Raw genomic sequence first — 72089 nt, forward strand, 5'->3', positions numbered from 1 at the left:
TTCTATATATAATGCTTAACCATCCCCAGGAATATGTGTAAAGTGTACAGAGATCAGGTCGTTATCCTAAAATTCCCCTATGGTTGAGGAGCACAGCTATCTTTCTGGTTCAGGACAGCTATCTTCTGATCCTGATGTGAAGTTAATAAAGTGGTAACGTTGAACGATTTTTCTATTCCAAAAAACAATAGTGTTTCTGTATCTGAAATGTTCCTGTCTATCCATTAGCAAGCACTGTGAGATTATCCAGAATAAAAGGGGTTTATACGGATATGCAACATTTACAAATATCATATGCAATTTATGTCTCAACTGCCAATTTTTGCAGCTAACTCTACAATTTTCACACTGTGTCAATTACAGATGGAATTCCCTTTGCATCAGGAGATGTATAGTTCATCAGTATAGAAAAATATGCTTGGGTTTCTTTGATATATTGTTAGGTTAAGAATACAACTTTCATAAAGTATCTAACAAGAAAGGAAAAAAGAAAAGAAAACAAGAAAAGAAAAAAAGAAGAGAGGAGAGGAGAGGAGAGGAGAGGAGAGGAGAGGAGAGGAGAGGAGAGGAGAGGAGAGGAGAGGAGAGGAGAGGAGAGGAGAGGAGAGGAGAGGAGAGGAGAGGAGAGGAGAGGAGAGGAGAGGAGAGGAGAGGAGAGGAGAGGAGAGGAGAGGAGAGGGGAGGAGAGGGGAGGAGAGGGGAGGGGAGGGGAGGGGAGGGGAGGGGAGGGGAGGGGAGGGGAGGGGAGGGGAGGGGAGGGGAGGGGAGGGGAGGGGAGGGGAGGGGAGGGGAGGGGAGGGGAGGGGAGGGGAGGGGAGGGGAGGGGAGGGGAGGGGAGGGGAGGAAGGAAAGGAAAGGAAAGGAAAGGAAAGGAAAGGAAAGGAAAGGAAAGGAAAGGAAAGGAAAGGAAAGGAAAGGAAAGGAAAGGAAAGGAAAGGAAAGGAAAGGAAAGGAAAGGAAAGGAAAGGAAAGGAAAGAAAGGAAAGGAAAGGAAAGGAAAGGAAAGGAGAAGGAAAGGAGAAGGAAAGGAGAAGGAAAGGAAAGGAAAGGAAAGGAAAGGAAAGGAAAGGAAAGGAAAGGAAAGGAAAGGAAAGGAAAGGAAAGGAAAGGAAAGGAAAGGAAAGGAAAGGAAAGGAAAGGAAAGGAAAGGAAAGGAAAGGAAAGGAAAGGAAAGGAAAGGAAAGGAAAGGAAAGGAAAGGAAAGGAAGGAAGGAAAGGAGAAGGAAAGGAGAGGAAAGGAAAGGAAAGGAAAGGAAAGGAAAGGAAAGGAAAGGAAAGGAAAGGAAAGGAAAGGAAAGGAAAGGAAAGGAAAGGAAAGGAAAGGAAAGGAAAGGAAAGGAAAGGAAAGGAAAGGAAAGGAAAGGAAAGGAAAGGACAAGGAAAGGAAAGGAAAGGAAAGGAAAGGAAAGGAAAGGAAAGGAAAGGAAAGGAAAGGAAAGGAGAAGGAAAGGTTAAAAGAGAGAAAGATGTCATGTTTTGTTGATTGGAGATTTGGAACATATGAACATTTGCATACCTATGTGCAAAGGTTCATGCATACACCTCATGCATTGTAAATCCAGCTCAGATACAGGTAGTATATCAGATATGCATAACTATAGCGCCTGTGTAACATTTCTGTGCTGGGAAGAGTCCAGAAGACTTTGTTTTTGTTGGGGAATCTGCAGTTTTAGCCTCTAATAATGTTCCTGCTTTCATGAAACATCTTCATGAAAGTTCTTCTCCATATACCTCTTGCAGCAAGAGTCTTGCAGAGTGATAACAAGAGCAAGCTCACACATTTTTAATTCTGAGTCATCTGTTAGTGCACAATATTGATCTGAATGGCAAATTTAGCTGGGAAAGAGCCAGCAGAATCATTCAGCATGGATGTGTGAGTTTCAGACTTTGACGGCAAATATCTTGGAAAGGGTCTACGATTCAGTCTCTTTTGTCAGACCGAGAACCATTACTGTGGGCAATCACGCTCAGTTGAAGTGATATTGAGAACCCAGCTATCAAAAACCTATGTTTTTGAGAAGTGGTCATTGTCCATAAACAACATTGCACCCTCAAAGATTGCAGTGACCAGCAGGGTATCTCAATTTTTTTCACCATTGCAGAGCTATGATCCATTGGTATCTGGATTCCTGGCTTTTGCTACTTCCCTCTGACATTTTTTAGGTTAGTACAAATGTAATGAGCTCTGAAGCCACACATTATGTACATATATGCCACACTATTTAAGAAATTCATGCAATTGCTTCCTATGTTGCACTGCCAGGGGTACTTCCACGGTGTTCTGCTTCTCTCCTGCCTCTGAGGCCTGGATCTCCTGTACTCCAAGGGTTAGGTATTCCCACGTCGGACATCTGGCCATAATGGGAGATCACTTCTGGAGTCATTTTAGTTTTCCTTCTCTCATTTTTTTTAAAGGGCTGAATAGTCATTCACTGGTTGAGTGATTTCTTATGTTGCTTCCAGGCTGAGCATCTGGGGGAGAAAGAAGGTCTATCTGTGTGGAGGTTTTATGTTTCAAAATTTCGGTTTTAGATGCAGGGTAGAACTGGAATCTCTGGGGTGTTGTGTTCAAATCCCTGGTTTTGATTTTTGTTCAATACTTTACGCTGACACCAACTGTTACTCAGATCTGAATACATCGGAAAATGGTGTGAACATGGCAGTTGTTTCAAATTTCAATATTATGCAAGCATCTCAGGATGATTTTGTGTTGTAAAACTTTAAACCTAGATTTAAGGTGACTTTGAAGCTGAACCCTACCCTCAACTCCATCCATATATCTGTGCCAATCTAGTTTTAAATATTATCAAATAAAATAATTTTACATACTGAAATTGTATGTGATATTTTTTTCTTTAGAAGTGAATAGATTCATATTGGAAATAAGAAATGGGACCTATCAGCTATTGCAAATCCTTTTCATTTCTGTAGCAAAGATTTTCACTATCAGAGCTCCCCTCTATGAAATATCAATGTTAAAATAGATTTTTTTAAGGATACAGGTTTATTACAAAAGGACATTATGTGTATCTTAATAAAAATGACTATTATTTTTATTTTCATCTTCTAGTCCAGGACGTTTAGTGCTTCACTATAAATCCTTTGTATTCAGTTTACATGTTTGGTTATGGGTCTGTCTGAAAATGACAGGAGCTTTTTTCGTCTAACATATGATTACTAGTTTATATGTTTTCTTACTCAATTTCTGTCTGGAAAAATGTTTACAACATAAAAGCATCCTCAAACTTGAGGGCATTTTTGGCTTTTCTAAGTGGGAAAAGAGTCCAGACACTCTAGTGGGATAACATAGGAAGTTTCTATTGCTGAACACACTGATGGGCTGAGGACTTAATTCCTCTGAGCAATCAATCCACTGGCTTTTATGAATGTTTAGGGAAAAAAAGGAAATATATTGCTGGAAAAGCGAAATAAACCTTGTTGCAGGATACGTGATGGCCAAATTAAAAGAAGACATATGTATGGTAAAGTCTCATGTATCATTACAACTGTCTGAGCAGGACAAGTGAAAGCAAAACAAAACCAGGAAATAATACTTTTCTTATAACAAATGGATTTTGGGGGAAAACCTTCATGAGGAAAGAAAGCATATTGCTCTTCTGCCGAGAACAGGACTTTTGCTAAATAGCTTAATAATTAATTTTAGTGTTAATTCAGCAGGTCCAGTATGAGATAAATCCTTCCTTGGGAGAAGCATTCTCTATGATGTGTGCTGATTTATGAGAGAGAGTGAGCTATATTTTAATGATAGCTGGACTAGACTGTAAATATAGGCTCACAATATATGAGAAAAGCTCGTTTGTGCTTAACATACTAGATAAATTGTTCCTGGCTTCTTAGGGTGTGACTATACTTGCTGTCACACTCCCAAGTTTACTCAAGAACTGTGTGATTTGCTGAGTAGGTGCTAATCATGTAAGGAAAAACCCGACGGGATGCATTTTATATACCTGGGTTTTTTTTCTCTGTGTCATGTATTAACCTTTTTTGTCCTCTTTTTTCTCCCCTTCATCAGAGGAAAGTCTCCTCAAGATTGACAGAAAATCATAGGAAGGGAAAATGACCACCGACAATCCAAGCAATATGAAATTTAACATGTGATTTTGTTTTAGTGAAAGGAAAACACCATTTGCTGCCTTTCATAAAATTCTAAGTTGAACCTTAACTTCATAAGCTGCATCTTTAAAATCTATTTAATATTTCTTATTTCTTCAGTTAAGCTGTTTCTTTCTCCAGTTAATAATAGGCTGTGGGATTAAATTTTAGCTTTGGATATTTACTGGGAAACATAACATAGAGATTTATGAGTCAAAATATACTTTGAATAAATTATCATTGCAAATTAAAGTTTATTAAAGTTGGGACTATAACCATAATTACACCATTGGCTATGTGCAACTCGAAATCTCGCTTGCTGAATAAATTTGTTTTCATTCAGATTACATTCCCGACATTTTTAGAAAAGAGCGAATGAAGCCTAACCGACAAAATTTCCTACAGAGTTTATTAAAAAGGTCACCTTTGTTTGCTAAACTTACCTAAAATATAAACATTTCTTGAATTAATGAGATGCTATTTTAGTCTGTTATGAGAGTTTCCTATTCAAGTTTACCGACTAGAGACTCACAAGAGCTACCACATTACGCCATGCCCTTAGCTATCTATATATCCTAAAACCATTAAAGTTAAAATTGATTCTGTAAGCTCTTAGGATATAAAGCATCCAATAGCCAACATTAGGGACATTACTGTAAATTGGGGGGGTGTGAGGGGGGGAGAGGTTTAAAGCTCTGTCTGGCAGCAGAAGGGTTAAGGACTTTTTTGCTATACCCGTTTCAAATTACAATGAGAAGCCTCTTCTTTCCCAGCAGGGTTGTGCTTACATTAGTCTTTAGATCTCTCTTGAAGAGAACTGTTATATTTGTGCCTGCTAGAGTTGGAAATAACAGTTCAGAAGCTGAAAAGGGTTGAATGGATTTACAGAAGGATTTTTTTTTTTTTGAGTAAATTCATGGCAACACATTAATTTGATTAGTACACGCTTTAGAATTACTTTACACTCCAGCGATTCAAAAGATGCTAAAGTTATCACCAGGCTGCTGGACAAATATGTGTTACACCACCAAGGTACAGATCAAGACAAATCTGTGACTCAGGATTTTATCTTGGGAAGAGCGCAAGGTGTACGAAGAACTGAGAATAACGAGGGAAGATAACTCTGGGAACTACAATGTGTCAGAAGAACAGCTCTTGTTAATACAGCTCCCCACCAAAGACCCGGTTATCTAAGGTTTATATAGGAATGCCTAGGTCAGCTGGCAAAATACTGGTCTTCTGCTCCATAAATGCAGAAAAAACGATAACAACAGTGGAAAATTGGAAGTCTGAATTTCAGCTTTCTTAGAAATAACTGCAACCTGACACATTCCATAATATTTAAACAGGGTGGGGGGAGAGATATCATCAAAGATGTTACGTTTAGAGATGACATTGACATGAAGAATAGGTAAATTTTGTTTTTCAGCCACTGGGGAAGCAGACCTCGTAGGAACTCAGAACAAGTAGGAGAAAAGATTTTTTTTTTTAAATTTTTTTTTCCTTGTTCTTTTTCTTTTCAAAGATGAACCTAACTGCACTCAAAGCTTTCGTGGGCTTGCTCTGGAATTGCTGGGTTCTGGTGGGTCACGCACAGGGAGGTTTAGGAGACAATCATGTCCATTCGAGTTTTATTTACAGGAGGCTGCGGAACCATGAGAGAAGGGAGATTCAGAGAGAGATTCTCTCTATCCTGGGTTTACCTCACAGACCCAGACCATTTTCACCAGGAAAGCAGGCTTCTTCTGCACCCCTCTTCATGCTGGACCTGTATAATGCCATGACAAATGAAGAGGATTCTGAGGAGCTGGAGTATTCGCTAAAGGGATCAATGGCAGGGGAGAGCAGAGGGATACGGAAAGGATACCCTGCCTCTCCAAATGGATATTCGCGGAGAATACAATTATCTCGCATGACCCCCCTGACCACACAGAATCCTCCCTTAGCCAGCCTGCACGACACCAACTTTCTGAATGATGCTGACATGGTCATGAGCTTTGTCAATTTAGGTACGTGGAAAATGTTTTTACTTTTTTCTTTGCTTCTGCTCTCTTTGACAAACTGTTAACCTGCTCTTGCGAGGGGCAAACCTCTTGGCCGGATGGTAACCTGTTCTAAAATGGCAGGATTGGGCCCGGGGCTGCTGTGCCACTGGTAAAAGAAAAGTTGTGCTGATGGTAAAGTAGCTACGTTGTAGGTGGCCGTGGAAAGAGATTTTTCTCACTGTTTATATAAAGTCAATTTCTATAACTCCCCTCTGCTGGCTTCTGTTTTCTTTCTTTCATTGATGTAATGAAAATTCTAGCCTTAGGCCAACTAACTCTTTTCCTCTTTTTTTTTTAAATCTCAAAAAATCAAACACTTATGCCTATTGCTCGGTTACTCCCCTCACTGTTTTCCTTAAGGCTCAGGCATGAACAAACATCAGTTGTTAATGTTTTAAAGCCTAAAATGTTATGAAAAGGGAAAAGCTAAGCCATTTCTGGAGAAAAAAAATCTTAGGTTGTTTAGAGGGGTTTTTTTTTTCTGTTGATAAAAGTCAGAGTTTTATTATCTTTTCAGCTGGCTGGCTGGATTTTAAATAATCTGTTGCTGTTTCTTTGTTATTTCTATTTAATAACCTCAGGCTGTCTTTTATTACACTGCCACGGTGCTCAGAGTCTGCAGTGGTTCTTATTTTCTGTGTCATAAATAAATTAAATAACAATCAGAGTATTAAACACCAGATACATGCAAGCAAAGAATGCTTTTGAAACTTATATCAATTCAGACACAAAACCTGATAAAACTTAATTATTTTGGCTTCTGAGTTGAAAAGGCAGTTGCAGATTTTTTTAATAGAAGGCAACTTAAATCTCATTAAGAAGGCGGCAAATAATTCATGAAATGTCTTTACTCTTTTTATAAGTATTCTAAATGCTGCAGAACTCATAAAGCTAGCTAAAAAATATTAAAAAATTAAAAAGCCCCAAACAAATAAACCCTCTAATTTGATCTGAATAGCAAGAGATTTAACTGTAAACTTGAAGTTTCTCAATAAGTTTGTATAAAATCTGATGGGCATTTGCTTTCCAGGATAATCGTTTCTCTGGAAACTTTTTAAACAGCGGCACATGTTCTGAAATACCTTCAGATTATCACACACACTCTGTACCTTTTATGTCTACCAGGTCATTAATCCTTGCTGCAGGATTAAAAATGTTTCCAAACACTAAAATCCTCAACAACTCAAATTTCCAGGAAAATGACACCCTAGAGTTTAGTTGTCATAATAATAAAATTACTTTTCATTAATTATTTGGCAGATCAGGATGTGTTCAGTTCCGGGATCTTTTTCCTTAAGAGTTACATGTCCACAATTCTAAATACATTTGATTGTTGCTCTTGCTCCTGAAATAGCAGACTAGGAAAAAAAAAAAAAAAATCTACATTTTGGAAAATGTGTTCTTCATCCTTAAGAGAGAATTACATATTATCCGTGTATGGCTTTGAAGTTATCATCGTATGCCTCAATTTACCCGGAATATCTGGAGTCAGCTGAATTTAAAATGGCAATATTATAAAGGAAAATAGGAAATGTTCTGATCTCCTAAGGATTAGTCACAGCCCTGATCCTGCAAAAATTTTCCTTGTGTGTGCTGAGAAATGCCCTCAGTAAATATGTCGCAGACCATTTCATAAATGGCTCTGAGGACTATTTACATGGCACCTAGCCTTTGATTTCACAAAACATCTTTGATTTCAAGAGGACTTCTTGCAATGCGTTAGTACAAGTCATTGAAGGCTCAGTGTCAGGTATGTCCTGGCCCTATCCTGCTGTGTTTCCCCAGAAAAATCCCTCTCTGGAAGAGTACAATTTTCCACTGAGTATTTTACCTTGACTGAGAAGTTTCTAATATTTGTCTCGTTTGGTTGAGAAGCCAGGGTTGCCTTAAGACAGTAATTTTGAGAAGTTAAAGCACATCTTTCACCTTATATTTCTGGGAGTCAGATGCTTTATTTTTCCAGCAATTATGATTAATAGATACAGTTAACTTACTTATAAAATAGTACCATGTAAATACAAGGTTTTGTTAGGTCTCTGTAAAATTAAAATTTGTCTCAGCTCTAAGTGGAGCTAAATCCTAATTCACTTCCAGTGCCCTTCCATAGATGTTGGATATTCTGGTTTATCACACATTCCACTGTGTAACATATGTAAGAAATATTGATGACCAATATAGATTAGCTTCAACATTTTTATTAAACAATCCTATGTTTCAGTATAATTAACATAAAAATGAAATAAATCATGGAAACAGGTAACCATTTTATATGATTTATGCAGTATAAGATCATGACAGATGAGGGCAAGTTCTTTTAATGTAAAATGGGGAAAATATGCAGTGATAAGTGAATGCTAACACTGTACCTTAAAATCAATAAATGCTGATGCAGCACAGTAATAACTCAACTGATTTTAGATTTGAAGCCTCAGTCAACTTGCATCAGATTAATCTGCTCTGGAAACAGTGTTCACCATGTTCATACTTGCACACCATTAATTACATAAGGTGTAATTATAAAGCTTTATTAATCATAGTGATATTTTAAATGGAAACTTTTCTATATAATTGTAGCCAGTTAAAATAATTTAAGAACTATATATTAAAACAAGAAATACATAGCCAAGACGTTTGCTAGGAATTATTAAACATAAGATTGAAAAAGGTGAATAAGATTAAAAAAGTAAAGTAAAAAAATAGACAAGGAAAAATAATGTTATATTAAAGAATAATAATTGAAACCTGCATGCTAATTTTGACAAAAATCAACCTGTCAGAGTTGCAAATACCTCACTTTCAAAAACAAATTTTAAAAAATTATCATCAAGGGGACTGCAATTATAATTCTGTCAAGCAACCACGGAGGAAAACAAGACTGCATTTACTTCTCCTGAAGTTAAAATTGTAAACACCTGCTCTTTATATTGGAATTTATACCAGAATTTCCATCTCTTTCTTTCTTGAAAGATACCACAAGACAGAGACTATGCCTTGCCCTGTATGTTGTATAAGACTGTGCATTGGCAGCTCTCCATAAATATTGATGATTGTAACAGAAGAGTTAACCGGGGTTGATCAAGCAGTTCAAAAAATAAATCCTCCATTAAATGCACTCGGGTTTTCAAAGATCTGATTATATCACCTACAAGTTCAAGACTTTGTTCTCCTCACTGGGTATTTTTCTATCCTGTTGTTATATTTTATTATATTGTTGCAAAGCCCTGACTTTTTAGAGTTCTGGCATCTTCTTTTTGGCCAGAGTCCTAAAATGACATACATAGGATACCCTGCTCTTCAGAGAACAGACAAATAATATTCATGTTGTCCTACTCACTTTTCTGCTAACTCAAAATTCAGTTAGGGAAAGACTTTGTTAAGACAAATGTTGGTGTTCCCACTCTTCACCTCTCACCAAAAGAGGGAGATTGAATAAAAAATTATGTACATGACTGAGGCTTGGAGAAACAGCAGCACTTCTATAAACTACTTTTAAACATTTCAAGGACTGAATTTTCCATTAGCATCAAAGTGATCATTAAATCCACTGTACTTAAGTGTTCCTTCTCATGCAATTCAAATTATCTGTATTTTCATTTGTTTACAACATCTGTACATTTTTCTCTAAACAGATTGCTGCATTTTCTAAGCAACTCTGTTTTCTTTCTCTGTATTTTCCTATGAAATGATATGAACTCTTTATAAGATAGGCAATAAATATATACAAGGTTTGTGGCTTTCTGTTATATGTATATTATGTCAAAACTCAAATGTGAGGGTCACCGTAAAGTTTGTGACCCTGACTTATGCATGGTAATTTAAAGAAAGATAGAACATTATGGAGATTTTTTTTAAGTATCTGATGCATCCCAGAAACACACCTTTTCTTCTTTACACACAATATGATTCCACAATCTTAATTATTGCATTACACAAACCACACGCACGGTGATCCGTTCTTAAATCAGACACCAAAATCAAAGGAAATTTTGCCTGTTTGAGGCAGAAAAGACTGTTTATATTTCTCCAGCTTCTCTACCCCATTTGTACACTGTCTTGGAGATTATATTCTTCTTTTTAAACCTGGATCACTAAGCAAATACATAAATTCACAAGATTTAAAGGCTATTGTGTTCATCACAGAATGCTAATGTGGCAGAGAATGACATTTTTTTTTGTACAACTACTTTAAGAAACCTACAGTACATCAATCCACACTGAATCACTGTACAAATATATTTCTGTTGCACACAAAAAGAGAAAGGATTCCTAATTCAGTTTCTACAACCTTCCACTCACAGCTAACATATCATCAGCAAGGGATTGGGAGTGCTAAACTATCAGATGCCAGGAGCTGTGCAAGGGGAGCTGGGTTTGAAGGATAGATGTAAAAAGGCCTCAGAATCATTAACTTCTCTCCTCAGATCTTAGGAATGAGTGCACTTTCTTTCTTTCTTTTCCAGTGGATTTCAGATGTTGTTGTCTTAATTTTAACCTAATGTGAATTTCCTTGGCTGAGGTACAGGTTTAGTCCATAAAATGCAGGCTTCTAATGAAAATATTGACACAGACTTAACTGAAGTGACGGAAATAGTGCTATTATCTTGCCTTGAAAAGAGGGATGCTATTACAGAGATAAAACTTGTTAAATAACAAATAAACCCATGTCTTTGCTTGTGGAATTGGTTCAATACTGAGAAAAAATGAGAAAACATTTGCAAAGGTTTTTTTGAATGGCAACCCAAAGTCAGTAAGATGGCATTTTTCATTGTTAAATGAAATTTAAAGCAAATTAGTTCAAGAGGGTCTCAGTTAATCACCCAATGTAAATCTCATTGACATCTTGAAATTGTAAGTATTTTTCACATAAAATTTTCACCCCCCCAATCAGTGAGCTGAACTAATTCGTTGTGACCAAGGCCTGCAATCAGGCATTAGAAATAACTATTAATGATGAGATAATTTTCTATTATCAAATTAAATATCAACACAACTTTTTGCAAAATTGGTTGGGTTTTTTTGCTAGAACTAAAAGACTTTACCTACAGAATGGCATTCCTTAAAAGTCCTCATACGATCGCTACAATTTATTAGGAAGTTTTAAACAATTTTTGTGTGAAGGCAAAGCAGGTTGTTAGGAATTATTTTTGATTTTGAGCAAGAAATATTCTCAGTATTCCTTTTTGGAATTACACTGCAATTGTTGTTTTATATTGAAATATTTTATATTTCCTTTGAAATCTCTCATGTTACATGAACCTTATGAACTATATTGCTCTACCTCAAAATAGGTTTGTGTGTGATCCATAAATGTCATCTAACAAAATAATGTTTTTATAACTGTCAATTAACTTTTTTGCCAAAGTTAACACTTAAAATCCAAGTAAATTATAGTATCTGCCCAGCCAAAAAAACGTCAAGCTCTCCATTAACTGGGGTATAAAACTGTCTGACTTTCCTTGCCGACAGATTTGAAAGAAATTGCAGATAACTGAAGAGAAACTGATTTAGCAGATGGTTAGACGTGCATGGTGAAAAGCTATATATGTGTATAGGTATATATAAGAATATATATTATTATTAATATTTTTCCCATTGGGAAGAACTGCTGACCCAGTTCCGCTTCTTCTTTAGAAAGCACTCATTTCCAGACTAAACACAGACTTTGGGTGGGGTTGTGGCAATTGTATGTATTGTGCAGTACATATTTTCCCAGGAAAACACAATCTTGTAGTAACTCTGGCTAGCCATGAAGAAGAAAGAGGGAGGCTTGTGGAGGCGTTGCTGCGAGGAGGGTATTACAGGAGGAATCCTTCTGCCATGGACTGGACGGAGAGCCTCTTGGTTCTCTTTCTAAACCGCAGGTTGTTTGCTTAGATAACAGAACACCTTTTGCACATAAGTGACCTCCCATACTTACTGCTTCTGTTGTTATTTTCTGTGAATGTTAAATTATGCAAAGAATTTTGCCATGGCTACCTGCCTACTTACTGCCTGAGTTATGGAGGTAATTATGACACGGGCAGTTCCTTTTTCTCCTCTTTTTAGCCACGGCGGTTCCTTTCAGCTTGCTTTCATAGGTCCACAAACTAATAGAGTTTTGCAGAAAATTGATTGATTACAGTCTGATCATTCTAGGTGTTGTCTGGTGTTTCCACATAGCTGAGAATGAACAGTTTATGAAGTGCCAATTGCAGCCTCCAGCTAAAGAAAGGCTCCCCAGGGCTTCAGGAGAGCTCTGGCTGCTACCAGACTTTATAATTATTTCCCACACTTTTCCCCATCCTCTCCTACTTGTCCTTTCCCTTGTCTCTAACCCCCGCTGGCTAGGCCAGGTCACTGAACTTTAATTTTATGTCAGTGGCATTTGCCTGCAGAAGGGATTAAAAGCCATGGAGCAGTGAGACTAGGCGACAGCATGGGAAATGGAGAGGGAAGGAATGAGAGCAGGCGTGAGAGAAAAATGGCAAGTCACAGACCAGGTCTTACAGGGAGGACAGCCTTCTTCTTCTCAGTAGGCAGCAGCCAATGTGTGGGGCTGGACCCAGGCCTACTGGGCATGGGAAAGGTTGACAACAGAGAAACAGCCACGGCAGGAGCTGGTATTACTGGGAGAGTTTGTCCTGCTGCTCTGTGCCTCACATGTAGTGAAATGTTAGAGTACAGAGAGTATTTCCCACACCAGTAGAGTTAGAAAAGTGGAGGAAAGATCATCTTGCTACAGAGAAGAAGGTGAATACAGGCAGAGAAAGGGCAAACCCAACACAAAAGAGGACAAAACATGATAAACATAGATGATGTGCAAATGCAAGATAAAATTTGTCAAAGCATAAGTTTATTCTAGTGAGCCTTGCAGGTGAAGGGAGCAGTTTTCTTCTCAACACCTTGAAGCAGAGCTACTACCTCAACCTCCACAGACACTTGAATCCCCAGGCAAATTTCCTTGCAGAATAAAACATAGCCTCCCCCCTCCTTCAGTATGTGTATGCAGGGAGTACACAGACGGGCTACTAACATTTGTGGCCATAAATAATATAGAAGCCAGCTTTTAAAAACCGCAGGTTAAAGGATGAGGGCTGCCATGACGCACACAGAGAGGTTGAGATCAGAGAAGCAGCTAAAAGGGGTTGGGAGAAACAATGAATCCCCTTGTTCTGAGTCATATTTATGAGTGCTCCATTGCACCTAAAGTTCATATTTTATTGACTAGGCCATGGGGTTTCCCCATTTGCTCATCTCTTAAAATAACACCCCTGGTTAAAATTTCCAATAAAACACAGAAATGCTACAGCAGGCAGAACTTGTCAATCCTGACAACTACATTATTCAAGTTTGTGGGTGGGGTACACCAAGCAGGAGCTGGTTTGTTTTTTGTACTGAATTATGAATTTGTTTGACTGTAAAACAAGTAAGAGAAGAGAGCTCAATTCTCCTTTCAGAAACTTCACACTATTATTGAGAGATGCTCTGAAAGGTAAATCCAAGTGTTTAGTTCTGAACTCTTTCTGAGCAATAGATGGACAACTTGGCTTTATCTACTTCTGTTATACAATTCAATGACATGTGTGGTGCTTTGCAAGAATGTGGCTTTACTTTTTTCCCCCACTGTCAGTCTGAGCAAGCTGAGATGACAATTATTAATGAGTCAGAGCCTAGAAAATGAATCAGGACAGCCAGTGGTGGCACTTGGGATATATCCACAGTTGACAACCAAGGATTTTGCAGCAGCAAAATTGCACCTAACTCTCTTTGGAGGACAATCTGGAGGAAGTAGGAATTTGAATAGCTGAAATTTCCGTTAGGTTTATCTTTATCTGACTTAGCTGTATTGCCCATTCAGACCCCCATGAGAACCTAGGGGTCTTTTCCAACATCAATGTTTCAGTGATTCTATCCTTTTGTAGACTGTGTCTAGCAAGTTAAATTATTGTTGTTCTAGTTCTCATGTCTTTGACTGTAGTCAAATTAATGAAGTTATATTCATATTATCTGGAAAAAACTGTACCCATAATCCAGAGTAATTACTATAAATTAATAGCAATTGTCTTGGCGTATCCATTTAAAACACCCCTTTATAAAAAGTGAGGGGGAAATATAGGTGGGGTATTCAATTATAAGGAACTACAAAATTATTTCAAAAAGATACAGTGTTGGACTTTTATGATATGGATAATATCAGTTTTGGAGGTATAGGTGTTAAATTCTGTCCTGGCAAACCTAGACTAGAGAAAAGGAAAAAGCAGGGATGTTGAATGATTTATGAGTCTGATTTTGGAGCAGTGGGTAGATGGCACCTGATGGCACCTGGTGCTTGGAGCAGGGAGATTCTAGTGGTGTGGTTTGCAAAAACATTAGCTGGGAAATTAAGAGTGGGCACACAGCAGTGTGGGTGATAAAGCCGTGTGAGCAAGAGCGAGCTCAGTGTACAACTCCATGTCAGCTGTAGTCTTTGTGGTGATTTATGATGGCTGAAATCCAGCCGAAGCATAGCTTTGGGAAGGTTGTTCACAAGGTTACCTCAGGTGGGGTATCTGTCAATAACTGCAAGTCATAACACACTAGTGATCCTGAAGGTTAATCTGCTACTCCTGACTAGGCTATCTTGCGGCCTCACACATGAAATGCTTGCAAGTGTTTTGCAGTGAGTCTGTCAGAGCCCCAGCCTAGTGTAAACCTGAAAGTCAAAGAGTGAAATGTCTGAGCAGCCAAATAGGAAAAACCTGGAGAACCTCAGACAGAGCACGAAAACAGGGTGCCCCTGTTTTCCAATCCACAAAATGCGGATGGGTAAATATTTCTGTGTTCATTTCCACTTCTGTGCACTTCTGTTCTTTGACCTTGAAGAATACTGACTTTAACTTTCTTCTTGAGAAGCTTCATTTTACTCTGGCCGTGTGCTCTGTAAAATATTTTGCTCATAAAAGCCTTGCAACAGCTTGTGTTTCCTCTTGGTGGTCTCAATTGTTATGTTTAAAAGGACTAAAAAAAGCCCTTCTGTACATGCAGCAAGTCTATTTAGTCTCCTTATAACAGACAGTTTTACAAAATAGCGAAAAATAAGAAAAAACACTGGAATTAAAGCACCAAAGCTGAGATTTTTGATTTTGTGCAATGGGTAGACAATGCGTGATTAGTTTAGCCCTTGTTCTCAGAATATAGGCTTGTGCTTCTCTGGGACATGAGTGCATGCGTATCAGTCTATGTGCATGGCTTCATATATGTAATATAGAAAGCATGTAAATCTCTTCAGTTTTAGTCACTGGGATTTTTTCCCCCTTAAATCACAATATTCTTTCCCATCAATACTATGTGGCTGTAGCAGCCCTGACCTTTGAAGCTGCCTGTTTGGGCCACTGTTTATCAGATGACCGTTTGACCTCCTTGTTAATTGTACTTAATTACATCCTGTTGTAACATTTTGAAATAAGGAGGAGAGTTTATGGACCAGTTCCAAAGAGCTGAAGACTAAAACAGCAGCAGAATTCAGTGGTATGAGGTGCCGAGTAATCTCATAGTCAGTAAGAGCTGTGCCTTGTCTAGTTGATTGCAAAATTGGATCCTTAAGCTGTTCCTTATCCATTTAGGATCCCTGGTACTCCTGAGAATAAAATCACACAATTTTCTTTGTTTCTAGAAGGGCTTCTCCTCTTTGTCTCAGGTTGGAGGTTTTTGCAAAGAGATCAAGGAAGGAATGAAAGGCCTATCAACCATACTGTCAGGCTGAAGTTCACATGTGATGATTCAGAAGAGACAAACCCCTGTTGCCACAAGTGTTCTATCTCTCTGCGGTTTTCCAAATCTTCAGAGTTCCTTACGCTTCCCTAGAACTGCCAGTTCCCATGAGCATTTGGGAGTTGTACGATATTTGCTATGCGATTGTCTCTGCTCTGGTGATTTATGGTCACATCTAAGGTTTTGGTAAAGACCAGTGATTATCCCCTGTAGTTGCAGAAAAACAGAAATGAAAACAAATCAGCATCCAGAAACAGATGCAGTTCTTGAAAACGGGCACTCTAAAGGCTCAGAAAGGAACTTCAAATGCTTCTTACTCTATAATGCTTTTCATACAGCTGATGGCTTTTGAAATACATGGGGTTGACTGTGCTGCTTTTCACAAGGCAAAATAATACACTTCCAATTTTATTTCATTAAAACACTGATAATTAGACTTATTGGAGAATGAAGTGCTGTGAAGAATTAATTGTCCGTAGTAATAAATTACACATAATTATGGCATTATTGTAAATTGTTTATCACCCAGCATGAGTCATATTTTAGATAAAAAAGAAAAATTACTTGGTGCTTCTCTGTGAGATTCTAGACTATTGATTTTTAACCACAAGGGTCTTTGAAAAGTAATATTTTTTTATCACTTCTGAAACTACTGAACTATAAATCATGTTTACAGAGGGTAGATATCACAATGAGGTCACATTTACAGGGAGATTAATTTATATATAGAATCATAGCATGTGTTGGGTTGGAAGGGACCTTTAAAGGTCATCTAGTCCATACCCCCCCCCGGCAGTAAGCAGGGACATCTTTGCTAAATCAGATTGCTCAGAGCCCCATCAAGCCTGACCTTGAATATCTCCAGGGATATCTTGAATATCCTCCACTATGATCTCTCCAGGCAACCTGTTCCAGTAATCTACCACCCTCATATTGAAGAACTTTTTCCTAATATTCAACCTAAATCTCCCTTTTTCTAGTTTAAAACCATTACCCATCATCCCATTGCTCCATGGCCTCATGAACAGTTCTTCCTCAGCTTTCTTATGGGCACCTTTTAGGTATTGGAAGGCTGCTATAAGTTCTCCCTGGATTCTTCTTTTCTCCAAGGTGAACAAGCCCAACTCTCTCAGCCTGTCTTCATAGGAGAGGTGGTCCAGCCCTCTGATTATTTTTGTGGCCCTCCTCTGGACACACTCCAACAGGTTCATGTCCTTCTTATGTTGAGGGCTCCAAAGCTGGACACAGTATTCCAGATGAGATCTCACTAGAGCAGAATAGAGGGGCAGAATCACCTCTCTCTAACTGCTGGCCACACTTCTTTTGATATAAAAGATTTAATGTAAGTAAATATATTAATTTAAAACATATATTAATATACATATGTATTTTTATACAGGTGTAGTAATAGAAAATCCAGATACAGCTTATGCTATAGAATGAATACTAACTAGATGTTTATGCTGAAATTCACTGGATCAAAATGGAGGGAATATTAGTGAGATTAACAATATATTGTCCCCATTATGCTTTCTCAGCAGTTGTGGTTTACTTTCTCCATATTTGTATGTATTTCTCAGAAACAGAGAAATACATATTTGTATGTATTTCTCAAAAACAGAGAAATACAAAGGTTATGCTTACTAGCATATGTATGTGAACAGGAGAGACCTAACGTAAAAGGGGCTCATCACAAAACTCCAATCAAACTGGAACACGGGTGAACTGAAACCTTGGCTCTACAAGCACAAGTTATGACCTGTTCATCCGGTGCTTACATTGCTACCTACTGATGTGCAGGGATGAATCTTCTTTTATTAGCATTATATCACCTTGGGTCAATGAGATTTACTGTGGATAAACCATTCTGCTTCATCTTGCTCTTCGTCAAGGAGTTTGCTCTCATCAAAGAAGGAATGAAAGCAAGCGCCAAGAAGAAGACACTGTGATGCTTCCAGTTTTGGAGATGGGCAACAGATGGTTCCAAATAACCTAAAAAAGAAAACCAGGCCTATCACCAAAGATTAGAGCAGTAGTTAATTCCAGACCTGGTAGAAACAAAGGTTCATGGCAAATATCTGCAAAGGCTGATCAGATGCTGCAAAATGCATGCCAAATATTCTTAATGGTGTTGTATGAAAAAGATTGCGTTTGACATAAAAGCACTATGTTAGTGGTCAGGTAGCCATTCCTGGCTCATTCTTCCTCTACAGAAAGACATACAAATTTTGTCTGAGACACACCAACCTATTACGAGTGGAGAGAAGCCAATATTATATAATATGAGCTTCAGGAGATTGTCATTGCTGTTCTAGAGATGTGCTATACTTGTATATACCTCTGCAATCAGCCTGGGTATTGTCTTTGTATGTAACTTGTCTAAGAATATGAGAAATACAGTCCCATGTGTAATAACAGGAATAAATTGCGGGACTTAACACAATTGTGCCCAGGGTGCTGTGCAACCAGATCTAGGTGGCCCTGCCTGAGCAGGGGTATTGGAGCAGATGACCTCCTGAGGTTTTTTGGCATTTTTTTGAGTGGCATGATGATCTTGCTCAGTCAGTTACTGGATTCTGTGTGTTCAATGTGGCATACTTTTTCTTTCTACTTCAGAAATTATTTCCTTGCTTTTTATGTCTTTTTGAGACTCCTGTGTCTCTCTCCCCATCTGTCCAAAGTAACCTATTGTGAAGGATCATCTTCTATTGTCATGTTACCTGGAGCTAATCTGAGGTCTTTCATGGCACAAGTAGTTTTTGTGAAGATTGCTTCTCCTTTCCTCTGGCAGTGTGGGCGTAATGCTGGATGGCCAACCCAGAGATCTTTTAATTCACTAACAGTTAGTGAGTTTCTGCCCTGAAAGAGTCAAAGTGTTCATTAACTTTGGTAAGACTCAAGTTTCTTTCAGAAAACAAACAAACAAACAAAAGATCCAGGTCCAGGTGTTTTTTCCTTCTCTTTGTGAGAATAAATCATGACCAGGTCTGACTACCAGAGCTGCAGAGGAGAAGGTGTGGTTTGAATCAATATAACAAGCTGTTAAGATCACAGCCAGCTCCCAAACTGGCTGTTAAAACCTGCTGTCTGAAGTCACACTCACTGCTGCTACCCAGGTCTCCTGGCTACTCTTCTTCCTCATCTTCCTCCCATTTGCCTGCCCGGTGTAATGCCTGGGAGGGCCTGTCCCTGCTCTGCTGCTGTCCCCATAACTCTTTTCGCAGCACCACTGCTTCGGCTCTCCTCCGTGGTTCCTTGGTGTTGGCCGATAGTGAGCATGCACAGGGCAAACCTTCAAACTGCGGGATAATGATCTATAGAAGATGAAATTCCAGTCTTTTTACATTTCTAATTTTTAAGGTGTTGACTCAGTTAGTACAGTGATTAGCCCACTATATTCTTGTGCACACAATGTATAAATCTGAGGAACTGAATTCATTTGGGTCGTGCTGAGATACCAGCACAGCACGTGGCCTGTGATCAGTTATTTTTTACAAATGAATATAATATCCAATCTATAATAGAGCATATCAAACTATTTTTGATTTATTATATGTAATAAAGCATTCTTTTGCTCTCTAAATGAGATGTTCTTGAGAGTTTCCTTCCTCATCATTACTACAGCTGGGCTGTTTTTTGTGGAATGTTTGGTCTGTGTTAATGGGTGTGGGTAATATTAAAATACTCAGATGTGAGCAGAGGGTATGCAGAAAATAGTGCTTAGCCAGTCGTATCCACTTTGGAAGGCAGACACAACTTCCATGGAAGCTTTCCTGACAAATTCCACAGTGGGAAAAGGATGGAGTTTATTAGACAACATGTGTGAATGTTGGAGTGACGTTCCACCTCTTTGTGGAAGTAAGTGGAGGGTTAACACGAGCAGGAACTAAGGAGATGTGGGAAGATAGAATGGGCTTTAATGTTTAGCTTTTACTCCCCTGCCAGTTGCCCTATGATGATATATGCCCTTTCACCCCTCTCAGAAGTTATGTTCCATCTGTATACTTTTACAGTGTCAAAACAGTTATAACTTACACCTTTTTTCTGACCATTGGATCCCAAAGGTATAACTTTTGTTCCTATTCAGTTGCAGCTGAACCCAAGAGGATTCATTTTTTCTGTCGTTTGTTAACCTTGAGGTTGTGTTGATCTGACATCCTGACTTTCACACACAGTCAGAAACCTGGGAATAATTGTTCGTTTTCTTTGTGACGATCTGCGATTAGAGAAAACCAAAATCAAGTATGAGGAAAAAAATAGAAGTCTCTTGATAGACCGTGTCAAAATGTACTGGCTTTGCCAAAGTCCAGACAAAATAGACATCACTGAAAATGCAGACAAAATTAACAACCTCCGGCATGGTGGTGTAAGGATTAACCAACTTGTCTATGTATTAGCTCAGAACTGCATAATACAGTGATCTTTCCTCTGAAGTTTTCTGTTTGTTAAAGTAAATATTTATCACTGATGAAAATGCACACAACCAGAAACCTACTGGATATGCATTTTTAAAATAGAAATTTGTGTCTGGAGTGCCTTTGTAATACAGCGTGCTTCGAGACAATGAAGAAATCAGAGGGTCCACACTTGTTACATTCAAAACAGCGTGATTTTTTTCTTCATTGACTCCTCCCAGACACTTGTTTACGATGTTTCTCTCTTTTGGCACACGTTATTACTGACAGCACAAAACAGGTCCAAATGTGACCTGTTACTGTTAATCCTAGAAGCTGTGACCAGCTGGACTTTCAACTTCAAAATTTATGGAGAAAGATTCAGCTGAGATTCATTCTACTGGTGTTAGCAGGGTGAAAACACACATACATGCAGTGTATCTTTTGTTGTGCTTTGTGCTACACCTAAACAACTGGCGTGAAGGTTTTGCATTTGGGAGGTTGAAGGATACAGTGCATTATACTGTTGAAACAGGAAGAAAAAAATAGATTTTAAGGAATCACATTGTCAACTATCTTTTGTATTTGGATTGTGACAGTAGCCAGACTTAGACTTCCATAATTCACTTCCCAAACTCAATCTCTTTATTCTGGTTACTTACCCCCTACTACTCCTTCATTGGCCAGGATCAAACCAGCACAAGAAAAGCAGGTGCTGCTTTTCCACTTAGGCAGTATCAACAACTGAAAGCCTTCCAGCATTTAATTATTATTGGAGCAGCTGCAGGGTAGTACTTGTTTTGACTTGCTACAGTGAAGAGTAAATTGAGTGAATAGCACATGTTTACCAATGTATTTTTCATCCAAAAAATTGACTATCAAAAGCCAGTGATTTCATGTAAACATTTTATTTATCCCATGTTTCAGTGTGAAGTAACAAGAAAGCATCATAGGTAATCTCATGGTGCACAGAACACCCAGGAAGATTATGCGTAAGAAATCCAAGCACAGTTACATCTCTCTGGTCAAGACATCTCTCCCTCTAGGTCTGCGCTTATAGAAGTCCCTGGCAGGCAGTATTATATGCTTCCTGGGAACACTCTTCTGCTCAGGGTGAATGTTGAAAGCTTTTAATTACTAACTGAGCCCTAATTCTTAAAATAATTAATGCAAACAAATTAAACCTATCCTTCCACATATTGACTTACATTTCATTATGTTTTTGTAACTTGCATTATTTGCCTAGTTGCTGCCTACCAGTTGAATAGTTTGCATGTACAATTCAAGGGGATTACAAAGTAAAAATCATATAAATTCAAAGCCTACCTTAATAATAATTTAGTGTTTCAAACTATTTTAACTTTTTCAAATGTGTTTTCTTAAGTGGTAAGAATCGATCAGATATAATTGACTAGAACAACAAAATTAAGAACTTAAAATTTTAGTAATAGAACAGTGCTTTCTCAGTCTTTCTCCCATATATTTTATGTGGTTAAAAATATATGAATATTTTAAGTTAATTTTTATAAAGTATGGGATACTGAAATAAATTTCGTCTATGAGGGATTAAGAAAAAAACAATATGTGCTTGAAAATATTCCAGGCAATGTATTGTTATTTTTAATTCTTTGTTTATGTCTTTAGTTTTCATTCTTGCTCTAGATTCTGTTGAAGTCACTGAAGATTTTTTCACTGACTTTACTTTGACTTGAATTACTTTGCAATTCATACAGTTCAATAATTCTGTGCAATTATGGAAGGGATATTCTACCATTAAAAATCTGGATTCAATAAACAATAGATGATATTTCATTTATTGAAACTGCCACTAACTGCATAGTATTTCATCAATTTCAAACCATCCCCAGTTTAGTTAAGCAAAATAGCCAAATGTTGCTCATTGATGTCAGTAACTGACTGCAAATAAAGAATTTAGTGAAATAACTCTAAATTTACAGCAGTATAACTTGCTTCAGAACATGACCTATCAAGCTTTCTGCTTTGTGTTTTAATAAGAAAGTATATTTTATGTAAAAGCAATTTACATCATTCTTTCAAAACCACATCTGTAAATCTAAAATTACTTTAAATACAACCAATCTAAAAACAACAAATACAGAGAAACTCAAATATACAGTGCTGCAATAAAGCAGTTCTTAAGAAACAGTACTATGGAAAAAAAAATAGTAAAGTTTCTGGAGACTTACCCTCCCTAATTAAGCAAAATTGTCACTGATTACGGAAATAGCTTTGCGTCAGTTGGAAGGGGATCAGAATCTGGATTAAGATTCTGACAACGAGTTTCATGTTTAAACTAGGGCATATGTGGAATGTAATTTTGGGGACACCTATTTTCAGTCCCTGTCTACATTTTTGGCTTAAGGGTTCCTTACATGCTGGCCCTTGGACTTTGAATATGGGCTTATCTATTTTGGTTGGAGATGAATTCCCAGAAGAACTCAGTTCAGAAAGCAAATTCTGAACATCACTAAGACATATGGATGGACGTAACCAAAACCTGTGCAGTGTTATTTTCCCACCTCAGCTGAGGGGGGAGATGGGGAGGGAAACGAAGGGTTATTAAATCTAAATCTCCCACTTTCCCTAACTACGGAATACCAGGGTGCACTAGCCCTCCCTCAGCTGATGAAAAGGGTGAAAAGAAATGCGGGAGACTTGGGACGAAAAGAACAAGCAAGTGGGCATATGACTCTGAAGCTCTGTAGTTAAAACTTTCAGGTGAATGATTATCTGGTTAATGCCTAATATCAAATTAATAAAAAAATCAGATGTGAGAACAAAAATTTCTCATTTTAACTCCCAACAGCTGGATTTCTTCTGTGCTGTGGCCCGAGATGTCTCTCTGCCAGGCCACCCAGCATCCTGGCAGTTCGGATACCATCATCATCAAAGCAGCTGATGGAGACTGAATTGTCCTTTGAGCAAGGGCTGTCTCTAAATCCTATTCTCCAGAGCTGCAGACGCTAATAAAGGGGAAACGTAGATAAACTCCGTTGTCTTACTGACTGGTGTAAGACAGTTGACTCAACAAACAGAAGTGTCTCTCCACCGAAGGTATCAGGCAGCCGGCTCTGGTGTCTGCAACAGTCCTTTCGGGACAGGTGACTGTTAGTCAGTGTTTGACTCCAAACAGATTTCCTGGGTCCAGATCAGGATTATTACCTTTATGTAAAACAGATTAAGTCTATTCAAGCCGTAGTGCTTACACAATGATTTACTCTTTCCTTTTTTTTTTTTTTGTAATAATCACTTTTGGAAATTATTTTTCATCACATTTGGACTTTAAAAATCCACCTGATTTAAAACCTTTTTTTTTAGAAGATGGTAGTTCTCATTCAAATGGACAGAATGAAAAGGCTGCCATTTACTTCAAGAAATTTTGAATTAGATTTTCCATTTTTAGGACTTCCAGAGTAAAAAGATGAAAGATAAGCTTTGTCTAAGTTTCTGAAGTAACTGTTAATTTTCTACAGTGTAAAGTTAAAAAGTTTTAAAATGTATTTTAAAAAAATCTGTTATCTAGTCTCCACAACTGAGAATGATGTTCTGATGGATGTGCTTCTTAGCTTTTCTCTGATGTACTTCATTAAGATATTTACACTTGGCATAGCACTTTTTTTTTTTTTTAATTAATTCTGCTCTAGGATTGCATCTTTTCTCCCATCCACATGACCTGCAAAGCATTTGTTGCCTTATTTTATAAAAAGGGAGTCACTTTAAATGGTCTAACTGTGGAAGAGAGAATGTGTTTCTAGAATTTGAATGTTGGAGAGAAGAGCAAGAATGAGGTAAACAGCTATTTGATGTCTGTCTTTTCACAGTAGCACAATAGCTAATTCCTAGGGCCTCTGACCTTTTAGTGTCCTGTAACAGAGTACTTGCATTAATCTGTTGCTTATCTGTCACCTACCACATTTGATATTTCCAGCCTCTGCTTTCAATTATCAGTCATTAGAGGCAGCACTGAGTAATTTCAGGAGAAAACGCCAGAAACCTTTGACCTGTTTTTGTCAGATAACCACAAGTGTTCACTGTAGATAAACTAGCATTTCATTATATTCAAGATGTGTCGTTTGTAGTGTATCAGCTTACTGTAACCTTTATCACCTTGAAGTGATTAAAACTGACCGGTTTACTTAGTGCTTATACAAAGAATTCAGAGTCAAACAGTGAAATTCAGTGAGATTAGTGTAAGCTGCCCCTTATAGTTACCCACGGTCTGTAAGGCCCTCTGGCATGTATATTTAGTAGTTAAACAGTGACATTAAGTTGATTAGTGAAGCTTCACTATTTGTGAATCCTGTTTGGGACCTGGGATCTTACATTGTAAAATCAGCTTATTACAACATATCTTTGGTTTGCCAAAGAGGCTTTCACTTTCCCTACATGTTGTCGCATACCAGCCTCTTCAGGAAAAGCAAAGCACATGTCAGTGGGGAGCTAATCACTAATGAAAGAGCACATCCCTCATGCACTGTGACCTAAACTCATTGCTAGCGCAGCGCTTTTTGCATTTTTTAAGCTCAATCAACAGTTAATCATGCATTCATAGCTGAATTGGTAAAATGCAGATTACTAATTATAGTCCATCCATAGACGTGCTCTGTATTTATTTCCAGAAGGCAAATAATTTTGTTAATGAAAATTAGTGCATGATATTTTATCTTGGTGTAAAGGGTGACCCCCTTCTCCAAAATATCGTTTGGGTGTAAATTTGTCTTCATTCTTCATAGATTCGGGCTTAGCATCAATACAATATGAATATTTCATCAGTTTGCCACATGGGTGGAAAATATCATTCTTTCCCATCTTACACACAGGTGTTTGGGATATTCTCCTGAGCCATGATTTGTCTGATGTAACCGAAGTGCTGAATATATTAGTTTCAGGTGAAATAAAAATAACATTTTTAAAAGTTGATGCTAAGAATCTTGGTCAACGAGAGCAAATCAGCATTGACCCTAATACTCCAGTTATTTTTACTTCAAAAAAAAAATATATTCCTCCAATGGTTATAAAAGGACTTCCCAGTTTTCTGGTCAACTGGTTTTTAGATGCTGTGATCGGTTCCACAGAGATGTATTTTGGCAGATGAACTGAGCAGAGCTGGAATGGCACGAGAACTCTCTGGAAGAACTGAATACTTAAAAATTTTAACCTGTAGTTTTTGGCCTGCAAGTGTTGAAAAGCTCTCACATATGAAATGAAAATATTTGAGACATGGTGCCCCCTGAACTTCATGCCATTTCAGCAGGACAAAGAACCTTAGAGATACCCAACTGAGCATTCCCAGTGTTCCCTGACAAGGCATTTATCAGATGCAGAAGGGATCAAGAGTTGTGTGCTATTTTCAGTATTAAAATACTCACCATTATTAAATAACATTTCGCTTTTATAACTCGGCCATCATTCTAGCCATTCATCACTACTGCAACATCACCTGTAAACGCTGTCTCAACCCAAGGAAATTTTGAACTTGTGTCCCTTTCGGATGGCAGTGCTGTCTCTTCCTCGGGTATACATGGAAACACAGATAAGTACTATCTGTGTGAGCTGTAATAATTAATTGTGGGCCTGTCAGGAAGTGGCTATCAGGATTCTTTGTGAGTGGTCTTGAGAGAACCCCCCGATGCTATCGCAGGGTATTGTAGAAGTCTCAGTCCAAACTATGCCGTAGAAGGAGAGAACTGCTGATTTCCAAACTGACAAAAGGAAACTCAGCCACAAATAAAAATAAAACAGGTCAGGAGTAGTGGCATTTAAACCTTTCATTCAGCGTCTAATTCTCCAGTGCTTACTCCTAGTGAGTAGTTTTTAGTTACCCATGCATGCTGGCAAGTACTTGTTGAATAAATACCCACCAGCGATATCAGAAAGGGTTGCTACATTAAATCTGCCTTCAGATTCTTTTTCATTTGAAGGTTATTGACATACTTGTTTCATGTCAGCTTCAAAACGTTCAGTTATAACCTCAGAAATTTGCAGCAGGCTCTTTACAGCAGAAAAAATCCTCCCCCATTCAGTGCATTTGCATATGCTAATCTCTGCCAACTTCTCTCTGAAATGAAAAGCTTCACATAGACATTAAATAAAAAAAAAAGGTAACGAATCCCAAACCTCAAGTCAGATCTCTGTGTGTATCTCACAGTTTAGAAGCGAGCAGTGGAGCTGCTAAAGAGCCTGTATCCTGTTTCTCTTCAGCAGCAGCCCATTCATCTTCATGTACAGAGCAGGCCGTTTACATGCCCCTGCCTCTTTTCTCCTTTACTTTTTCTACACGATGGCAAACCCATCTAAGCTAAATATGCACTTGAGCCAAGCAAACCTCACAGTTAGCAGACAATTTTCCTTTTGTCAGCCAGGAGAAAGTTCATTTTCGCAGAAGATAAAGCGTTCTTATAGCCTATATATATTTTCTTTCTTGGTGATTCTTAAGGCAACATAGATTTGTACATTTAAAGAAATCTATGCTGATGAAAACAAGGATAGTGTAGATTTCTGAAGAGGTAAAAGGGAGGTGCTGTAAGGGACCAGCTACAGGTTACTACTTAACTAGTAGCTACTGCTCTGAAAAGGATGCAAGTACTTTTCTCTCCATAGCTTTCACCTTAATATGCCTGTAACTATACCCTTGCACAGCAGGCCCAAAATGTGTTGTGCTTTCTTTTAGTACATTTCTATTTTGTAAGACCCCATATACAGTGTAATAATACACACATGCAGGTTTATATGTAAATGTATGCATTTGTACAGACATAAACACATACAGATTGTGTATGTAGGCAAAATTGCTAGGGTGTACACAAACATTTAAGTATAAATATACATATATATTGTAACAGCATAGTCATTATTTATACATATAGCTGTAATCTAAAGACACCCTTTTTCAGAACTCTTCCTCCCTCAGATCTGAGCACTGTTAAGGCAGTAAAAGAGCAAGGGGTGTAGGAGGGAGCATTGAAAAGAGCTGGGTGCAGTCATAAGTGTTTAGTTGGTTATCCAAACTGAATCCCAGCTCTGACTGTTTTAGGCTTTGTCCCTCATTGGTGGCAGGTAGAGCCTCTCCAGAGCTGAGAAATTATCTTCTCATGGAGCACAGCTTCATCACAATGATATGTTGCCCTCTGTGGCAGTGGAAACCATGGATCATTTTCCTTTCCATACCCATAAAATCTGAAGTATTAATCCTGTAAAATGGTCATCAGCCAATACTGTGGCCCTAAGGTTTCCCTGACACATCAAAACACATATTCTATTGCAAAAGTCACTCCTAACTCAGGGTTAGTACTGCAGTGGACTCTCGAGTTAGCCCCAAATCAATTGCAAACTCAATTTATTCCCACTGTAAAACTCTGTGCTATCCTGAATCAAGCAATGATGAGGTTAACTTTTTTACATTAAATCATGAGAGTGCCAGAAGCAGTGGGAGCTGCACCTGCCCACCCACAGCAGGTTTGAGGGGACTTCTCACGCCAGTAGTGCTATGCCCTGTGCTGCTGGGGTGCCAGATCCACTCAGCCCTGATTGATGGCTCCTTTTGACCACTGGCAAGATGACGCTTATGCCATTAGAGTGCAACATGTGCTAATTTATATGATGTAACTGCTTCTTAAATATATAGTAGTTGCAGTGCACTTTAACACCACTTCAGAATTTATTACGTTAAGTGGAAATGAGCAGCATTCCTCTCATCTGCCTGGTTATTAGCAGCAATTAGTGTTTTCCAAAGTCATCTATGGCTCTGACATTACTGCTGCTGCACTTACAGCTAAACTGAAGTCCTAAATCCTTTCACAGTTTTTCGTTTGCCTATTTTTCTAGTTACTTTACAACATACACTCTTTCAGCTCTTTTTTTGATATTCTTTCCACTCCAGCTTCTGGAATTTGTATAAATGCCACCGTTGGGTTTTTTCTTTTGTACCGAAGACACAGGGCTGGTGGAATTTCTTTTAACTGGAAGTATGTCTGGGCTTGTGGCTTTATTATTTGCACAGTTTTATATTGTCCTGTTTGTTTACTCCCAGGCTCCATTAATCATGGGAAAGGGGCATTCATTTCTTCTCTTTAATTTACATTCAACTCTTTTTCTCACAGTTGAAAGAGACAAGGACTTCTCCCACCAGAGAAGGCACTACAAAGAGTTTCGCTTTGACCTCACTCAGATCCCGCACGGAGAGGCAGTGACAGCAGCTGAATTCCGGATATACAAAGATAGAAGCAACAGCCGCTTTGAGAATGAAACCATTCAGATTAGCATATATCAGATCATCAAAGAATATCCAAACAGGTACTGTCTTGGCATGAACTTATCACATGTGGAATAATGTCTCGTGTTTCTATCTTAAGTAGGCAGACAATCATAAGTGTACCCCTGACAAGGCATCATTGCTGTCACTGTGACTTGTGCAATATTAATTCCTAGGCAACAACAACAAATACGGAACAACAATAAGACTTATCTTGAATGTAATTTATTCCAGGTTTTTGGAGAGTTACAGGTCTAATCTCACTGAATAATCTGCCCATGCACAGAGAGGGTGAGGGATCATGTTCTCTGTGAAGAAATAATGGAGTCGTATACACCGTTCTGGACTCCCCTGTTCAAGAAATACAGGGAACTGCTGGAGACAGTCCAGCAGAGGGCCACAAGGTTGATGAGGGGATTGGAGCATCTTTCCTGTGAGGAAAGGCTGAAAGAGCTCGGTCTGTTTAGCCTGGAGAAGACTGAGAAGGGCTCTGATTAGCGTTTATAAATATCTAAAGGCTGGATGCCTAGAGGAAAGGACAGATTCTTCTCAGTGGTGCCCAGTGACAGGACAAGGGGCAATGGTCAAAAACTGAAACACAGGAAGTTCCATCTGAACATGAGGAAAAATGTTTTTAATGTGAGGGTGACAGAGCACTGGGACAGGCTTCCCAGAGACGTTGTAGAGTCTCCTTCTCTGGAGACATTCAAACCCACCTGGACGCTGTTCTGTGCAGCCTGCTCTGGGTGACTTTGCTATATCAGTGCAGTTGGACTAGATGATCTCCAGAGGTCCCTTCTAACCCCTGCCATTCGGTGAATTTGTGAATCTCTAAGTGTCTGGATTTGGGAGAAAAAAAAAAAAGGTTTGCTGATACTGAGGTACTTATTACCAGACAAGATTCATTTAGCTCCTTGATGGCAGATAGTTTGTTCAACTTTGTGAATGAACATAGCTTCTCTGCACGTGTTTTAATATTCTGCAGAATGTAATTAAAGGATAAAGTCACAGACTTTAAGATGACATATGCACACTTACCACATGATGCTCACTACAACTGAAAATTACAAGTATGTCATTACACGAGCAAATCTCTGAATCGATGTTTGTAGAGTTCTGTGTGTGACTTATTTCCAAGACTCTTAAACACCTGAGTAAATGACGAGATTTCACCGGGCAAAGTAACTAATTACCTGAAAATTCCCATTAAAAAATAGCAATTTCAAGATGCTTCTGCAAAATTTACATACACACAAAATTTATGTTTTGAAATTAGTTTATGTCTTTTCTCAGAAAAGTGGAAAAAATAGTTTTGTTTTGAGATCAACAAAAACTCTCGTTCATATTAGAACAGATAAATCATTTATATCCCAGGGATGTTTAGAAAAAGCAAAGAAAATAACAGCCTGAACTCACAGAGTATTCTGGAGAATAGAAATGCCTCATTGCCAGTTAGCTCAAAGGCTGGGCTAGAGTTCAAATCTCTTTTCTGCCCACAGAAGCTTGAGCTTGTACCTTCCAGGTAAGATCTCTGAAAATCAAGTTATAAAATCTTTATGACTATAAACAGGGAGTTATTTTATATCAATGGAGCAGAACCAACAGGAGGGAAAGCACTCATCCTTACAGAAAACCTTCTGCTTTCTTAGTAAATTTGGGCAAGAACAAAACAGTGCAGCATTATTTTTAGCTCCATCTTCAGCTTGCAAAAATTCTTTTGACATGTGTTGTAAAAGAAACAGTTTGGAAGCAGGAATGAAATGGGAAGGAGCAAACATACCTTTTTAAAGAGCACAGGTCAAGGCTAGTGTAACTAGCCTTGTTTTCACTTGCAAACTCAATTGATTTCTTTTTTTAAGAACCAACGGGAAACATTAGTTTTTCTAAGCTGTTTAATATTTTCTTTTTTCTTTTTTTTTAATGTTTTCCCAGTAAGTGGTCTCTCTTCTGTTTTAAAGAAAGCAAAAGTGCTTATTGCTCTGAAGCAAAATCAGACTTTAATATTATCAGACTACTTAAAATGACAACTGTGTCTGTGAAACCATTAAAGAAAGTTCTTGATTTCTTTCAATATGTAAACATCAATTTATAAATGTTTTATATTTGTTTTTATAAACCCGAAAGCCCAGTGTCCTCTAATGGAAAGGTAATGCCAAAAGAGGCACATGCAGCAATATACTACCTATTTGATTTCACCACTATAACTGCAGAAACTTCAGATGTAGACTGTTATCTTCCTGCTGTTGATTTTGTTGATTTTGCACATGCAGAGTATAGAGGCAAACGCCTGAGTAAGACAGGATGGGAGAACTCAAGCTCTCTAATGTTCAAATTAGAAACACGGAACTTTTCCCACATAGTTCTTGATACTTCCAGGCAGAAGAGGTCAGGAGTATTTCCCATCTGTGTCTGTCCCCCTACTCCATCATCGCCCTTCATCGTCCCTAATAAAGCCACAGCTTTATTTCTGGGCCCCAACTTCATTAGTGTTATTCCTGACTTGGTCACTTCAGGTTTGTTTTACATATGTACATTAGGTTTTAGGTGTAAAATTTTTGGAACGTGCATCTGCAGACTGTGAGGGTGAGAACTATGAGGGTGATGAAGCACTGTCAGAGGTTGCCCAAAGAGGTTGTGACTACCCCCTCCCTGGTAGTGTTCAAGGCCAGGCTGGATGGGGCTTTGGGCAACCTGGGCTAGTGGAGGGTGTCCCTGCCTATGACTGGGGGCTTGGAACAGGATGATCTTTGAGGTCCCTTCCAACCCAAATCTGTGGTTCTATAATGTTCCATACTGCATTCTAGTGCCATACCACAGCAAAACTGATGTATTTGACCCATTCCTCTGCCCTTCTTTGCTTTGAACAGGAAATGTGGATATCTGACAGGGCCCTGCAATCCCAAGTGTACTCCTGCTATGCTGTTAGGCATGGAGTGGTCAGGGTTTATGATTTCTGAGTTGCAGCTAAAGGTTACGTTGTAGTCTTGGACATTTTTCTGTCTCTGTGGTAGCGTGCCCACTCAAGTGTGTGTGTTGAATTTGCTTGGCATTTGCTGGAATGACAGTCTTTGGGTTTGAAGTTTTCTCTTTGTTCTAAGTAAGCGTGTAAAGCACAGTCTGTGGCAAGGCAAACTTTCCTACGCAGCCCTGCCAATGTACTCCTACCCAGATCTTTTCTCATGACGAAAGTAATGTAGTCCAACAGGCCAAATCCTTGTTCATGATCTGGTGGCAGCTAGCCACTAATTTAACTAAACCCCAAGGATACTTCCCACATTAGGGAATCCTCAAGTGGCATTAAGATACTAAAGCAGCTTTCTGGAATGAGGCGAGAGGTGAAGCAGCATTATGGGGATGGCCTATTACATAGTAATTGTGACTTGATCTAGTCGAAAAACATCGCTGGGTTTCAGGGCACATATAGATGTTTTATTCCACCTTTGCTTCCTTAAGTGACCCAGGAGATCTGGAGCTTCTTAGACATTCTGCCTGCAGCCTCTCTGCTGAAATTCTTGACGATGGTAGCATTTCTGCTGTAGACAACTGGCCATTTGGGACCAGACTGAGATCACTAAACTTAAACAGCCTCCATAAAGGTAAAGCCAATCAGCTGTATTCTGCCTGAATGTGTTCACTGTTGAATTTCAGGCTATTTACGACATAATGCCTTACTTTTTTATTATGTGTTGTGGGCTATTTTTTAAAGAGAAATATTTTTTAAAATTAGAGCCAAAATTTGCAGCTGTTTTTCATTTTAAGTATGATTTGGGTTGTTTTTTTTTCTTTTCACAGAATAAAGGAGAATTTTAAAATTTAAAATGTCATAAAATGCAGTAAAATGTGATCAGAGGTTTTAGTGAATGACACCAGCTAATGGAGGAATCCTGATCCCAGAGCTCTCACTGCCTTCTCAGGGGTCAGGTTTTCATCCTATGTTTATAAAAGTTGTGAAAAAAGTTGCGTGTTTTTTCTTCCCTGACAAATATTTGAATTTCTGTAGCAAATTGCTGTTATGTGAGCTAAATCATTAGCACTGGCTCACAGACGTTTTCTGTATTCTACTACGTGTTCTTGAGAATCAGTTCTAGTATTCTCTAGGTACCCACAACTAATTATTGGTTCATTTGCTGAGTTAATGGGCAACAATCTGCGTCTTTCAGTCTACTACCTTAGCCAGATCGCTATACTCGTAGGAAGGCAGACATTTACCAAGCGATGCAAGAAATAGTTATAAATAAACAAACAGCTCAAAGACTGTCACTTTCAGAATTAAAACCTTTGGCTTTAACATTCTGATAAAACTGCTTATTAGAGAAAAAAGTTGGCATTTAAGACTCCAGAGAGTACTATTTATGAGCCTGTGGTACGTTGTTAATTTGTTCAGTGCTGGTGTAGCAGGTCAGGCTCTTTTGAATTGCAAGGCTGTTTTCCTGTTAGCTCCAGAGAGAGAAGGTATGTTTTCTCCTTGTGTGGTCATTAGCACAGTTCTCCTAGATTAGAAGTGATAAGAGACCAGCAAAAGATTACACTTTAGGGGAAGAAAAAACAGGTCACTTGAAAGAAAGTACTTTCAATTTTTTTCTTTTTTATTTTTTAAAATGCCTCCTTTATCATTTCTAAGCTCTTTAACCCAATTCTGCAGATATTTCTCACATGTAAGTAAACATATGCCTGTCATAGCTCATTTGGTCTTATTTTTCTGTGTGTTGAACACCACAGTTTCAAGAGATACACGAGATGTTTTTATCAGGATCAGACCTTCTAGGTGAATTGACAGTGTTTAGTCTAGATAAGATGGTAACTTCCTACGATGTCATTGCAATTTAAGCAACATAAGAATACAGTGACAGGCTCATCATAATTTTAAATCCACTTTTCATACACAAAGCCTATTCTTTCTATTTAAGCGTATGTTCATGATGTCTGTAAAGTAACAACATGATTCCAAGTCCGTCTTTAGTTGACTCAGAGAGTCAAAATTTAGAATAAAATATTTTTTCCTGTATATTATTGTTTTAATTAATTTAATTTGTGGTAGGAAAGATATAGGTTTCTGTAACTATAGGTTTAGGTTTAAAAGGCTAAATGGTGGAAACAGTTTTTAATAATGCATGTTGCTTTGTAGGAGCATGTAAAACGAACCTGATGAGAGTTAAGTATCTTGGGTTTAGTGTGGTCATTGTAGTAAATTATTTGTAATACAGATGTGGTTCTGGAACCAATTGTGTTGGGAGATATGTGAAAACAGAACAAATAAATGATCCATGCTAAACATTTAAAAACATGATTTTACTAACTCCCTTGAACAGCCTTTATGAATTACTGGAAGATTTCATGGGAACAAATTTGAGAATATACCAGGGAACTGAGGGTTAAAATGAAATAATTACATTATTGAATAGATATATAATTTCCACTTTGATATGGAGACTTATTTTCTAAACGTCTGTACTAATATGAAACTGTCTGAACTGTCATCTATTCATGTTTTGTCATACGATATAGCTGCTGTCATATGTTACTAATAACAGACTTCTTTAGCCTTTGAATCTTAGTTGAAATTGGAACGTGATTTTGACATTTTTTGTCTTTTACACTGAATGGTTTATAAAAGTTAATCTTCCTGAGACATTCTAGTGCTGAAAGATGAAGCCTTTATACACAGCCTCAGTTATATATTTTGTGTATTTATATCAGGAAGCCGGATTTTTTCAGATTTTCCAGAGCTGTAGTTTTCACATGCTGAGACTCATTTCAGAAAGGCCTCTCAGGGGAAATACCTGCATTATACCCAACATGTTAGCTACAGATTATGCCGTACCGTGTTGTGATGAAGATATGTCCAAGGATTATTCAGTTGGACTCCAGGAAGTTTTTGTCAGCAAGGAAATTAAGGACGAAATATAATAATATTTGAATGCCTTATCTCTCTATTTTCTTTAACTTAGGGATGCGGACTTGTTCCTGTTAGACACCAGAAAGGCTCAGGCTTCTGATGTGGGCTGGCTTGTGTTTGACATTACTGTGACCAGCAACCACTGGGTGATTAATCCACAGAACAATCTGGGCTTGCAACTCTGTGCTGAAACTGGGGACGGTAAGATCATAATGCCGTAAATGCTCCTGTCATCTCTTGTTGGGAACATTTTCTGGATGGTGTTTTTTAATTTGACTGGCTGATAATTCACTGAGAGTTTCTAAGCAAAGAACACAAGTCTTATCCTGTCGTAGCTAATGTCTGCAAGCTTTCTATTATTCTTAATTCTGTAGAATATGGCAATTATAAAGCTGACTGACTCAAGTTAAATTAAATGATGTTTGGGATAAAAGCTCTTAAATACCAAATGAAATTCCAACTTAATATTCTTCCACTGATGAGTACAGTCATGATTACATACAAGCAGACTTGTGGAAATTTTGTTTTAGAAAGTTTCTAAAGACCTTTCTGAGCTGAAGCGTGGAGAAAGGTATAAAAAAAGCTCCAGGACAGTTCAGGACAAATCTCATAGCTTCTGGTACTGATGTTGTAGATAGGTTAACAATAGGGTAATATGGGAACTGACTATAATTTGAAGAAAAAAATTCAAAGTTTTTTTTTTAACCTCTAAATGGGGTTAAAATTTCAAATCTCAAAAATCTTAATTAGGTGAAAATTAGAAAGAACACTATCAAAACTGAAGCCAGAGCTGAGGGGGGTTTGGTACAAATTTACTAGGCTACTACATTATTCACAGTTATGCTCTTCATTAAAAAGTGAAAATGCACCACAATGCAAAGTAATATTCTTAGAAGCAATGTTCTTTACTTAGACTTCTTTAGAAACTAATAAAAAGAGACTTATATACTGTTTTTTCTGTGATGGTTCACTTAATCCATACTACTTTGCAAGCAAACTTTCAGATTTAGCTCTTTCTTGTCAAAAAGCTTTTTATGTCAGAGGTCAAGGGATCTATGATGCCAGTTAATCTAAACCTTAGCTGACATAATGTTAATGAGTAGCAGAAGAAACCCTGGTGTAAGGATTAATATTTTTTTTCTTCGTTCTTTGTTCTGGCTACATTTTCTCATTGTTTTTGATCTGAATTCTCCCTCAGGCTCAGCTGGGCTGTGAACAAAGCCTCTCATACTTCTCCTGCAAGTGCTCTGGCTGCTGGAGAGTTATGCAAAAAGTGTCCGCCATTAGGCACGATGCTTGAAAAGGGAGCTTGGCAGGCTTGAACCAGAACGGACGACCGTTTCACCTAATGCTGCCTATACAGTCAGAGCACAGGCCATGGAAAAAGGAGGCAGCAATACAAAGTAGACCACATTGTCTCTGGGTTCAACCAGCCCTCAGAGGCACAGCATATGAGCTCGGGCTGTGTGGAGAGAGGCTCTGTTAGGCAGCCTGGTTTTGTGAGACCATTTTTAAGCCCTTAAAATTCTGGAGAGGTGACACCTCCGTTAGACATCCAAATTAGGTGGATTGGCTTCTGGCCAGCTTTCCTGCTCCAGAATAAACTCCATCCTTGACTTTTTTTCCAGGAGATTCAAATACAGAAATTCTTGAAAATTAAATATCCATGAAAGCCATTCATTAAGAAACCCTGGAACCATCAACTTGTTGGTTCTAGCCTCAAAATTATATTCGTTCAGTAAACAACAGGAAAGCTTGTATGGGTAAAAGGAAAACTTCAGGTTAATACACTGCAGAAATTGTAAAGGAACAGTTTATGTAAATATTTCCCCTGTCCAACTCCCAAGATCAGAGAGGTGATAGATAATTTTCTATTTTAAATTCCAAAGCCACAGGCAGTTTTACCTTCTGCACCTCGCTCATTTGAATTTCTCAACACAGCTGCTTGAGTGAGGAGGGGATTCCCCTCTTCCTTCACTTTCTGTTCCCTTTTCAGTTTAATCATTCACAAAGAGTGCCCTTCAAGGGGCTAAAGTTTTCAAAACTATAGGGAAGAGCTGCACTATACCACTTGAGTTTAGCATAAGGAAAATCATACTTTCATGCCCTTACAATTTTGCTCTTAAGGCTTTGATTATTTTCATTGGGTTGCTGTTACTTCTGGAAGCTATTAGAAACACCAGCAGTTGAATGACATGTTTGTGTACAGATGGAACATGAATTTTTATACATGACTCAGTATGTAGTGGACTCCGTAACCCAGAGAACCCCACCCACCTTCCCTTCAACCAGTTTTCTATAAAAACTCAGAGACTGGTTCAAATCAGCTGAAAAACCTTTCCTTGGCTCAAGTGAGCTTGAGGCCTTGCAGGTCTGAAGCACATTTCTTCATACCTCCAGCTGTCCCTTGAGTCTGTGGGCGGTAGAGGAGTCCTGACCCCATAATTGGAGAGACATTTATGATAAGACCAGATCCATTAACCTTTCTATTGCAACCGGCCATTAAACTATATGGGATTCGGTTAAGTCAAAGGATCCCTGTTTGAGGTATTCAGGTGCTATGCTGGGGCCCTGGGTAATCAAGTCTGTAAATGCATACTAATTTTTAGATTTATTCCTACAGCACCTTTAAAATGGGGTGCTGATAATTACTGAGACTCCAGGGTGCTAGTATATTATAATTATTACCCTTAGCAGTAAACTTACAGCTATCTTTCAGTGACTTTTTAGGGAATTACTCGTGTAGATATAGTTCTTTGGTGATCCCTGAAGATGGTGCATAAATAATAATAATGTCTACACGAGGAATAAAAAAAATTGTAACTATTTAATATAACAGTGTGATAAAAACAACTTTGGAAGAATGTCTGGTTGTTGTAATTCATATTTCCACCCCTTTGAAAATGCTGAAAAAGTACAAAAAGCCACATGACATTGGAATGTGTTTTCTTTTTTCTTTAAGACAGTATTTGGTATCATACGCCTCATTTTAACATGAAATGTAGACCTTTTCTCTTAATGGGACGTTTTATTTTGAACAGTAAGAATAAAGGTTTGCATGACACATATGGAAGCTGTCAACATATAATGCACTGTTTCCCTGGGGCTGTGGTAAATTAAGGATCAGGGTTTTTTTTTTTATTCTCTTTTTTAACGTCTCCTCAACATTCTGCAGCATCCCCTTTTGGCTGATTCCCTCCTTTTGACACCAAAACTCTCCATGGTGTTTAAAATGAGAGGTGATCATTTTCACACTGATGGAAATGCGGGTGTTAGATGAATTGCAGCATAAAATCAATGCAGATGCAGAAACAATTCAAAAAGCTCCATGTGACGCTTTTCCTGTATATATACCATATGTCTCCTAAGACTTAAAACATGTTCCAGTGAATCAGCACCTTTGTATTGGCATTTAACATTTTTATAATTGGAAGTTAGCAACAGTTTAAACATCACTTTTCCTGGAGGAGTATAAATAGCTGCAAGAAGGTTCCTTTTGCTACTTATATCATTGCTGAAGAGAACCTAGAGTTGTCTACAGTAAATGGGAGAGGGACATAACATGTAATGATGATTATTAATGACTCACAGAATAAAACAGGTTCCAAATCCACAGTGCTCAATACAATATCCTTGGTAACCCCTACGGCCATGTAGACCTGTCTCTTTTCTTAGATTGCTGCAGCTCTCAGTTATTTTCCACCCGCCTGCACATCAGAGGGGAAGAAACTGGTGGTAACTTTGAAATAAAGTGTTTTCTGTTACCACATAGTGCTATGGAATATTTCTTTGGGGTTTCTTGCTGTTTGAGGTGGGCAGGCAGCAGGAATCCTCAGCTCCCCAACTCTGGCTCTTACTTTGTTGGGATTTTTTTCCTCAGAGCAAAGGGAAACTTGAAATAAATAGGTTCCTTGATCCACATGAAGCCTGCAGAAGGCCAGTTCTCTCTCCAGCATGTATTTGGGTACACTCTGACATGTGTCGTGGAAGGGGGTTTGGATCCTAATCCTACAGGCTGCAGGAAAGATTGGTGAGGTCTTTCTCCAGTCATGATGGGGGAGACATTACAAGACAAGCTTTTTTATAACTTCTCCTCCCTTCAGCCTTGGCCTTCCAAGGTCCCTTTATCCTACAAAGCCTTAGGATAGGCAGCATGGCCCCATTCTCTGCGTTGCAGAAGGCAGCTACCATGCTTTCAACCCATAGTAACTTGTGGCAACACTCTGGCTTTTTCAGGTGGTCAGCTGAATACTTTACATTAGCCTTTGCCTTGCCTTTACAACACTCCATGTTACCAATCTCACCCCAAGGTTTCCCCAGTCAACCTGAGCACCTAATTTACATGACTACGTAGCCATCAGGTACTCTGGAGGATGCTGCTGGGTTGTTACATTTAAGTCTGTTGGATCTGGTGTTTGCAAGCAAAGTATCAGGAGTGAGTTCATGTTCATTAGTGTCCCTACATTGGGGGAATTTAGGATAAATATATATATATTTATATTGATATGTATATGGAGTTTGGCAGGCAATAGGCCAGCCTAAATTCTGAGCCATCTGGAAGCCATATAGCCATGTTAACACAGCACTGAACCCGAGCTAATATATCCTGCCCCTCAGCAGGTTTTATTAGCTTGGGCTCAAGCACTGCCTAAGTACAGCTACATGAGTTCTGGTTCAGGGCTGACTTTGGCCAAAGTTACACTAGTAAATTAAATGTGCTCACGAATACTGTGGTGTGAAACAAATCAGAGGGATGACTCTCTCAATCTCCAAACCAGGGTGACCCCATGGCAGCTGCCACCTGGGAGAGGTCCCTGCAGCATTGCCTTGGGGTGCTGGGGACTCCATGGTGGAGACCGCATAGGAGTTAAGCGCATCAGGAGCCCTCTCCTACCCTGAGCAGAGAGGATGATCCAGCTCCAGTGCCTGGGATCACTCCTGAGTACTCTTTAGTTTACTCAGATAGGTGTAACCCCTGTTTCCAGCTGGGTCAGAAATACAGTCAGCATTTCCTTGTGTCTGCTTGTGGCAAGAGATGTGAACACACCCTTTGTTAGTAAGAGCACACTTAGTTTAAGTAGGAGGGTCAGAGAGGTGAGATGGGCTCCTGCCCCTTTTTCTGCTACCACTACATATTGTTGCATACTGGTCCTGGCTGTAAAGCTGTGCAACTCCCCTTCCACTCTACTCCCCAGACAGATGAAAGATATATCCGCTTCTCAGCCCCACTATTTTAGAGATAATGGCATTTGTGTTTTGTTTCATTCTGAAGACTTTTATCCTTTTTTAATCTAATCTCTCCTCATTTTACTGTCTTCCTGAACACATTTTTAACGGTGCAGAAAATTGCCCTAGGACTCCCACAAACCATTCACAGTTTAAATACATTAAATTGAAAGGATAAATAAAGTACTTAGCAATTGTATTTGTGTATGATTACATCAGATTTTTTTGTGTAAACATACATGAAGAAGGTGGTCGGGCACTGGAACAGGATCCCTGGGGAAATGGTCACAGCACCGAGCTTAGATTGAGTTCAAGAAGTATCTGGATGATGCACTCAGTCCCATGCTCTGACCTGGCTGGCCCTGTGTGGAGCCAGGAGTTGGACTTGATGATCCTTATGGGTCCCTTGAAATTCAGGATATTCGATGATTCTATGATTTTATGGTACAGCCACATTATATAGTGTACCACGTTCCCAACTAATACTAGCACGTTCCCAAGTGCTTTGTTCAACACAAAAAGATAAGCAAAGTTCCTTCAGCTGAACTGAATAAACCCTACAAAATGTACAACTGTAAAAACAGAAGCTGAATCTTTATTTTTTGGCTAAAGCTGTGAAGCCTAGGAAATGCAGAAGAGACCATCCAAGATCACCCATTTTTCAGAATTCCCTAAAGCCTTCAAGGAGCAGAATAGTTAACAAAACACACAAATCTTGTTTCAAAAGCATATTTTATGTTGATGCAGATAAATGTGTCCACTAAAGGAAAAGTTTGCATAACAGTTTATGTAAATGATACAATAGAAACTGTACAAAATACTTCGGCGTGTTGAGGAAATCTTTTATATGGACCATCACATTTGTATAGTTTGATTTTTTCTTCTTTCTTTATTTTTTTTTAATAACCACCAAAGCTTTATTTAAGCTTTGGTAGCCAAACTCTACCTTAATTATTTTATTTCTGTGAAGTCCCATTGCTCTCAAGAGGACTGTTCAGACATAAGAAACCACAGACATTTTTTATCTAATTTTGAAAACTACTTTGTGAGTTTTCAGACTCAGAGCCTGAAATTTTTTTTGCTCAAATATTAAATGTTATTTGAGCTTGTATACTCAGAGTTTTTCTCCAAAAGGCCTTTCCCAATCCTCATTTCACATATCATTCCCCATGAAGAGGAAATCATAGGTGTGGCATCGGAAATATTTTTTTCGCTAACCAGAAACTAATTTTCTGCATCACAAAGATTTCATTTTATCAACAAATATATAAAATGTTTACAAAATAACTGCTATGGCCTACCAGTAGTGGTTAATCTGTAAAATGTGTTTTGTGGCTCGTTGAACACTTTTGAAAGTAAATAAGTGCTTGTTTTTCATAACAAAATGAGTGGATTGCTGCACTTCGATGACTCAGGACAAAATAATGGATCTTGGAATCACTCATTGTCCTGTGTTGCCAGTGCAAATCTGGCCAAGATGCATAATGGCTGAAAGCTCTTGCAAAATTAGTGTCTGCTCAATGCCTTACATAAAATATATACTGCATGAGGAGAGACAGCCAAGTCACAAATCTTACTGTCATTGGCATCCATACTGGCGATCTCAGAAGTCAACTTTCTGAATGTCATGAAAAACGAGGCAATGTCTCCAGGTCAGGACTGTGAGACAGACTGTTATTGAATGCTTAAAGGGCTCTTGCATTTCCATTTGGAGCAGCTGGGGGAGGGGGTGGGGGCGGGGAAATGAACTTTTAAGATGGAACTTGATCAATTCACGAGAAGAACTGTATGATAAGACTGCATGTCACAGCAGAAGAATGAATGCAGTGACATAACAAAGAAAGAGCTCTGCAGTTATGATCCTGACTGCTACTCCTGTTCTGTGTGTAAAACAAAGACAACATCATCAGGATTGTCGAGGTAGCACCTTTCTATAAGCTGAACTTCACAGCTATTTTTGCAGCAGCAACTCCTTTATTATAAAGGGACAGACCGTGAAAAGGCAAATAATATTAATTCAGTTCAGTCAAACTGGCACTTCCACACAACCTTTTACACAAACTGCTAAGGGGACTTTACTATCACATAGAATAAAAGCCAAAAATAAGCTTAAATGCCAAGTCAAACAAATACATCTTGCCAAAGACTCAAAATCATATGAATAAGGACTAAGCAGTTCAGCAGATTTGGAACATAATGCTTTAAATAAGTCTTAGTCTCCAAATATACCTGTCAATAAGGAAAAGAGATAATAAATTATCATAATGGAATTGAGAAGTACATGCTGTATAGACTAAGTCCATCTGTTATGCTTATTTGGTTTTTTTAGGTGTAGGGGCAATTACAGTGATAACGTTCAGCAGGCACTGGCTGATTGCTAGTTTTTTGCAGTTTCTTCTTTTAAGTCTGAATAAAAGTCTTTGAAATCCTCAGAATTAAAGACACAACAGAAATATAAAACTAAATCCATTTTTCAGAATGTTTAACCATGTTCAGTTCTTGCTGAGATGCTCAAAAGAAGTAGGGAGACACACCTTGCTGTTTCAGTTTTACCAGTTTCATGTGAGTGAAGCTCAGAGGGAAGGTGTAGTTGGGCAGGTCAGCCTGATTCACTCAGCTGATTTTAGAAAATATTGCTCTAATACCACAGTAAGGAGCAACTGCGTGCTGGAGAGACCTGGATTTTCAGTTGTCATCGGAGCCAAGTATATTTTTAATGCTTACAGGAGATGATAGACTAAAACTGCTTACTAAAATTGAAGCCCATGAATGCTTCTTGCTACGAAGGCCACTTCAAGTTGGGGTAAGATTTTTCTTGCTCTATTCTGAAATCCAAACTATGGACAAAGGTGAGGACTACCTAACAAGACCATAGCACACAAATGGAGCTGCTGCTGTGGCAGAAGGCTTGGTGCGTTTCAGAGACAGGATACTTTGAAATGCCTCCTGTCCTAGAAGGGCAAGGCTTTGTGTTTTTAGACTGAAGACAATCTCCCACATGCACCCTTTTTAATTATTTCTTTTAAATAAAGAACAATAGAAGTTCTGTAAATACAAACTTCCCTTTGCACAGAAGCAACCTAAAATGGAGACAGCATATGTGGTTTGAATTTACAAACCAAACAGCTCAGCGAACCTCCTCAGAAGAAATATAGTGTCTCAAGGGCAGTGTATATTTTGATTGTTTCATCTTCTGAAAGTTGCAGTTAAGCTAGGGTATATGATAAACTGAGAGAGAAAAGCTTAATGATGAACCTACAGAAGTCAATAAAAGTTTTCCAGTTGACTGCGCTAGAAGAAGATTCAGTGCATATACCATTCATGAATTGAACAAATGGGTCCTAAAAACTCTGTTGGCTGCTTAAAAGATCCAACAAATAAAGGAATAAAGTCACATAAGCTGTGTGTTAAAAAAAGGCTGTGGGTTACAGGATTAATTTTTTGTAGTGTATCTCTATACCTTGAATAACCAAGTAAGCTTTAACTTGTGGAATCTTAATAGCCATCTCATTGCTGAAGTCTAAAGGAAGCCCAGAGGAAACTTAATAATATTAAAAGTTATTTTAAAGGGAGTTCACATTGGTTTGAAGGGTATTTTGCTTCGCACACAATGTCCACCATTGTAAATTCAGAGAACCTAGATTTCAATTCAGAAAACCTCCACACATCTTTACAGCCCTCAGTATATAAATCTAATAGTATTCTTAAAATGTCCAGCAGTAAGGTATTAATCTTTTACAGATAAAATTAAAATTCTGAGAGTCATTGGAACAAAAAATAAAGAAAAATAGTAAAAATATTCCCTCTAGAAATAAGGGGAAACTTGGAACTTTGTGGTAAGAGGCTAGTTTATCCATGTTGCAATGAATAGAGAATAGTCTGTACAGTTTTTCATATCTGACTTGCAAGAGAATATTGGGACATATAGAAATCAATGTTACTGAATTATTTAATAGTAATTCAAATACTTGAAGAATTAAAGAACCACAAGGCTAAAAAGCCATTTTAAATTAAATCAGAAGCTTCAACAAATATAGTTTTCCCTTGCAGTCAAAAAAGTAATTAACAAAATTGTTCAGAATATGTTGCCAATTACTCTGCTCCATAACTGCTAACTTTCTCAGTTCTTCTCCTGCCTTTGCTGGGCTCTCTGTCACTGGAAACATCTTAAACCAATTTAAAGTGCTACACCTGAATAAACATGTTGTAAAAGTGTTTATGTATTGAAGTGGGTCAGTTCAAGGTATGGTATTTGGCTGGAACTTCTAATTTCTCTTTTTACTGCAAAAGGGCTGCCAGAAGGAGGAAGTCTGAGCTGAATTAATACATTTGTTACAGTGGAAGTAGAATGGAAACTACTTTAACCACAAATCAAACTGCCTCTTTCATTTACGCCAGTGATAGAGTTTTTCTAAGAAATATAGACTCTGGCGTACAGCCACTGTAACTTTATGTTTGAGAAGGAAACCTATATGCTTATTTCTATAAGGTTTACTCCTATGCTTATTTGCAAGTTCTTGTTTGGGATGATTGAGTTAACAGCATTATGCGTTTGTGAGGCAGATGCTCCTTCCTCGCCCGCGTAGCAAACTTTTCCAGTTGGTTCAGAAGAACCCCCAGGTGCCCCGATGCCGCACAGCGCAGGCAGTGCCTGTGCCCACACCTTCCCGTTTAAAGGACCTCTGTGTCCCCCACCCAGCACAGCTGCACAGCTTCACATGACACTGTCTCATTTTCTGACGGTTGAAGGGCTCTGCATAATACACGTATGCACAAAAGTGTTTACGTTGCCAAAATAAATTCTGTTAAGAGCAAGGGTTTATTTGCTAAAATGTCACTGATGCAGTTTCAGTGACTTGTTTTGCTTTCTTTTCTTTTACTGAGGTTTAGATCCTATAATATAGTGAGGTTACCACACAGTCCTGACTGAACAAATACTTTAAAGAAATATGCACATCCCCTGGGAACAGAACCAGAGTTAATAATGTACATATTTCAAACTCTGTTCTCGTGAAAGACTGAATACCTTCCTACCTTTGCTAGTGAATGAGCATCAGTTTGAGTAGAACTGTGCAATATTTATTTTTAAAGCAGAAGTGTATTTATTATCTACACTTCGCTACCGATTTGATTTGGGGATATAAGATTCTGTATCTCACACTCAAGTGATGCAAAAATTAGATGACTGCATTATATTATCCATTCTATAGCCTATAGACTTTATTTTTCAGTTCTGTACATGTGTACATGAGACTGAATTAAAATATCTGAGTAATGAATAAGATATATAGCACACAAAACCCGCAGTTCTATACAATGATGAACTACCTGTAAAGCTGTTGAAACTTTTGTAAATTGTTGAATTTCTTGTCTTTTAAGTTCTGTTCAACAAAATGCAGTTGGGATTCTTAATCATGTAAATTCAGGATTATGGGCAAAATCCTTGCCATGCTTCAGTCACCAGTTGAACTCCCACTGTGGCTTCAGGAGGGGCAGAATTTCACCTTTTTAACTTATAATTTCCATTACTTCATAGGTCGAAGTATCAATGTTAAATCTGCTGGCCTGATTGGAAGACATGGGCCTCAGTCAAAGCAACCATTCATGGTTGCATTCTTCAAGGCAAGTGAAGTGCTTTTCCGTTCTGTCCGAGCAGCCAACAATAAAAGGAAAAATCAGAACCGCAACAAATCCAGTAGTCATCAGGAGTCTTCTAGGATGCCAAGTGTTGGTGGTAAGATGAAGCTAATAGTCTGTTTAAAAGAGTTATGGGCACCTGCTCAAATGCAGTGGAATCACAGCAGCTTAACAGCATACTGCTCACTGTCTGAACTGTCAGAAATTGTGTTCCTACATGCCCTTCTGTCCCCCAACTTTGCTAAAACCTCTTTTGTTATGTTGGCCTTGAGCATGATCCAGCTTCTGCCAGTCAGGTCACTTCCATGTTTCACAAGGTTCTGGACGGTGAAATGCCCAGTTGAGGAAAGTCTGCACCTGGGCTTGAAACTAGTTCTGTGTAGTAGGTAACAAGATGAGATCTTTGCTACTCATCACAAAAAGGTAGAGAGAGAGAGACAATGGTTGCACCCCAGCTGCTTGGAGGTCAAGGAAGCCTCAGCAAAAGACAGTGTTTGGGCTCTTGTTTAACTGCCTCTCCACTGAAGAACCCAAGATGCAATGCAAAAATCTGAACACTGGAAATGAGGAAGTTTAACCAACTTGTGAAAGTGTAAACTGTTGCCTTTCCCCTGCAGAATCTTCTGCAGAAGGGTGAATTTTACCTTAACAATCACAAACTGCTACTGAGTTGCTAAAGAAGTTATAGAAATTATTTTGATAGCCTAACATTCTAAAGTTATTTATAGTTTACCTAGTGATCTTCTGGAATAAAATCCCACTTTAAAATTAAATATGAGTATTAAAACAGATCCTGAAAAAAAAATCTACTGATTCAGTAGTGGGCTCAATTTTTTTTTGTTTATGATGTATGTGTGCCATTTCTCTAGTTTCTGCTGGGGACCTGTAGCATAGTTATTTCTGAGGTAGAAGACTTAGAGAGATGCATGTTTCCTCTGAGGACTCTAGATTTTGAAAAAACAGTGACATTTGTTAAGGTACCAGGGATCCCTATTTACAACTGCCTTTGTTTTGTTGGGGTTTTTTGGGGTATCATGAAGTTTTCTGATATGTTGTGTAGCAATACCACAAATAGCTCATCTGCATAGCTGAATTCTAACCCCTTAGTAATCAATATTGCAGGGGACTAGTTATAAATAATTAATGAAGGAAGTCCCAAATGAGAAAATTTTAGCTTTTTGCTAGTAAAAAAGAGAAACTACGTGCTCTATAGCAGGAAGGCTGTTTTTAAAATTATTCATTATTTTTAAAGTTATATTGACTATATCTTCATTAACTGCTTAAATTTCTGATTTATTTGACATAATGCAGGTTAAAAATTGACTGGGCATCTTGTAATTCAGTTGTGGTTTAAGTAGGCACATCAGTTAAGCTTTGCTAGTTGATACTTGCTCTAAATTCACTCACTTCAGCAGAGGAACTGAATCTGCATTTTTTCTGCAGAAATTGTTCCTTCTATTTTACTATTCTCATATGATGCACTTCACTGTTTTCATTAAAGGCCCTTGGACTTAATGACACAACATGGGAGTGGGGTTTTTGTTTGTTATTAAATACAATCAAACATGATCTGTGCAACTGCATGAAGTCCAAAATACAATATTTTACTTCAAGGGTAAGTAATATTCTCTCTGCAGACCAAAAACAAAAAACAAAACACAAAACCAAACCAACATATTTCCTGGAAAGTGTCTATTATCTGAGAATTACAATATTTTGAGGGAGGAAAAAATCATCAAAGTACATGGTACATACCAGAAGCCTATATATAAATATACTTTCAGATTGAACCCCACCTTTCTATTCCATGAGGAAATGAAAATTGAGCAGATTTGTTAAGCCTCCTTGATTATAACAAGAAAGCTGAATGCAAGCTCCTTGCTGGTTTAACCTGGGAAAAAAACAACCTTAACATATGCCATCAAGTTGCATCAGCATGAGAATTACCTTGGGAACAGCTGTCTGTCTCAAAACACTGGTCAGCCTCATCTGTGCATCCAGTCATGCTCCAGAGCTGTTGTAAAGCAAGAAAAATCAGAACATCTCTAGTGAAATGTGCATTATGAAATAATTTTTCTCCTAAACTCTTCAGGGCCTTGTTCTGCATAAGTTAGAGCTACATCACTATATGTGATATCACCCATGCCAGATCTCTGTCAAAAAAAGTCTGCAGATCAAGAAAACCATACTGTTAAAACAAAATCGGGCTAAGAAGCAACTGTGTGTGCAGTTGTTTCAAAGGTAGGACAGTGACCTCTGACTGGAGGTGAAGGCAGCAAGAGATGGGCAGGCTGGAAAAGTACTTTGTGATACCATATATAAACATGTCTATATGTCTTTGTTTTTCTTGCAAAAATAAATTTAAAAAAATCCTCATTAGATTTTTTTTAAATACAGGGATTTTTATCCTTCTTCCACAGCTCTTTCTGCTACATAGGGGTTTGTCCCCCAACTGCCATTTCTGCATAATTGAGGAACAATGTTTTTTAGCCACAACAGCTTACAGGTTTAATCCTTGACAGGACAAGCATATGGGCCTTGAAGCTACAGTATGTGAAACTGGATCCTTGGCACCAGATCTTATTATAAATGTCACATTTGATATTTACATGAAATGTTGCATTACACACAACATTTGTCTTCTATGAGAGACAGAACTCAAGGGAGGAATATGAACTTGCCTGAGCCTCACTTTATTCGTACGTGTGCATTATGTTGTTTGCAGATACATGTCTGCATTTGAAACACAGAGCATCATATCAGGTGTTCTGATGTGGTCATTCGTCCACCACTGATGGACAATGAAGACATCTATGCAGTGGTTTACATGTATATTATTCAGCCTTTCTCCTTTAACTGTAGGGACTTCCACTACATTCTGGTGCTAAAACTTTGGTACATATACTTGAATATAAAAATGAAAACTGTCAAAAGCACAATCTTCACCTTTTATTTGCTTCTCTGCTTGAGTGCTATTTAAACCAGATTGGGACTTCCCTGACTTTCTCATACGCATATCTTTCCCATATTTTTCAATCACTTTATTTTGCAAAGTGACTTTCACTCTCTATTTTAACTTTTCATTAATAGTTGAAACAGAAAAGCTCAATGTTTGCCTCCTATGGACACAGATTGTCAAAATCAGTATACAGATCCTTGCAAAGCATGATCATTGAAACAGTTCAGTTCATTTAAGTTAAAACTCTCATAGTCTCTGTCACCATCACCTTACTTTTAACGTGTGTAAAGAACACACTGGATTATTACAGACAACTCAGTGCAAAAGATGACTAAGAGTTCTTGATTATATTAAAGGTATATAGATTTTTGAAAACTTGTGGTGTTCTAGGATATCCTGCATAGTTTCCAGTGGCTACTCCAGAGAGACATGGGATTCTATGATTTGTGGCATTATAGCTTAGAAAGGCTAACAACATCCCTGGTGGTACTTGAACAGATTTAGTACTGCAAATGGATACGTCTTGACTTGTACACAGGTTTTGATGCAGTTCCAGGAGACGTATTGTTGCTCAGGTATATTCAAGAGAAAGTTGGCCTGTTTAAAAAAACAAAAAGTGTATTCAAAGCTCATGATACCAATAAGAGTAAATTTTGGGTGGGTATTTTGAATGACATCTCATTGATTCTCTTCTGGATCTGATTCAGCCCAACATTTTATTACTAATTTGGATGACTGATCACTCCTCCCAGATGTGGTATCCTCTGTGGCCTTGCAGAAAGCACACTCTGTGCTATTGTCCATGTTATGAACAAGGACATTAATTAGTACTGGCACCAGTGCTGATCGTTTAGGGAAATCTCTAGTAACCAGCTGCCAGCTGGACTTTGTACCACTGATCACAACCCTTTCAGCCTAGTAGCTCAGCCAAGTTTCCACCCGTTTAATTCCTTACCTAACCAAACCATATCTGAACATTTTGGCTATAAGAAAATAATGGGAGACTGTATCAAAAGCTTCAGAAAAACAAAGTGAAGAACATCTCACTGCTCTTCAAAAGCCCCAAAGCTAGTCAGCTCATCACAGAAACCAATCATATTGATTAGGCAATTTGGCTTAATAAATACAAGCTGACTGTTCCCAAACACCTTCTTCTTCATGGGCTTGGACACAGCTTCCAAGAGGATTTGCTCCACAGACTTCCCAAAAAATGAGGTTAAGCTGATTGACCTTCCTGAAGACGGGTGTGACATTTTTCCATATGAATCATCAGAAATATCTTCCAGTCACTATAAACACTCAAAACTCACAGGGAATGACTTTGTAGTGATGTTGGTCAGTTCATTCCCCACCCTGAAATTCATCCCTTCTGCTTACATGGACTCGTGCATCTTCAATGTGCTTAAGTGACTCCTAACTCAATTTCTTTTACTGTGGGTAGAGCTTCAGTCATGAGGCTCAGGATCTTGGGGGTCCTGAGAGTAAATCTTGCTAGTAAAAAAGCAGCTATAAGATAATAAAGAAGTCATTGAGTACCTTAACCTGTTCTGAGTCCCTGTCACTAGGTCCTCTGTCCTTCTGAATAGCAAATCTGTATTTTTCTTAGTTTTTCTTTTTCCTATGAATGTACCTCTAGAAGTCTTTCCTGTTGACCTTCACATCCTTCATAAATATCAGTTCCAGCTAAGCTTTGGCTTTCCTAACATTCAACCATACCTGCTCAGCCAATGTGTATGTATTATTTCTGTGTGTAGCTCACCCCAATTCCACATTACTTCTACTTCCTATTTGTATTTAAGCTCAGTCAAGTTTCCTATTCAGCCATGGTGGCTTTATGCCACACCTACTTGACCTACACATGACACTGGACTTACCTCATGCTTCTCACAGAGCTTGTCCTGGAAGATCAGTCAACTCTCTTGGGCTCCTTATCCCTCCAGGCCAGTCTCCCCTGAGATCATATGACGAACTCCGAATGAGTTGAAATTTGTTCCTCTGAAATCCAGGGTTGCAGGTAGTCATTTCTCAGAACCTTTAACTCCACCATAACATGGCTGTTGTAGCTCCATCATGCTGCAGTTTTCATCAACATCTCACTCCCAAACTGTTCTTTATTCTTTGATTTGCATAAAAACAAATGACTAGGCAGGGATCAAAAAAGGACCTGAAATTGATTATTTGACATAGTTTTGCTGCAAAACTCAGTGTTCTGGGATATACTGCTAGAAAATAACTAAATTATTTCATAGGAAATAATTATTTTATTTTACTTGGCATTGCATTCAGTTTTGACCGTCACATCTTCAGAAAGACACAGAAACTGATGGGAAACCAAAGAAGCAATGACAGCATAGATCAGGACAGCTGACATGCAGTAGTTGGTAAATTTGCAGACAGGCTCATTTGGGACAGCTATTTGGAAGAGTGAAGCACTACAATGGCATATCTCAAAGACCGTAAAACTCCCTTTCTTTTATGTGAGAAAGTCCTCTCTCTTCATTTTCCAGGTATTTTAAACAGACACACTTTCATCTAGTGTCAAATCTTTTAATGTTAAAATACTGTTCCTAAAAAAAACAAATTCTATTCCTGAAAATGATTTTGTTTCTTTTTCAGTGTCTTCCTTGTCTGTTTGTGGTGTGAATTTCAGCAATTTCTTTTCCCATCAGAATTTTTTTTTTTTGGTTCCAAAAAGCCACTTTGAGCATTCTTGAAATGGAAACAGAGAAGACAGCCTGTCCTTCTGCTCGGTCACATGCCTCACTGATGGCATCACTAGAATAGCTCTAAAAAACAACTCTGGGGTGCTGATGTTGTGAAGGCACTGCCCTGTTACCTTTCTTTACTGTTACTCAGGGGCTGTAAGGAACAAGTACCGTATTTGCTGCAGGAGTAAGAATGCCCTGGAGAAGCATGTATGGAAGGTTCTGTGTGTCCTTCTATCCTGACACATCTCTGATAGTGCAGAAACATTCAGGCCTTTAAAAAAGTATCTATTAGTCTGCTTGTTTACATTAATAGTACCAACTAAAGATCATCAGGTAGTGAATATTTCCAGAAAACATAAAAAATTGAGAACTACACATTTAATTAACCAATTCTTGGGGATTCTGTTGTTTTGGGACAGGTTTTAACATTGATAATTCATCTTTTGAATTGGGCTACTTTCTTTACCTGGCAATTAAACGTGTGCCAACATACAGATGACTTCCCCATGTCTTGGTTGAGGTCTCACTTGTCTCCTTTGATTTCCTGTGTATTACTGGGGTTGTTACATAGCTAGCCAACAAACAGACATGTTGTAAACCCGTTTCCCCTAATGCTGAATGCATGTTTTATGCTGTGTACACAAATTTTATTAGGCTGACACTGCTGGTTCTGAATTTCCAAGTTTACACTGCACTTACGACCCGGCCTAGGAATATAAATGGCAACCTTAGGAACAGAAAAAACAATACACTTGATCCTTTCTTTTGTACAGTTCAGTACAGGAGCTCAAAAAATAACTATGTGTCTAAATAATTTTTATTTTCTTCCCATAGATTACAACACAAGCGAACAAAAGCAAGCGTGTAAGAAACATGAACTTTATGTGAGTTTCCGAGACTTAGGATGGCAGGTACGGTTATAAGTGCTGTTTCCTATTGATTCTAATTGGGACAATCTATTTTATAGTACCTTATTATTTACAGTCTGTTTTCCTCATAGTAGTTGGCATTTTACTGATGAGCGACAAATTCTTTAAATGTATTTTGTAATGAATCCCTACCACTTTGCCTTTTTTGTCTGCTGCTCTTCCAAAGATTTTGCAGACAGTAATGGCTTTAAGATCTGGATTCATTCACATAAAGGTAAGTCTGAACTATTTTTCAAGATATGAATAGATCTGCAGTAAATGAAACCAAAATCCTCACAGTGAGCAATGGAACTTTTGAAATTTGCACTTGAATTCTCCCTGGTTCAGTGCTGTTTATGGCAGGTCAGAAAGATTTCACTAAGTTAGGATCTGTAGGGCATTGGAGCTTGGCTCACTGCTCAGTGATCTTTATACCATAGCAAAGTTTGTCTCTTGTCCTACCTCACCGTAAGAAAAAAAGAAAGTACTTGTAGTAAAAGGTCATAAAGACAGAGGGAGGGCATTATGAGAAATTAAGACAGAGATCTGTTTAGGAGTTTGTGCCAAAAAACAAGGAGATCTCTATAAGGAATGAACAAGAAATTCATCAGCAATCTATAATCTAGATACACTGCATACATAGGTAAGAATTCAGAGATGTCTAGCTGGGTATTTAATATTTCTCTGAATTATTGTAAACAATTCTCCATGAGCATAAAAAGCCTAGGAGGAGAAAAAGTGAGCTTCATCTTTAGTGACATCTCATCTTTTACATATGTACTTTGGGTTCTTATATGGCCTCATACTCTGCCTGACTTTTTGTAGTATGTTTATCCTCACAGCAGCCTGAAGAAGTAGGCAGAGACTGTTTTCCCAAGTCTGCAGAGCATAATCACCCTGTCCATGACCACAGAGCAATCTTGTGGTATTGATTTGAACTCAGGCTGCTGAACAAGTGAGCCATTGTCTCCCTGTAGATCACAGATTTTTTTTCAGGTATCACCAGTTTTTTCATTTCTTGAAACAGTAATTTTTGATATGCTCTAAGATGTGCTAGACTCTCAGATCAGTCACTCAGGGTGGCCATAGAGAAAAGAATTTTTGCTCTTTTTTCCCCCTAAAAAACAACAACAACAACAAAATCAAAAAATCACCCCAAATCCCAAAACTTAACAATGACAACAGAAAAAAACACCCACTTGAAGAATCCAAAGTTTCAGTTGGAAGTCAAACTACATTGTACAATATTTTATCAGTGAAAATCAGGGTGAAATGAGATTAAAAGAAACAAAACCCAAGAAGTAGCTACTTGATCCTCTCTGCCTTTCCCACACCACCTCCATTACCTTTGCTTGTCAGAAGAGGAATTCAGCAAACCAAACACATAACTCATTAACATTTTAAAATATTTTCCCTCTTGTGGTCTTTTCCCCATGTTGTGTTGCTAGAAATGCTCAAAATGTATGGGTACTCTGATGGGTAATCTCCAACAACCCTCACTCCTTTGCAATAATACAATTAAGGGTATTGTGTATGCTGAGGAAAGAGGATGCATTTTAATTATTTTTGTTGAACCAAGAAGTGCTCAAGATTCTGACTAAGGTATTTGGACCTTTAATTCCCATTACAGCTTCATTAGTTCATATTCAGTACAGATTTCTAAGGTTTATTTAAATTTTATCTGAATTTTGCATGAACAAAACAAATACTTTGGGTTGTGGTGGTTTTTTGGCAAAAATATACTTTAACATACCACTTTCTGACGTTCACTTTTTCCTCGGACGTATCTTAGTTTGTTATAGTTTTAATTCTCTAAGTGAGAAAAAAAAAAAAAGAGAATAACCAAAACTGAGTGGGGGTTTTTGGTTTTGTTTTAGGATTGGATTATTGCACCAGAGGGCTACGCTGCATTTTACTGCGATGGAGAGTGTTCTTTCCCCCTCAATGCTCACATGAACGCAACAAACCATGCCATTGTTCAGACGCTGGTATGTCCCTGAATATGTTGTAGCTTTCTGTTTTACAATTGCAGGTGTCTTGGGACAGGGTGTCTCTCCCTCTCTGTGAGCTATGATCAGATTTTGATTATTTCCATGTAAATGATAAGCCATTTCAAATATGTGCTTTGATGATTACCTTGGAGAGAGAATGAACTGCCCGGAGTGGCCAGCGTGGTAGGTTTCCCTTCCATTTCAAATGCTGCAACACATGAGAAGACTGTGTCATATTACTGGAGAATTGTGTAGAGAGGAACCAAAGGGGCCCCCTGGTCCCACTTCCAAGAGTTTTTTGCAGCTTATTGAAGCTCTGTGTTAACATCTACATGCTATACCTTCCAGAAATGTTGACACTTGGCCACTCTATGCACCTCTGTTGTCAACTGTTGGCAGAGATACTTAAGTCATAATTTATTGTGAAGCTTTGCAAGCAGATGCATTTGCATGTAAGAAATTGTGTTCAGTCGTGCCTGGCTAACAAATGCAATTTATAAATAAGTGTGTCTGGATCTGTTGCTCTGCCTGGTACATGTAAAAGAGGATTTGTAGCCAGCTTTCTGCCTCTGCTAGTTCTTATGTTAGTCCTGTGCATCAACTGGAGCAGCCAAAAAGATGATAGTTGAAGCAGCTGGCTAGGCTTCCTCTACCCCAACAGCATTCAGCTATGGTTCAGAAAACACAACACCCACAGAAATCAAGACCTCTAGACTGTGCCTAAATGTAATACTGTGAGTTCAATGCCTGGTCATGGATTTTTACCTGTGCCAGCTGAAGAATGGGCTCTGAACAGCATCAGTGTTAGCATAATGATTAAGAAACAGAGGAATGAGAGATAATACATGAGGGAGTGGGAGTATGAAATCAGAACAGGAAAACATTGGCATCCCAAACTAATTTCTGGAAAGGTCAAGACACTCAACTGCAATTAAAGAAACACAGTTTTAAGTCTCATTCTGATTGAAATTTATGATAGAAAAGTATCCTGATCACCAGACTATGCTGATGAGTCCGTCCATGATGGTTGACTTGTTTGATTTCAACATAAAAATCCTGGACCTGAAAAAGCTTTCCTCCTTTGGAAATGAATACAGCTATTGCCTTCCTGGTAAAACAAAACGAACAAAACAAAACAAACAAAACCTTCACACCAAAAAAAGCCACACAAGCAAGCAAAGTTTGGTTTCTTTCTGATAGAAAATAAATTCTGCTTGTGAAATTGCCAAGAAATTCTACATAAGTACTTCTACATTTTTAAAACCTCAGTGTGTGCTGAGACCTTTTCCTTTCCATTCAACTTTTCATGTATGTATTTTCTATAAGTCCAGCCACCAATGCAACATTATTCCTCTATACCAGAACTCAAGTCAGCAAGATTCACAAAAGAAGGACAAAATTCAGAGGCTGGAAATAAACAGAGTAATTGTGGTAAGGGGTTCAGGTGAAGGGTAACAGCAAATGCTACTTGGCAAGGAATATGTGCCTAGGAGATGATGAAGAACAGCATATATGCAGTCCTGAGCTGCAAAGAAATAGGTCAGAGAAGCAATAGTTCAGCATTAGGCAAACATTGCCCAGAACAGCTGCCAGTATCAGTGAGGTTCCCCAAGTTAGAGTTCCTGCATACAATTATGAACTGTTAAAGAAGAAGTGGCCCAGTGCTAATTTCTCTTGTGTGTCTACCCTTTCCAAAAATGGTTAATTTCCCTGCTGTTAAGAAATTTGTGTAGTCTGTCCTATTCTAAAAATCAGATACCTAAATTTTACCTCCTTTTTATGGCCTTTTTGGAATTGTGTGTCTCCCTCTGCATACACTGTACATGCATTCAGTTGTGCAGCCAAAAAATCATGAGGCTAATTAAATTTTAACTGCACATAAATTAGATGAGATAACAGTAGTTGAATGCTTTCTGGTTTAAATTATACAAAATTCAGATTTACACAAGGTGTGCACATGGGGATGGCTTGGGAAACGATTATTCATACACCCCACCCTAATCCAAATGTAATCATCTCTCAGCCATACTGATTACACCATTCTAAAAAAGCCCACTCTTTGGGTTGGAAAGTGATTGTTCCTTGGTACCCCTCCAAATTTTGCTGGATTTTTTTTTCTTTTGTAACAAGAATAAGAGAAATGCTGGGCCAGTACCTCTCTCTCTTCTTTTTCTGAGACTGAACTTAGGCAGACAGATGATACAGACACATATAAATACAAGACAGACTTCATTTAATGAGTCGTATAAGCTTTCTTCCCTTCTTTTACTTCCTATCACCCTCAGAACATGTGTTGGAGTAGCGTTGACATCATGAGAGTCAGTGGATCAGCAGGTTGACATGCCCTGGCTTCCAGGCTCACTCTTCAAAAAAGTGGTGTGGGGCTAGCAGGGCCATGGAGCTTCCAGCCTGGGTGGCAGGGGCTGGTGGGACGAGGCGGTATGGCAGGGCAAACATCTGCCTAGACAAGGCACAATCATTCTTTTCTCCAGTGCTTTGTTATTCATTTATTAAACTGTTTTTTAAAGTGTATCTAAACCCTTACTAAACTGCTACTTCAGGATTTATTATTGCTCATTTCAAAAGACCTTCTCATGGTAACAGTTATGTAAAAATCGTTTCCTGATAGACTGTTCTCTGTTGTCTGGCAAAGGCTCTGGGCTTATATCACTGCAAGACAGATGGCTCTAACAGATTTACAAAGACTTAGCATACAAATGAAACCTATTACTGCTGAAGTCTTCATCCATGCCTTAATAATCTCTTGCCCTCTCTATTACAACTCCCTCTTTTCTGGCCTCCCCAGTTTCCAAGTCTCCAGCATGTGTAGAATATTACATTCAACCTTCTTTCAAGTACAAAGAACTTGTATTTCCCCCATTTTCAGATATTTCCACCAGATCTTGTTCATTCTGGGATGCTGTTCAAAACTCTTTTCCTTTTCTTTAACCTTTCATTGATATATTTCAGCCTAGTGTACATAAAGCTGCCTCTGCTTCAGCCCTTTCCCCAAACCTTCTGTCCAGCTGGCACCCACCTCATGAATTGATTTTTACTTCAGTGGAAGTAGAATTGGATTCACGGATGCCTAGATAAGACCTTAAAATGCACTCCTGCTGTCTAAGAAATCAGATCTTCCATTTTCATAGGCTAAAGGCAGTTTCAGTACAAAGCAGACTTTTCTCTGTGCTGAGACCCTGACACCAGAAAGCATTTTAGCACATGCTGGGGTCTCAGTGAGACCCAGAACTTGAGCCTGTCCTCAGCAAAGATGCTACTGACAGGATGTTTAACTGTTTTCCTGAGCAGACACCTAGCTCCAAATCTTTTCTAAATTTAATCTGAGAAACAACTTTCTGTCTTGGCCACTCCTCCTCATTTATCTCTGCATCTGCTGTTACTGTATAGCTCTGCCCCCGCAGTTGAAATCAGAGCAATGTTCTGGAGGTAAGCTGTGCTTTAAAGTTGCTAACCAATGCAAATGTGTGACCACAGCACTCTTGGAATTGCAAAGACATGTTTTGCACTGATGTTGTCCTTGTACCTCTCTGGTGTATGAGCTATGTATTTATCTGTCTTTCAGGTTCACTTGATGTTCCCTGATCATGTACCAAAGCCATGCTGTGCACCAACAAAACTGAATGCAATCTCCGTCCTCTACTTTGATGACAGTTCCAATGTTATTTTAAAAAAATACAGGAATATGGTGGTGCGTTCATGTGGCTGCCACTAGAATAAGAAAAATAATCTAAAGCAGAAGGGTTTATTCAGAATTGTAATAAAGTCAAGATATGAGTCTTGCTGATGAAAAGGCAGTCCTAAATTTATTCCATTTCATGTCATCTCTCATTTAAATGTACAGTATAATGTATATAGTAGCTTTTATTTATTTAAAAGTATATGGTTTCTTTTGTATGAGCAAAAATTTCAAAACCATTTATTTTATGGGTCACCTCACTATGCAGTAGGATTTCACAAACTAGTTTTTCAGTTGACCATTCTGGAACCTATTTCATTCTGTTTCACTATTTTAAAGTAAAGACTTTGTATAGACTTTTTTTTTTTTAAAGCTAGAAAGTTCAGAACTCCTGTAACTGCTTCATATTGTTAAAGGATCTAAAATGTGTTTGGTCATATTGTGTCAGTGAAAACTGTGGCAGGGTATTTATTTAGAAAAAGGCACAGGAAAAAAAAAACACTAAACAAAAGTGCTTGGCTAAACATAATTTGTCTTTTAGAATTTCTGCTCCATTAGAAAAAGTGAAATGTTGAACAGTGTCTAAGTAAGTAAATAGTAGATAGAAAATAGAAGTTAAATGATTGCACATAATTGTTATAACTATTTTGTTTAGCAACATGAGTGTCATGAGAGGAGTATGTTACTTTTTGGCTTGCAGGGAGAGGTTCACAAAAGGCTCAAAGCTTAGGGAATTCTGTGGAGACAGACGCTTCTATATATGACTTTCCAAGTTAACTCTAAAAATTGAACAACAACATTCTTACCTCAGATCACATCAGTACCTTATCTCTTACAGTTCTCCAGCAAATATTTTTTGAATAACAGCACAAGGGAAAATAAATTTAAAACAACAAAACCCAAACATACAACCCTGCCCATTCCACAGGCAAGTCACCTTATTCACAGAATACACAGAAGACAGAGTATGGAAGGGCTTTGTTCCAGTTAGCTCCCATTTCTGGATGTGCTTTCTGAGTATGGGAGGGAAGGCACAGGTGATGCCACAGTTGTCACCTGTTTAATCGAAAATCTCATCCTTGATGGTGGCTGTTCTCAAGGAAAAGAAAAACAAGTATCCTAAAGAGCCATTTGCAGCCCACCTTTGGTCCCATCTTCTTTTCTATCAGGTCAAAATTGGATTAAATCAGGAGATTTAAAATCTTTCCTTTTTTTTTTTTTTTTAGCATTAGCTATCATAACTTTGAAAATTCTTAAATCCATAACAGTAATTTTTAATGTCCCTAAATTTTTAGCCTCAAATGAAATCCTAGAGTTGTGAATTGCACAACTAATTACAGACTACAATTTTTGTCACCACTATCCATATGTTTATTTTGAATTTAATGTCTTTGGACACCCCTTTGTTTTAGTGCTATGAAAATGGTAAAATAGAAACCCTGTGTTCTCTTTATTACATAGCTAATTTTAATATATGCTTATATCATGAATTGCCTTGATTAAAAATGCTTCATTTAAACAGTTCTCAGAGTGTTGTTAAAAAAAATTAATAGGACATATCAGTTTCTCCTTAGACATATCAGTTTCTCCTTAGACATATCAGTTTCTCCTTAGACAATCTATTCATGTAAACTCTGACTTCTCTGGTTATTTAAAGCATATTTTAGAAAACTCAGATTATTACAGGCTGACAAAAATCAGCGTGTGTGTGACTCTATGTACGCATGTGAATGTGCAACTGTCTTTCTTGCAGAAACTAATTTATTTTATCTTGCTGTTGCAGTAATATATATACCCTTTCTAGGCATAAACTCAGTTGTGGTCCTTTTAAATTAACGGTTCTAATTTCAATCTAGGGAGCACTTTCCCTTTAATACCACAGTTCCATTTTCCACTTCCATCTCTATTTTAAACTGACGTTACCTACATACATATCTCAGTTTAGTCACAGTTCAGGCACAAGGGTGTATAGCAAAATACAATGTTTCCAACTGAATTACCATTTTGGAATAGTTAAATTCCCAGGTTGTCTTCAAAAAATGTACTGGTTGTTGTATAAATTGGGTAGGTGGATATGCTTTTTTTGAGCTCAATTTATTCTAAATGGAATTTGATGGAAATTAAATTTTGGGTACATTAAGTAATATATTTTTTAATAATGGTGTACCATTTTGAGAATAAGAAACTGAAGATTATTGTTATATTATTCTTTAAAATATGCTGTTGGAATATTTTTCTATATTTTGAGACATAATAAACCTGTAATACTATTTTCTTCTGCTGTGATTTTGCTTCTGAGACGTGATAAAATTACACTGGCCTCACATATTGTTTTAAAGGTAAAAGAATGAGATCACAAATAGTTATGGACAGATTTTGTTGAAGTTCATTTATTAATACAGATATTTTGTAAACTCACTTTTATTTTATTACTTTTTGAGCTGCAGATGGTAAACCATGTACACTATTAATAAAAATCATGCCTCCAAATCAAAGCTCCAAATGCTAATGCTCCATTCAAAACACACTAGAAAGCAGAATAACTAGTACTTCTTGTCCTTTTGCTAGGTTCTCTCAAATACTTGTTATTTTATATATTCATACTATGTATACAATTATAATGCAGATAATATAATTGTGTCCTGTTCTGGGCTCCTCACCATAAGAAGGACATTAAGGTCATAGAGCGAGTGCAGAGAAGGGCAACCAGGCTGATGAAGGGGATGGAGGGCAAATCCTATGAGGAGCGGTTGAGGGAGTTGGGGATGTTTAGCCTGGAGAAGAGGAGGCTGAGGGGAGACCTTATCACCACCTACAACTACCTGAAGGGAGTATCCTGTGCCAGGGCAGGATATTAGAAAAAAATTTTTCACTGAAAGAGTTGTCAGGGCCTGGAACAGGCTGCCCAGGGATGTGGTTGAGTCACCTTCCCTGGATGTGTTTAAAAAAAGAGTAGATGAAGTACTTAAGGATATGGTTTAGCTTAAGATGGGAATGGTTGGACTTGATGATCTTCAAAGGTCTTTTCCAACCTTGTGATTCTGTGATTCTGTGATTCTGTGTGCATTTTTATAACATCCTATTAAATATATACCCATATTTATATCTATATCTATATAGTTACGAAGACCATTCCATTATCATTTAAGCCATGAAAGCTTTGGTCTTTTTGCAGTTCTTTAAGCTTTATGTGTCCCTAACAACTGGAAAGAATCTAAATGGCTAAAATCTAGAAAGCTCTGTACAGAATCAGTGTTATGTCGAACTTCTTAGATTTTAACTTATTTATAATGTTAATACCTCTGGTTCACATTCTGGGCCCAAATCAATGTTTACTAAATGTTACTGGTGACCACTTCTATGGCTTACGAGTATTCACTGGGTGGAAGTCAGAGCTGAGAAGTGAATGGCATTCCAGCAGTGGTTTCATCTCCCTTTAAAAGTGCATAGTATGATTTTGATGTCCAAGACAAGATGAGCTCTAATACTCTGAAGTGTGGAGGATATATAAGTTCTCTGCTCTGCTAAGCTGTGAGCCTGCATAACAGTCTTCCTTCAGGTAGACCACTTGATGTGCATCTTTCCTTTGTCAGTTCCCCTTTCCCACAAAGTATTTACGGGGTCATGTTTTCCTTATTTCGGGAAAAGGTTTCAAATTCATTAATTAGGGAGCAGATGTGGGCTATGAGTGCTGATAGAAAAAAAAAAAACATGCTTGCTTAGATTGATTTTCTTTTTATGTGAATCACAATATCACTAGGTTGGAAAAGACTTTTAAGATCATCAGGTTCAAGCATACCTGTCCTATGCTAAACCATATCCTAAGTACCTCATTTACCCTTTTTTTTAAACACATCCAGGGATGGTGATTCAACCACCTCCCTGGGCAGCCTGTTCCAGGCCCTGACAACTCTTTCAGTGAAATTTTTTTCCTAATATCTAATCTGAACCTGCCCTGGCACAGCTCAGTGCCATTTCCCCCATCCTATCTCCTGTCACCTGGCTGAAGAGACCATCGCCCACCTCTCTACAACCTCTCTTCAGGTAGTTGTAGGTGGTGATAAGGTCTCCCCTCAGCCTCCTCTTCTCCAGGCTAAACATCCCCAGCTCCCTTAGCCGTTCCTCATAGGATTTGCCCTCCAGCCCCTTCCCCAGCCTGGTTGCCCTTCTCTGCACTTGCTCAAGGACCTCAGTGTCCTTCTTATGGTGAGGAGCCCAGAACTGCACACAGTACTTGAGGTGTGGCCTCACCAATGCCGAGTACAGGGGCACAATTACTTCCCTAGACCTACTGGCCACACTATTTTTGATACAAGCCTGGATGCCATTGGCCTTCCTGGCTGCCTGGGCACACTGCTGACTTGTATTCAGCCTGCAGTCAACCAACACCCCCAGCTGCTTCTTTTCCTGACAGCTCTCCAGCCACTCTCCCCCAAGCCTGTAGCACTGCATGGGGTTGTTATGTGCCATGTAGAGGACTCTACATTTGGCATTACTAAACCTCATCCCATTGATCTCAACCCATTGGTCCAGTCTGTTCAGGTCTCTTTGAAGAGCCTCTCTACCCTCAAGCAGATCAACACTTCCTCACAACTTAGTGTCATCTGCAAATGAGGGAGCATTCAATCCCTTCATCCAGGTCATTGATAAAGATGTTGAACAAAACTGGACCCAGAACTGAGCTAACTGAGATCAAGTCAAGAATTAAATTAATATAAAGCTGGCTGGTAGCTGAGCACATAACAATACATCTGATATGTACAAAAAAAAAGCTAAAGCTCTCTCAGACAGATATTGGCCTGGATGCCTTCAAGAAAAAAGGATGATCCTTCCTCATTCTGTGGTGCATCTGTCTGAAGGGCTGTCCTGACTGACATGTCCTTTACAACCCTATGACTCTTTCTGCTGAAACAGCCTGTTTAGCCTTTTAGGTAAATACGCCTTGGTGTTGAGTGAATATGTAGGTAATAAAAAGGAGGCCATAGGAGGAACTGAGACTTTCTTAGGGACAACATAAAGAAACTGTACTTTTGCATTACCATATACCTATTTGTCTCCAAAGACTATGAAGTGCATTGGAATGGTGGGTCTGCTATAGACCTTGTCTGAGCAACAAAAGCAAATTACAATCCCCAACACTGTTATGATGTTGCATTGTTGAAAAAGTTTAATTAGGCTGTTTAATTGGGATGCAGTTTTGAGAAGTCTTTCGCTGTCATGATGGGATTTCAGGCACTTCTATTTTGGAATATAATTTTCTCTACCATTGACATGCAAAAGGTTGTATTGCTGACTGCATTTTTTTGTTGGTTTTTGTTTGTTTTGGTTTTACTGGTTTAGATTTTTTGTTTGGGTTTTTTTTTGGTCAGCCCCTCTTTAGAAACAATTTCATAGCAAATTGACTTTGACTCAGAGATGGTTAAAAAAGGGGGATTGACTGTACTCATAAGATTATTCTGAATCCTTTCATCAATAACTAACAGATTTTAATAACCAGGACTTTAACATTGTGTTCTTTACAATATCTACCAACTTTTCTGCTCACACATTCAGCTATGCAGAGAGATTCTGACATGTGGTGCCTGAATGACGAACAAGCCACATGTGAATTATACAGCATTATCTTTTACTATCTCATCTACAGTCACAGAACTTGCAAACTGTGATTTACAATGTGTTACTGAATTCTTACTCACATGGCTTGAGCAAGAACTTGATTAAAAACAAAAGATAACTAAGCTAAAAATCCAACAAAAAACAGCGAGAGGAGGTTTTCTTGCCATCTTAATTCAAATAAATCAGCACCAAACGTGGTACATGAGGGACCAGGAATCTCATGTGAATTAAATGGGCCTTTTGTATTCTGTTTTCCATATTTACAACACATGACACAGACACTTCTCCCGACTGCTATATTTCCATCTAAATACTTTCTGTTCTGTTCCTGAACTTTTTGCTTCCAGATGGGTGCCATCAATTATAATTATTAATATGAATGAAGATATTTTCATTGCTTTAGCAGATGTCAATGCTTTACAAAAGAAGTATGTGTTATTAGTATTGCTACTTGACAGGTACAGAAAGTTGGAGAGAGTTGTTTACGAGAAGAGCAGATGAAAAGCAGTATAAGGGAAACAACCAGGGTTACAGTGTTCTAAGCCCAACACACTGTTGGAGTGACCCATACACTTGACAATCCTGTCCCTGCAGGTCATAACTTTGAGTATGCTAGGTAATCTTAGGGGTTACATAGAATCATAGAATGGCATGGGTTGGAAGGGACCCCAAGGATCATAAAGCTCCAACCCCCCTGCCACAGGCAGGGCCACCAACCTCAGGCCTGGATCTACACAAGGTTGCCCAGGGCTACATCCAACCTGGCCTTGAACACTTCCAGGGACAGGGCATCCACCACCTGTCTGGGCAGCCTGTTCCAGCACCTCACCACTCTTTCTGTAAAAAACTTCCCCCTAATATCTAATCTAAACCTTCCTTCCTTTAGTTTTAATCCATTCCCCCTTGTCCTGCCATTGTCTAACCTTTTAAAAAGTTGATTCCCCTCCTGTTTATATGATCCCTTCAGGTACTGGAAGGCTGTAATGAGGTCCCCCCGCAGCCTTCTTTTCTCCAGGCTGAACAAGCCCAGTTCCCTCAGCCTCTCTTTGTAGGGCAGGTGCTCCAGCCCTTTAATCATCCTTGTGGCCCTCTTCTGAACCCTCTCCAACAGTTCCATATCCTTCTTGTATTGGGGGTCCCAGATCTGGACACAGTACTCCAGATGGGGCCTCACGAGGGCAGAGTAGAGAGGGACAATCACCTCCCTGTCCCTGCTGGCCACCCCTCTCCTGATGGAGCCCAGGATACCATTGGCCCTACGAGCTGCAAGAGCACACTGCTGGCTCATGTTAAGTTTCTCATCCACCAGAATCGCCAAGGCCTTCTCAGCAGGGCTATTCTCAAGGAGCTCTTCTCCCAGACTGTATCTATGTCTGGGATTCTTCCGGCCCAAGTGCAACACCTTACACTTGGCAGTGTTGAACCTCATTAGTTTCACCCGGGCCCACCTTTCCAGCCTGTCAAGATCCCTCTGGATGGCTTCCTTTCCTTCTAGGGTGTTGACCACACCACCCAGCTTGGTGTCATCCGCAAACTTGCTGAGGGTGCACTCAATTCCACCGTTGATGTCATTGATAAAGATGTTAAAGAGCACCAGTCCCCAGACAGATCCCTGGGGGACACCACTTGTCACTGGCCTCCACCTGGACATAGACCCATTGACTACCACCCTTTGGGTACGGTCTGTCAACCAGTTTCTTATCCACTGGATGGTCCACCCATCAAATCCACATCTCTCCAATTTAGAGATAAGGATGTGATGGGGTTACATGGACCTATACTTTGCATTTAGCCAGAACCTTCCTATTTTCATGGTAGTTGGCAGAAATCTGGGCCATGACTGATAAAATCAAGGCATGTGCAGGGTACACACCATACCTTTCCTATGTGGTGGTCATTATATTTTAAAACTAAGTCTATGGAACCAACGGAGATGTCTTTGCAGCAGCTCTCAGAGCACCTTTTCAGCAGCATCATAAATCTGCATCAGTAGAGTTCAAGGCAGTGATGCATTCCTCCCTTTTCTTCCTTACATTTTCCTCTTGCTCTGTGTGGAGTTCAGCAATGCTCTGAGACTGTGTTAATGTCTGTATAGCAGGGGATCAGGGAAGATGTTGGCTGCAGATATGAGAGCAACATCTTTTCTAGGGAACAGCTCACTAAGAGAATAATATTGAAGCAGAGATGTGGGAGCAGGATATATAACTTCTCCTGTTCTCTTCTGGGTCTCCAACTGACTTGTGAGAAGAAATATTTGTAAAAATGAGAACTCTCTGTAATTAAATTGTGAGAAAAAACTTGGAGGGGGCTCTTTCTGGCACTGCCCCTTGCAAGTCCTTCCATAAAGGAGAAATCCAGGCTCAAACCTAGAGCTACTCAACTGCACAGAGATCAAAAGTCAGACAAAACATGGTAGAGAAGCATGGCATATATATCACCCCCCCTAAAATGATCTAATTGGAAAACAAAGCTTTTCATGCCTGATTATTTTCTTGGTTGCTGAGCTGTCTCATATTAGCTTGCCACAAGAAAGTTCGTTCCCTTTTATTTGGGCCAATTATACATCCACCACTGGGATTCCTTTTCGAAATTAGTGGTTCTCCCTTAACCTCTGAAATGACTCTTTTCAGCCTTCTCTGCGTGTTATCTGTTTTATTATTCAAGACTAACAACTCCCACAGGGAAAGCTCTTTCCTAGCCTGTGCTGCAGGGATGGAACAAAGACAAGACATGCCAAGTCAGTTACTTCTTTAATTGGGATGTGAATATTTGAGAAATCTTTTTGCTAGCACTTTTTTTTCTTTTTCCTTTTTTTTTCCCCCTTTCTCACCCATTTGGGATTTTTCTTGGTTTTCTATCATGGTATGAATTATTGTGGATAGATCTGTAGTTAAGTGCAGAGAGTTCTGCAAAACCTTCCTGTAAAAAATATTTATGCATTAAGCAAGTAAGAAAACATTACAATAGTTTTTTGTCTTTTTAAAAGGAATTGATATAGCCACTAAAAAAAATGGATTCCAAATAAGGAAACAATTTTTAGCAAACAACCGAGCCTAGTTACATTTCATGTTTTGAAATCTATTAATTTAGACAAAATTAAAGAGTTGCTACTTAGCAGGACCTACATTCCTTACCTCAGGACATATATACAAGGGCCAGATTTTTATTCTTAGATACATTGGTGTAAATACAAAATATATTAAAATTAACTATGATCTTGGAATACTTGTAAACATATTTCTGATTCTTTCTGTTTATCTCTATTGGACAGTGAGGTAATGAGAAGCTAAGTCTTGCCAGAATACAATTAACTGCTTAATTCTCAAATTTCTTCTCCTTATAATGAGGCACTTATGCTTTTACTCTTTACTCTCACACATCTAAAACAAAAAACATGGCTGGAGATCATGACTTAAAATTCTGGGGAAAGAATTTAACTCTTCAGAATTTAACTGAACTTTGACATTCCCAAATTTACATAACGAGTTTTGAAAAAAAAAGATCATGAAAACAGTTTTTGAAAAGATCAACACTGATCTGCACAGCCAAAACCAGTGATGTGCAAGTAGTCACCAGGGCATGGAAGCTGAGTCTGCATCCATACCTCGCAGACACCCCAGCATCCTGGCAGGGGCTGCGGCTGCGGGGCGCTGACATACCCTGACATGGAGCCAGCAGCCCCGGGGACTGCAAGTTCCCGCATTCGTGGAAAGGAGCCTGGAAGCTGCAGGGTTCCCTTTTCTGACACAGTCCAGACATGAGGGCTCTCCAGGAGCCTTGCATCTTCACAGTCAAGGCAGACAAACAGGAGAGGTGTCTCACAGAACAGTGAATGGCAGAACCTGCTGAAAATGCGTACGCTTACTCAGAACATTGCTTAAAGATATGGCTCTGTTTTAATGACAGAAAAGTGCTAGTTGTGAAATTCCTGCCCTGGCTTAAATTTATCCTGACATTTCTGAGCGAAGCTTCACTGACATTTTCACAGAGGTTTACTCATTTTTGGCAGGAAAGAATTTGACCCCTCTCTTCAACCATGCTACACCTCATTTCCACTGACTCCCTCTAAGTCTTTTACCATTCTCTTCGTTGTTCCCATGATTTAAATGCATGCCGCAGTAGAAGCAGCAGTGTTCCTCTGATTTACTCTAGAAAAACTAAGTAGCATTGCAAAATGCTTCCTACAATGTTTTCTTCTCTCCTCTGAATCTTTCCCATTAACTGATCTCTGTTGTTGGAAAAGCTGTAACAAATGAGCCAAATAATAATTGTCAAGGCAGGAATCAGGTAAGAGGGATGAATTTACTTTTTCTTTTTTTTAAAATTAGGTTTTAAAATGTAAAACACAGCCACTATATTCCTATCCTTACAGTCATTAATTGCAAGGCACTGCCTTGACTCCAAGCACTATGGCCCATCAGCCTTCCAGGAGAGCAGTCTGCTTGAACATTCAAGCAATGTCAGACTAATAAAGTTGTTTCATCTCACAGATGGGATTTTTGTACTTTTTAAAAACAGATTGCTCCACTAGAGGTTTGTTCAATGCAGTAACATCCTTCAGAAGGGTACTGAAATGCAGCCAGGAATGGTAACCTCTTCCATTAACATACCTGGGTGATGAAAAGGACACCTGTCCCCAGCTGGATTTTCATTATATAGATGTATGTTCTTTATACTCAGATATTAAAAATGACACTATGTTTTTTCTACCAAGGAAGAGAACTCTGTTAGACAGTAAAACCCATTTGTGGTGTTTTCTGCTTAATGGTTCTGACTTCATACTTTAGTTTCCATGATTGCCCAAAGCCTGCAGAATCCATCTCACTCATGGTATCAACTACTGCAATTAACTTTCCTGGGGACTTCTCTAATTTGGTGCATTTCTAATCACCCATTTGCTGTGTGAGTAATTACCACACTCATTTACATGCAACCAGATGTTTTGGTAATTATGTTCTTGTTTGCTCATTTTCCTACCAACATCAGCCATTTTTCCTTCACAGTCACATGCAGAAAATGTAGTATTCTGTTTATGAAAAGTTATGCAACTTCTTTTTTTTCTTTTAAAAAGAAAAAAGGAAGTCCTTCCAAGGCTACTTCTCTGTGATGCGCAATAGTAATTCTATGTAGATACTTGAGCTAATCCCACTCCAGAGACATAGCAGTTGTATTACCCCATATTTCCAGGTTGTTTGTAACTAACAGCATTTGACTCAGAACCTATATCTTGACATGGAAATACACCACGTGGTATAGAAAACCAGGTTGTTGATCATTCGAGGGTCACTGAAGTGAGCTGGTAAGGTCCAAATAGTTTGCAAGTTTGTGAATGGCGACTGAAATGTATGTGGCTTTTGTGCATGTCACCTTTGTTGTGAATATTGCAGGTGAGTCAAGGGTCTTTCAGTGACCACATTTCTATAAGGTGTATCCAGTGAGATGCTGAGCATCAACTCACTGAAATCAACTTTCAGTTTACACTTGGGGCTCCTTGTCTCTGGAGCCTGACTTGTGTGCTTTGGTTTCATATAGAGCTCTGGCTGCCTTAGAAGTTCTGTTATAATAGCACCATCTTCTGACTAATAGTTCTGAGTATCTTTGGTTCATTGCATCTCTGAAGGACCTACTTCTGCAAAAAGGTGATTGCTTCCCTGCTTCATGCCTTGCTCCAAGGATCACAGAACCACAGAATTGTAGGGGTTGGAAGGGACCTCGAGAGATCATCACGTCCAACCCCCCAAAGGATGCAGTGAGGTGGTTAACCATGTTAGACACCAAGCAGTATCATTCGTGCAGAGCTGAGAATTCCTTAACTTTGGCAGCCTGATCCCAAAATGTACACATATTTCCAATGAAAATGCCGAGAATTAAATGAAAATAGAAAATGTTCTGCTGACATTTTGGATGCTGGCTGTGTTTTGTATGAGTAAAAGCCACTGACAGCACTTGTCTTCTCAACTTCTTCCAAAGTCAAGGCTGTATGCTAGATATTTTCAGGAGTCTAAGGACAGTCTAGATAGTAAAGCTCTAACTTTATTTAACCTTTGCTTTGTTATGCACAACAATTGAAATCTTCCAATCAACCAAATTGTTTGGAGCTATTTTCCTAAAGGAGTCCCTATATTTGTATAATTTTCATATCATATCTACTTTAACTCCTGGCTATGTTCTACTACATAAGGTTCCTTTCTTCCCATTTTTGTCTGGATAGTAAAGAAAAGAACAGTAGTGACTGACAGCTTATTATGAAAGCCATTTAGTCAATTAATTTTAGAAAGGCTGAGGATTGATGTCAGATATCCAGCTCATTTCATATAAATTATTAAAACTTAAGGTTCAGTTTCAAGGGCATACCAGTCACATGCTTAATTTGTATAAGAGAGAAGGGCTCCAAAGTTCTGAACTGCCTCCCTGTCTGTGTTAATATGAAACTTTGGAAAACAAATATTCCATATCTATGTGTCTTTGTTATGCATTTATGAAAGACAAGTGAATTTTGAGAGATATTTTTGTATTTAGATCTCTTGGGCAGAAGAGAAACTGCTGGTTTTGGCATTAGATGTTGCCGGTTTGTTTCTTAATTCTAGTCTACCATACATTTCTTTCTGTAATAGGCCAAAATTTTCAAAGACACATTTACTTTGCCTCACTTTTAATACAGTAATAACAGCATTTATTAATATCACAGGAGAATCAAGAAGATAAATACCTTAATAACACCAAGGGACTCAGGTACATCAGTGGTCCTGGAAGTGCATATATGTTCTTTGCATATACACACCATCTGATATACTTTCTAATTATAAAATTGTACTTGATACTCATCTGGTCTCTTATTTTGCAATTTTTATTATAATATCCTCACTTGAATTCAAAGTAATCCTTTGATGTACCCTAAAGCCCTCCTTTAGTCATTAACAAAGAGTGTTATTTCCTCATGATATCCATTTATTCTTGGATTAATTCCTTTCGAGTGACTTTCTCCAATCTGAAACATTAATGCTCTTGTTCTCTGAAATTTCTAGTTATTGTGAAAAAGTCTGAGAAACATAATATGCCGAGCTGATAGCTCACTGGAACTGAGAGGAATTTTCTCTAAGATGTCATTGGGATGATTCATTGCATTGCCAAACTCTTTACAGAGGTGCAAGTGCAAGGTGCAGGACAGTAAAGAACTGAAATAAATGCTTAAACACACATTGCCGTTGTGTTGATCTTTATTTCCCTGATGACATTGATCTATGAGTGAATAAGCGAGAGGAAAGTACAGGTGGTTTTAGTAATATTCTTTGCTATAGAACTCCTATTATTATTATTTATCGAGTGTCACTATAAACTGACAGGTATGGGGTTTATGCACACTCAGTGTCATCTACAATTTTTCATGGAAACATGTCTCCAAAGTCATGGTGAACTTGCTGGGTCAGGATACTAACTGCTACCATTCCTCCTTGTATTTTCAGACCAAAAGAAAAGGTAGATGTATGTATAAACATCATCTCAAAGGTCATGAGAAAGAGAAGTATCTTAAAATGGCTTGGAGCAAGAACACTGTGCATTCAATTAAAACACTGGTGAGGTGATATCCCCAGATGGGTTTAGTTCTCGTTTTGATTTCTAGCTATACACATTTTTTTCATCTCCTGCACAACAAATGGTAGACTCAGAATACCCTGAGGAACCAAAAATGCTTAAGGAAGAACATAGATGCCCTGAGAAGCATTTTTGTCTTAATATTCTTCTGAACTTTCCAGCCTCTAACCTAACCTTGAAAACACTGGTGAACTGTATAATCAATATCTACATTATGGATTCTATCATGCTTATCTCCTCAGTATCTAGGCACTTGAAGTACAACGCTACCACCACCACCACCAAGGTCTCCAAACCCCATCTTTTGCACTAGCACACATCAAGTCATTTCTGTGTTGAACCGATCAAAAATTGACAACTTCCATACTAAGGCCTCTTTGAACAGTTATTTTTCTTACCAACATCTTCTTGTTTCTCAGAACATTTCTCCTCATGCTAGCTGTTAAGATGCCAACCTTGCAAAATATCTTGTCTGCCTGCTTTTCATATTAATAACTCTGAATCTTTTCTAATCACTGTTCTCTGTGACCTGATCCAAAAGTCCATCTCCTGTTTCCTTCAAATTGCTCTTCAAGCCTAACTTTTTAGAGAGAAAAGGTGCATTTTGGCAGTACCAAATTCAAGAGAGAATGAAGTTGAGGAAATGCAACATCTTATTATATGGCTGTCGTACCATCTGTTCTCTTAGAACAGCGTGACATAAAATACCTCAGAATATTTCTGAAAGCCAATTTCTTTATTTATCTTACTTTAAACCAGGAGGTTTGGTAAAAGTTCTAAATCATTATAACTCTCCCTTTACTGAATCATTATTTGCTCTGCCATCTTTCATTTTCCTCTTCACACACTATTGGCTTGGATATCTATTTGTTAGCATATGTTCTTGTTATTTGCATAACTGTGTTTTTCACTGGGATGTTTATTGTTCTTGTGCTTTATCTGCATGTATAAATAATGAAAATGTCTCCTGTTGTGATACAGAATGGCCTTTTGTCAAGCTTTATTTAAATCCATTTCCAACAAGTAATGTGCTGTTGGGTACAATGGATTTGTTTATGTACTCAAAATATCACTGTAAAGGCTAGAACACAATGTGATGGTCCTAAGCTCTACATTTTACTTTCAGCTTTCTGAATTCCCTTGAAGACAGGTAAAAGTCAGATGGAAAAAGCCAGGTGGCTCTGGACAGTAAATCTGCTTTGTTGTTTCTCCCAGGCAGTGCATAGTATGTTCAAGAGTACAAAAAGACTTTTCCCTGAAGGAGCACGTGGTTTAGGGCTCCTCTGTCCTCCTGGAGAAAAGCTT

General features: G+C 38.5%; 1 protein-coding gene across 2 annotated transcripts; it reads left to right on the top strand.

Annotated features, from left to right (window-relative positions):
- Positions 1–5638: 5638 nt before the first annotated feature.
- Positions 5639–57611, top strand: BMP5 (bone morphogenetic protein 5; the record flags this gene model as incomplete). 2 transcript variants are annotated; one of them, XM_084261822.1, is made up of 7 exons in its annotated part: positions 5639–6122; positions 28402–28594; positions 34502–34650; positions 45212–45409; positions 51814–51890; positions 53765–53875; positions 57462–57611. In XM_084261822.1, the coding sequence occupies 7 exons, from the start codon at positions 5639–5641 to the stop codon at positions 57609–57611; spliced, it is 1362 nt and encodes a 453-aa protein (XP_084117948.1). The 2 variants fall into 2 exon arrangements, with proteins under 2 accessions (XP_084117948.1, XP_084117949.1); XM_084261823.1 differs by lacking the exon at positions 53765–53875.
- Between the last annotated feature and the right edge of the window lie 14478 nt (positions 57612–72089).

This window comes from Gallinula chloropus (genome assembly GCF_964237585.1).
Source record: "Gallinula chloropus genome assembly, chromosome: 3".
Lineage (NCBI taxonomy): Eukaryota > Metazoa > Chordata > Aves > Gruiformes > Rallidae > Gallinula > Gallinula chloropus.